Genomic DNA, 72,089 nt, shown 5'->3' on the forward strand with positions numbered 1-72,089 from the left:
CTTGATCGATTTAAAAAAAAACTTCACCGTCTTTTTAGTTTTGGTATAATATATTTTAATCCCATTCAGAGAAATATAGTCTTTTTAACATCAGGAACTTCTCCATTGAAATGCTGGAAGAGCAATTTATTTACAGTACCTCTTTATCTTTATCATCTGTCTATTGAAGAACAAGAAATGCAAGTGGAGTTCTTAGAATCGTTTTCTAGTTCTGAAGTGAAGATGAAGTGATAAGTTAAAAGTATGATGCATAATAAAATTAGTTACTTAAAGTAATATACGATTTATTTAATTTCCAAGACATTTTCCTATGTTAAAAACCTGATGTCTAACAACATTCTTCATACACATACCTACCTAAAATGTATATTCGTACTTCATGTTCATTAATATTAAAGTAATAAAAGTAAAAAATTAAACAGTATCAAGATCGTTTATTCCAATTTCCCCAGTATTGCTCTCAACAAAGTTTATTTTCCCTATTTGCCATGAGATTCTGGTACACCTATATACACTTTTATTGTGTATCATTTTCAGAAATTTTTTCAGACAAATTAAATTTATACATACAGTGTGAGTCACGTTAAAGTGTACATATGAAAATATATAGATGAAACTAGACCTATTTTTATCGACAAAAAAGAGGTCAAATTTTTTTTGAGTTTTTTTTTTAATTTTTTATAGATTTTTTTTCTTCCAATTACTTATTGTAAAGAAAACGTAATAACTTTTAAACTAAGCGGTATATCCTGATAAAATAAAAACAATAATAATGCTAAATAACAGGCAATACTAAAAAAATACATAAAATACACAAAAAAGGCCAAAAAATAATAAAAAATGATACTTTTTGAAAAAAAAAAAAACTGCTTTTGAATTTGTGTTTTTTTGGTTTTTTGATAAATATCTCCAAAGAATGACCCTATAACCGAAGGTTTTTATTACTTAAAAACCTTCGTAAAACCAAAAATCGCATGTCTCTATCCCTATCACAACGTTTGCAATGATCGTTTGAACTATCATTGCAAACGCAAAACTTAAAGTAAAGGAAACGATGCCCATTCAGCCTATTTTGCAAATTTGATAGAAAATACGTAGATTCTGGGACTAAAGTTCGTAGGTTTGCAAGGAAGGCTTAAAATACGTAGATCTACGTAAAAATACGTAGAGTTGGCAACCCTGCTGTCAGTCTCAGTGACCACCATCTCAATGGCGCAAGTACACTATACGCAAAGTCGCAAACTATTCGCCCGCACACCGAAGTATGGGCGAAATATGCGAGGAGAGGAGAGAAAGTAACCGAGATGGTGTTCACATTATTACGTCTTGGCCAATTTCCCGCATAGTGTACTTGTGCCATAAAACATGTCGGAAAAGGCAAAGGCATTAGGTTAACTTGGAAAAGAGTCACATTTTTACTTATACAGGGTGGAAACGATAAGTGATCTCACTCGATTATTTCTAAACTATACAAGATATCAATAAACTAGTTATTGATCCTGAAAATGCTTCATGAGCTCTATCAAACGGTAATAATAATAGGTTACAGAATAAACTGGATCTATCCGAAACTTCAATGTTTCCAGCTTCCATACATTTCGTAAAGTCACATTATTTTAAAAACTACATATGATATCGTAAAACTGATTACTGATTCTAAAAGTGCTTTACAAGCTCTATCCAATGGTATTGTGGCGACGCCACTACAAAAACTAGTGACCAACAGATAGCGCTGTCACTACTTCACTATGGCACACTCCGCCGCTCATACAAACCTGCATCGCGGTGACGGAGTTTTAGATCCTGCCAAGTATATATAGACAAACCAAGATGGTGTAAATTGGACCTTGGTCCCCGAGCACAACACCCGATTCGCTTCGCATCGCTCGCACGGTACGGACGTGCGCTCCGCCTCGCCCGCCCGCTCGCATGCGCTGCGCTCCGAGTTCCTCGAGCTTATCGCCCTCGCTCTGCGAGTCTTGTTTCTGTGGTGTTTTGTCACAATTACGTGGCTTGCCCGCGGCTGCGCTTGGGATACCTAACGGTGATAACGAACAAGCGTAGTTAAACGCCTTTCTAAAGGCGGTTCGGTTCGATTGGGAGCGACCGACAGTGCCTTTTTCAAGGCGCTGAAATTTCCTGCCGCCGCCGGTATATTAGGCTGTGAACCTTGGCCTCCTGGAAGGCACGTTTGAGAGGGTGAGGCGTTCCTCCTCGCCCTTGAGACACTCGGTTTCACAGTCTTTTCACTGCCGGGCGTGACCCCCCCTACCCCTCCCTATTTTCCATCCCTGAAGGAGCGTATCCCTGGTTGTTTTTGCGACCGGGGCCCTCCTAAAGGACTGCTAGGAGTAGGTACTCACCCTACGTCGCGGCGTTGCTACGTTGCGGCGTAGTTACATTGGTTAGGGCACACTTTTCCCACTCACCCCGCACGGTTTACACCGACTGTGCGGGACTTACACACCGCTATAACCACCGAGTTTCTTGCCGGCTCTTCTCGGTGGTTGCGACTTGCGAACCGGCGTAGATTCACGCGTCGCGTATCTCAACTCCATGCCATGGACACGGAGGAACTTTTAAAGTTCCTCCGGGCCACTCACCCGGAGGTCCTCTCCGGGTTTAAAGCCCACATACGGGCAAAGACCCTCGCAAGCTCTGTGTATGAGGAGCCTGCTTCCCCTTCATGTCCCGAGGACGCCATGTGCGATCCGAACTCGGCCCCTCTACCAATCCCGCTCACGAACGAGCACTCTATTGTGATAGATCACCAATCCCATGCCCCCAGTAGGGACATGGAATGTGACTCTGTCTCAGACGCCGATGACGGTGGCTTCACCACCGTCAGTCGTCCGAAGAGGACCCGCAAATCCGCGGCCTCTCCCCCTCCTTCCCCCCCTGCGAAGGCGCTGAAGGCCAACTCGGGCCTCTCTCAGCCCTCGCAATCTTCCCAGCCATCCGGCTCGCAGTCGAGCACCGGGCGGACTGTCAGAGTCCCCCCAGTCTTTGTCCAGGACAAGGCGTCCTGGAACAAGATTTCCGGCGCGCTCAAGGAGCGCCACATCAACTTCTCGCACGCTAAGTCGTGCAATGTAGGCATTAAGGTGTCCTTGTCCACCTCCGACGAGCACCGAGCCCTAACGCGGTTCCTAGATGAGAACCGTATCGGTTATCATACTTTCCCCCGCGAGGAGGAAAGGGAGCTGCGGGTTGTTATCCGTGGCATTCCCAAGGAGCTAGACTCCGCCTCCATCTTGGCCGACCTCAAGGCCCAAAACTTCCCCGTCAAACAGGTTCATCGTCAGTACAGGACTCGTACACGTGAACCTTTTGACCTTGTCCAAGTAGTCTTGGACTATTCCGACGAAGCGAAATCGATTTTCAACTTGAAATCGGTTTGCTTCATCTCCGGGCTCAAAGTTGAGCCACCCCGAAAGCGCGGCGCTCCCGGCCAGTGCCACCGCTGTCAACATTACGGGCACGCTGCCCGTAATTGTCACGCCCGTCCTAGGTGCGTCAAGTGCCTAGGCGATCACGGCACAGCCGACTGTGTCCGTGACAAGGCCACAGCCACCGAACCACCGAGCTGCATACTGTGTGGTACCCAGGGTCATCCTGCGAATTATCGCGGTTGTCCCCGGGCCCCACGCACTCAGCCGCGTGCCCCCATCCCCTCTGCCCCCAGGCAGATCAATGCTACTCGCAACTTTGCGGTAGCAAGCGAGGCTCCTAGCCTCCGTCCCAATAGGCCCAATGCTTGGGCTAGGCCTCTGGCCTACACCCAGGCAGCCAGCCTTACTCCCGCACCCGCCCAAACAGCTGTGGCCCCACCCGCGCCCCAGCAGGCTCCTCAACCCCACCCAGCCCCTAAGGCTACGCCAAAGGCACCTACCCATCAGGCGCCTAACCCTAGTCCCCCTGCCCCTAAGGCACCGGCCCACAAAGTCCCGGCCCCTCAGGCAAAGCCCCAGCCTACACATTCACCTGCGGCTGACATTAAATTGGTCAGAGACTTCTTTGGCCAAATTAATGTCGGCGAGATGTTTGTGATCGCCGCAAAACTGCGCGCGACTAATGGCGAAGGCAACATCATGGATAGGCTATCTATCCTCGCCGAACACGTAGACTTTTGCTACGCTATCTCTTCTTTCCACGCTCCGTAATGGCTAATCCCACCGCTAGGATCAAACCCCGGTCAATCACCTTAGCTTTTTTCAACGCTAACGGTCTTAGACAGCAGAAGGACGAGGTTACTCAGTTCCTTACCGACCACCAGGTCGACATCTTTCTGGTTCAAGAGACCCTCCTAACACCCTCTATTCGCAATCCTAGGATAGCGAACTACAATATCATTAGACACGATAGGCCCACACGTGGCGGCGGCACGCTTATTTACTATAAGCGTTCTCTGCACTGTGCTTTAGTCGATCCCCCTTCTCTCTCTAACCTAGAAGTCTCACTCTGTCGGCTAGCCATGACCGGACACGAGCCCATCCTCATCGGCTCGGTTTACCTCTCCCCGAACAAGACTCCCTTAAGGAGCGACTTTCAGGCCCTGTTTGCTATGAATAGTGCAGTCATTCTTGGCGGCGACTTTAATAGCAAACACACTCATTGGGGTTGCGTAACATCCACTGCCAATGGCAACATGTTAAGCGAACTCTCTGAGGAACTCATCTTTGACATCTTAGTCCCTATGACGCCCACTCACTATCCTTACAATGTTGAGCATCGGCCCGACATTCTGGACATGGCAATTCTAAAGAATATAGGCCTCCGCCTACACTCTATAGAAACCATGCACGCGCTCACTTCTGACCATCGCCCGGTCGTACTACAACTAGGCTCTCCTGAGTCTACACCCACTATGAAGACAATTGTGGACTGGGACAAACTCAAGGTAAAACTTGGGAACTGTCAGAGCCCACAACTGTCCTCAATCCCCGACGATATAGTTTCGCCTCACGAAACTATTCACGCGATCGATGCGCTCACTAGTCACATCTCGGTCGCCATCGGCGACTCGTCTAGGCAAGTGCCTGCGATGGCTAACCACCGTCTCAGGTTGCCGGACGACGCGCGAGAACTATTGAGGGCAAAGAACGCAGCCACTCGCGATTATGACGCTTATCCAACCGAGGAAAACAGAGTCCGCCTACGTTCCTTACAGCGCGCTGTCAAGGCTCGTATCGCGGAACTCCGTAACAATCAGTGGGATGATCTACTTAAAGAAATCTCGCCATCTCACCAAGCCTATTGGAAGTTGACGAGAGCCTTTAAGTCCGACACCGTAGCGTCCACGCCACCGCTTTTACGTCCCGATCAAACGCTTGCGTTTGACGACGACGCCAAAGCCGAATGTCTAGCCGACAGTCTAGAAGCACAGTGCTCCCCCAGTACCCTCCCAGTAGACTCTGCCCACCTCCGCATGGTGGACAGCGAAGTCGAACGTAGAGCCGCCCTCCCTCCGACCACAACCCTAGACCCGACCAACGTCGACGAGGTGCGAACGATAATCAAAGGTTTCCGTCCCAACAAAGCCCCCGGCCCGGACCGTATCTCTAATAGAGTCTTACGCGCCCTGCCCGCCCCCCTAGTATACCTCTTGGTTGCTATTTTCAACGCGGCCATGTCTCACTGCATCTTTCCCGACGCGTGGAAAGAGGCAGAAGTCATTGGCATCCCGAAGCCCGGTAAGAAACTGGCTGACCCCACAAGCTACAGACCCATCAGTCTCTTAAAGACCATGGGTAAGTTATACGAACGTATAATTGTCTCTCGATTAAGAGATTATGTTTTTTCTAATAATCTCTTAATAAACGAACAGTTTGGCTTTCGCGCCTCACATTCCTGCGTACAACAGGTGCACCGCTTAACGGAGCACATACTTAGCGGCCTCACTGCTAAGCCACCCGTAGGGACAGGAGTGCTATTCTTCGACGTAGCGAAGGCATTCGATAAAGTCTGGCACAATGGCTTGATTTACAAGCTTTACGAACTCGGTGTGCCGGACAGTCTCGTGCACATCTTACGTGACTTTTTATCGAATCGCACCTTTCGTTACCGAGTAGATGGCTCCCTCTCCTCCCCCCGCCCCATAAGAGCCGGAGTCCCCCAGGGCTCCGTGCTCTCGCCCATCCTCTTTTCATTGTACGTCAATGACATCCCCAAATATCCGAATACGGATTTAGCCCTCTTTGCGGACGACACCGCACTCTACAAGTCCGGACGTAATCGGAATTACGTCATCTTGGCGCTCCAACGCGCAGTCACGCAATTAGGCGAATGGTTCAGGAAGTGGCGTGTCGAGGTAAATCCCGAAAAAAGTGCAGCAGTGTACTTTTCTAGGGCTTTGTCTGCGAAACGTCCTCCGGTTCGCACTCGTCCTAATGTCCCCACCTCAGATCATAGAAAGAGAATAGATATGAAGTCGCGCGTAACTACAACGAGAACCAGTGTCCCCACATTTCCCCCACCACAGCTCCCACACACACATTCAACTGTGTAAAAACAAAGCGACTGAGAGTCTACGACAACATGCGCAACCGGCTTAAAAGTGCTGTGATTGGCCAGAAGGCGTGCCTTATGGCCAATCAATGGCCGCGTGACGTGACGCACACTTTGAAAAAAGCAATTAGAGAGAAGAAAGATAAAATGGAGTCGATAAGATATCGATACTTTAAATCCGCCGTGTTGAAATTGAGCCGTGTGGTGACGGCAGAGTAGAATACATTTGTCACCAACCCCTACTCTTCCCGCGGGTGTCGTAAGAGGCGACTTAGGGACTACACATCAAACAGAGAATGGGCAGCAGCGCTCTCTGAAAAACATCAATCCTTTAAACTGCGATCTCCAACCCGCCTGCCAAGCGTGGAGATTATGGCAAAACCCTCCACTATAGTGGAGGAGGCTCATAGTCCAGCAGTGGACTGTAAAGGGCTGTTGATGATGATGATGATGACTTTAAATCCTGGGGGCAAGGCTCGAAATTGGTTTAAAAAATGCTTGTATGAAAACCTTTTTACCTACGTTATTATTATGTTCTTTAACGATTTTTGCATAAAGGAGTCAGTTCCATTTTGTATGGACGAAAAACTCAGAATCAATTATTGGGACTAAATGAAGTTACCTTATATTAATTTACCCCAACCAAAGCTCAATGTCGTTATCGATGGAGTATAGAAGTTATAGACTGACAAAGTTTGTATGAAAAGTCATGGGTTAAGTAGGTACTTGCGATTTTTACCAGTATTTACAATATTGGTAATATATTATTATTTACTTTAATAATAATAACAGGATCACTGTAATTATTATTAACTACTATCGCGCATTAACTTTTTAATTATGGCGAAATTCGTACCGCCTATGTTTATCAAAAATAATGCCTATATTAGGCTTTCAACTAGCTCTTATAGTAATTACATAGTTGACATTTACTAATCCCTTCTACTATTGTTATTGTTTTTGTAAAAACTTAAAAATCGCAAGCAATCATGATTTTTTCATTCAAAATTAGAAAATAGAAAATAATAATTTACTTCTATTTATCGATAATAGGAAACCGTATTAGAACACGAGCCCTGCACCTGCACTATGTTACGACCGGCACATGCGGCCGTACTGTGTATTTTCACGCGTCAGTGGATATCGGAAGAAATAAAATACATTGCGCAGTAGTTACGCATGACATAAAGTGGTTGCTAACTAAATCGTCAATGTACAACGTGTTTGAATTTTTATCACCACTAATTTCGATATCGCAGTAAATGTCACGGCACTGAATTCGTTCGTAAAAATGTTTATTTTTTTTATTTATAAGCAAAATACCAATGGATTTGCAATACTTACATGTGGTAAATGACTTCATTGTTCCTGTAGTTCTTCGTTTCACTTATGTTATTGCACGTTACGACGCATTATCCAACAATATCGGAGAACATTTCCTCAGTACGACTGAATCGCGACTAACCTGGCGTCGCGGGCGATGTTCGTTTCTGGGCATATCGCGGAGACACGCGCCACGCCCCCGTTTCACATCTATTCCCTTCTATGATCTGAGGTCCCCACCCATCTCACCTTATTTGACCAAACTATTCCTTGGAAAAGTGAGGCCAAGTACTTAGGTGTCACCCTCGACCAGAGATTATCGTTCGCTCCGCACCTCAGACGCGTCTTGAGCCGTGCGAACCACTACATCCACCGACTGTACCACCTAGTTGGAAGGAAAAGTAAATTGTCACTTAGAAATAAGTTGACAATTTACAAAACCTGCATCCGTCCAGTGTTGACTTACGCCAGTCCGGTGTTTGCTCACACTTCCTGCACAGACCTTAAGAAATTCCAGACCCTCCAAAACAAATTCTTTCGCCGAGCCGCGGATGCCCCGTGGTTCGTGCGTAACACGAATCTCCATAGAGATTTCGAGATCCCATCGATTGATCACTTTATGAAAGAAGCCTCTCGCCGCTACTTTGATAAAGCGATCAACCACAAGAACCCTCTTATCGTTAGCGCCGCCACGTATACACCCCAGAAAGATGTCGCTGCCCAATACCGACGACCTAGGCATGTCCTAGACGACCCGGACGATCCTATTACCGAATTTCTTAACACAGACATCACTGCCTTAAGCACGCCAACTACTCCACAACACAGTAGCTCGTTACACCGTACTCGCCGGCGAGTACGAGGCCCTGCTTTCCATTTCGGACGGTACAGACATGTACCGGGCCGGTTCTCCCCTATCCGTCCCCCGGACACGGCCTGAGCCGAGGTCCGAGCCTACCGTGGCGCCCTCAGGCCGCGTCCGTAGTCCCCTCGATCGGGCCCACTAGAGTGAGCCCGCCGTAGGCTGGACTTGGGTCCAACACCGCGGTGGGCAACCCTCTAGTTGGGTTCGCCACTGATCGGGCGCCTTATGCGCTCGATACGGCCCGATCGCGAACGTCGGTCTGCGACCGACGCGGACGAGCCTGGGCTTCGCTACGCGAAGCCCACACTCGGCCTCGTCGGCACGCGCACCGACGATCGCCAAACGGCTAGAGTACCTTCTAATAATAATAATAATAATAATAATAATAATTTTTATTTCAATATAAACCTTTTACAAAATCTTTGACAATGGAATCACCCTTTAGGCATAAGGTGTACGCCTGTGTTAGGTGATACCGCTCTTCCCTAGACAAATATAATGTAGGTAGGTATTTTGTATAGAAGTGTGTGTATGTATGTACGTATGTGTATGTATGTACGTGTATGTGTGTGTGTGTGTGTGTGTGTGTGTGTGTGTATATGTGCGTGTGTGCGTGAAGGATGTAAGTATGAATTTGAGTGTGTAATGGGTATATGTGTTAGGGTGGTCCTTATTTTTCGACTTTTGAATTATCCCCGGGGCACTTTCTCATTCGATTATATACCTCTAAATATGAAATTAGCTTTTTTTGTTTTTTCTTTAGTCAAGATTTAGAGGTCGCTACCTTCTGTACTCGCCACTCTGCCCGGTGAAGCTGGAAAAGCTCCTCAAGCTACCAGCGCGCGTGCCTTCAAAAAAAAAAAAAAAAAAAAAAAAAAAAAAAAAAAAAAAAAAAAAAAAAAAAAAAAAAAAAAAAAAAAAAAAGCACAACACCCGCTCGGAAGGAAGCACTAACATCTAGCTTCCTTATTGTGGACGAACATCATATCCCACATTGGTGACCCCGACGTGATTGGAACGTGACCTTCCATCACCACCATCTTCGGCATCAGCCTCCGCCATCCTCACCATCTCCGCCACTCTGTCATCAGCTCCAGTCTTCAACAAGCCAGCATCCAGCCTTCAGGGACCATCGCAGATCGCAACCGACCTTCCTGGTTCCTCGGCAGCAAGCAACCGTCACTTCACTGGTCACGGGTACAGCTCTGGCCCAGCTCCACGCCCGACCATCGAAGACGCCTCCGCTTACTATCCCGACTCACCGTGGATAGAGCACCGCAACCTGCTCGTCTCGACTCACCGCAGACTTGAGCACACTGGCACTTGTAAGCTCATCACGCACAGACTGCTAAGCTCATCCTGACGTCATCCACCTCCGGTTCTTCCGGGGGGAGTGGTGTGGCGACGCCACTACAAAAACTAGTGACCAACAGATGGCGCTGTCACTACTTCACTATGGCACACTCCGCCGCTCATACAAACCTGCATCGCGGTGACGGAGTTTTAGATCCTGCCAAGTATATATAGACAAACCAAGATGGTGTAAATTGGACCTTGGTCCCCGAGCACAACACCCGCTCGGAAGGAAGCACTAACATCTAGCTTCCTTATTGTGGACGAACATCATATCCCACAGTATCAATAAAATAGGTTACAGAATAAACTGGATCTAACCAAAAATTCAATGTTTCCTTCTTCCATACATTTAGTACTACCACAGTCATGACACTCATCTCTTGACAATATTATAGCAAGTAAAGCCTAAAACCTCAGATCATAGAAGGGAATAGATGTGAAACGGGGGCGTGGCGCGTGTCTCCGCGATATGCCCAGAAACGAACATCGCCCGCGACGCCAGGTTAGTCGCGATTCAGTCGTACTGAGGAAATGTTCTCCGATATTGTTGGATAATGCGTCGTAACGTGCAATAACATAAGTGAAACGAAGAACTACAGGAACAATGAAGTCATTTACCACATGTAAGTATTGCAAATCCATTGGTATTTTGCTTATAAATAAAAAAAACTAAACATTTTTACGAACGAATTCAGTGCCGTGACATTTACTGCGATATCGAAATTAGTGGTGATAAAAATTCAAACACGTTGTACATTGACGATTTAGTTAGCAACCACTTTATGTCATGCGTAACTACTGCGCAATGTATTTTATTTCTTCCGATATCCACTGACGCGTGAAAATACACAGTACGGCCGCATGTGCCGGTCGTAACATAGTGCAGGGCTCGTGTTCTAATACGGTTTCCTATTATCGATAAATAGAAGTAAATTATTATTTTCTATTTTCTAATTTTGAATGAAAAAATCATGAGTTGCTTGCGATTTTTAAGTTTTTACAAAAACAATAACAATAGTAGAAGGGATTAGTAACTGTCAACTATGTAATTACTATAAGAGCTAGTTGAAAGCCTAATATAGGCATTATTTTTGATAAACATAGGCGGTACGAATTTCGTCATAATTAAAAAGTTAATGCGCGATAGTAGTTAATAATAATTACAGTGATCCTGTTATTATTGTTAAAGTAAATAATAATATATTACCAATATTGTAAATACTGGTAAAAATCGCAAGTACCTACTTAACCCATGACTTTTCATACAAACTTTGTCAGTCTATAACTTTTATACTCCATCGATAACGACATTGAGCTTTGGTTGGGGTAAATTAATATAAGGTAACTTCATTTAGTCCCAATAATTGATTCTGAGTTTGACGTCCATACAAAATGGAACTGACTCCTTTATGCAAAAATCGTTAAAGAACATAATAATAACGTATAATAATAAAAAGGTTTTCATACAACCTTTTTTTAAACCAATTTCGAGCCTTGCCCCCAGGATTTAAAGTATCGATATCTTATCGACTCCATTTTATCTTTCTTCTCTCTAATTGCTTTTTTCAAAGTGTGCGTCACGTCACGCGGCCATTGATTGGCCATAAGGCACGCCTTCTGGCCAATCACAGCACTTTTAAGCCGGTTGCACATGTTGTCGTAGACTCTCAGTCGCTTTGTTTTTACACAGTTGAATGTGTGTGTGGGAGCTGTGGTGGGGGAAATGTGGGGACACTGGTTCTCGTTGTAGTTACGCGCGACTTCATATCTATTCTCTTTCTATGATCTGAGCCTAAAACCAATGTTTTTCATTAATAATTTAAAATAAGAATACAATTTACGAGTTTATTTTAAGTATTTATTATTAAATTAAAAAAATTACACTTCTAATATTGTGTGTCTGGCATACCTACATTTAGTATGGAAGCTGGAAACATTGAATTTTCAGATAGATCCAGTTTATTCTGTAACTTATTATTGGTACCGTTTGAAAGAGCTCATTAAGCACTTTCAGGATCAGTAACCAGTTTTTTAATATCTTGTATAGTTGTGACGCGCCCCGCGACGCATCGACAGCCCTAGCACCCAGCGCAGAGATTTTGACAACCCTACGGCTGCGCGGCCGCACGCCGCACGGACCGAGCTAATATAAGAGACGGCGGCGACCGCGGGCGCCTAGCATTCGCTCGGGAGCCATTGCAACAGCCAGACGTTCGCGCGCGCGTCTATCGTTCCCTCGGCTGCATTGCACAGAGTCCCTAGCGAATAGCTATCCACATTGTTCCCCACTAACCTTGACTGTTCGACTCTGTCTGAGCCCCGATTACGGTAACTTTTAACGTCTACAATCCAGACGCGTTTCTGATTCTGCAATACGATTGGTCAAAACAGCTGACGTACGCTGTTGAACGACCAATCGTATCGCAGAATCGAGAAGCGTGTCTGGATTGTTGACGTTAAAAATTACCGTAATCGGGGCTCTGGCTAGATCCGATACCTCGTCACTAATCCGCGGCGCCATAAAGCGTCGTGTCGAGACGTTCTATCGTTGATAGCCAACCGGTTCTCGTCCTTACCGAGTAGTGCATGTGATACTCATCCCGAACCTGCGGTAGCAATCCCGCTGCCACCCTTCCAGAGCCCCGATTACGGTATTTTTTAACGTCAACAATCCAGACACGCTTCTCGATTCTGCGATACGATTGGTCGTTCAACAGCGTACGTCAGCTGTTTTGACCAATCGTATTTCAGAATCAGAAACGCGTCTGGATTGTAGACGTTAAAAGTTACCGTAATCGGGGCTCTGAACTTCACACCCCCTCGCCCCGTAGGTCCGACGCCTTTCCCTAGTGGTCGTACTCACTATCGAGGCTTCGGTCTCTGGCTTGAGCTAACGAACCACATCCTACCCCCCTAGTTGTAAGTATCCAGACTAACACTCGATAAACCTCGCACAGGGCGCCGCCCCTCTCGCGGATACGAAAACTAGTTTCGGGACGTGAACCGGGCACGTCACTATCCCTCTTGTCATAGTAGACTTGTAATTGTGGAATAACTTGCTCGTTATTTAAATAATAGTAATTTAGAGTCAGTGAAACTAGAATAAGTAAACTATTGTGGAACCTGAATTACAAAGTGCCATTGTGTTATTGATTGTGCGTTTCCTTGGTCAAATATCCCTGTAGGCATCCTGGATAGGTACACATCCCTCATCGCAGAAGGCGAACTGGGACTTAGTACTAAACTGCGGGGTGTCAGACTGAGCTAGCTAAGACGCCCCGTTGCATAGTTAAGAAATAATCGAGTGAGATCACTTAACGTTTCCACCCTGTATAGTCGCGCGCTGATTGAGAAGGTGAAATTCAAAATATTTTTAAAGCAAGATCTGTCAAGGCTTAATCAAAACAACTAAGATACAGAAGAACAGCCCCCCTAGACAAATGCACTTTTTGATCGAATCGAAAATCGAATCCGTCAAAACTCCATACAAAAAAGGGGCTTTTCGACCACTTTTCGACTGGTTTGCGATTATAATATGCACTTTGTCTAGACCCACAGAAATCCATTGAAAACACTCAGAAAGTACTCATGAATGAAAATACAAAGAAAGAAATATCTTACTAAAGAATTGGCCGTAAGGATAGCTATCCGAAGCCGTTAAATCTGTTAAAAAAAAATCATCTACTATTTGTTTCATTTCATTCATCCATACAAAAAAAATACAAAAAACGAAAATATTTTTTTACAGCAAAAGTGTCAGTATTTATTATTTATGGAATTGGGAAAGAAGTACCGAGTTTTAAGCGTTCATGAGTAGACATTGCAGTTGAATATTCAAGTTCTGAATTTGATTATTGATGAATAATAAAATAAATCCTACTAGCTCGATTGATGTTTTCATTTAATTTATTTAAACCAGGTTACCTATAATAATATTTTTTCGTTAATTTATGAAAATATCAAATTATTAGCCCGTAATCCTGAATCCTGATACTTACATAAAGTTAGCCTATTAATTTAACACAGATACGACTGTACTCAGTGTTGCACTATCAAATGCAATTGACGCGCCTCTATGTCAGGGTTTTTATGTTCCTGGTCAGGCTATATCTATAAAACCTATCGATAGGTAATTTTGAAAATAAGTAATGAGAACTAAAATAGCTTTGTCCAAAATTAGCATTGGAGTTGGACTTCTTGGCGGGAATCTGAAGCGTCATGTTAGCGGTTTTGTTTTATTTCCTCAAATTCGTGTGTGGGCGACTATTAATGTGTAATAATGGTGGATTATTAACCATTGAGTGTTCGTGAACGTGCATGGGTGTGGGCAAGTGAAGCAAAACAGTGCATCGTGATTCTTCTGGTTCTCTCAAGTTGTCCATAGGAGGTCTCAGTAAAGCACCACAACTTTACTGAGACTCAAAGGGTGGGAAGGGGTATCATCTATCATCCTTCATTATATCATTACTATTTACTTGATCTCATTTTGTAACTCGTATCACTTATAAATACTTGAAAATGGCACAAATCAAGTCGACCTCGACGTGTATTGCCAACATCATCAAAAAAAAAAGAAGAAAATGAGGATCATTTCGATTTTTAGCTGTGAATGCAGATTTATAGGGCTAAGAAATCCTTAATACACAGTCCAAAACTTTTTGTTCTACGACAAAAATTGACGAAGTTATGGCCAAATTACTAAAAAAGTTCACTGACCGCCCGGCGCGGGGACGATGACGTCATTATATCCGATCCGAACGCTGCCGGCGTACTGCGTGGATAGAAAATATTTTTTTCTAGCCAAACTATCAGTTTTAGAGAAAAACTTGTAATGACATTTATTCATCAGAATAAAGTAAGCTATCGATAGGTAATTTTTAAAAATAGAAATTGTGAAAAATAACGCAAAAAATCCATACGCTCATACGATTCAATGGAACGCAGAGACGCGATTGGGGTCTCCGCGGTGGTATATTTGGCGATTTATTCAAATAAAGTGTTCATAAGTGTTGTTAGAGTCATATCTTCTTCCAAGTAAAATATAAAAATGTATAAGTATTAATTTATTTACTTCTAACAATAAGGTATAGCTGAGGCAGATTCACTCTCCCTAGGCTACAAGACATTGCTATGAAGATCATTTCGATGTACACGCAATACCTACCTGTTATTTAGTTTTTCTGAGTTAAACCTACGTACCTACCTATCTATTCGCCGTTCCCATGGGCGGGCCAGCTGCTGCAGGAAAGGACAGCTGCTCCCTCCTGGAAATCTATTTAATCTTAGCCTAGATGCTGGGTATGACTCCCCCGCCCCCCTCCTCTCCCCAGGTCATAAGCTGGGCATGACTTCCCCCTCGGCCAGAAGTTGGGTATGATTTACCCCCCCCCTCCCCCCAGGCCCGAAACTGGGTATGACTTGACCCCTCCTCCTCCCCCCAGGCCTTATGGCCTGGCCATAAGCTGGGTATGACTCCCCCTCGGCCAGAAGCTGGGTATTACATACCCCCCCCCCCCCAGGCCAGAAACTGGGTATGACTTGACCCCCCCCCCAGGCCAGAAACTGGGTATTAGCATCATATTATGTATTATTATGTTCAATACAAACAATCATTAAGTTACACTCACCCCAACCGCGTCTCCGCATTGCATCGAATCCTATGAAAATGTGGTTTTTGGACATAGCGATACTTATTTTTCACAATTTTTATTTTTAAAAATTACTGGTCGATAGGTTACTTTATTTTGATGAATAAATGTTATAAAAAGTTTTTTTCTAAAACTGATAGTTTAGCTGGAAAAAAATATTTTCCATGCCAATAGTACGCCGGCTGCGCTCGATTCGGATATAATGACGTCACGCGGCCCTGCGTACGTTGACTTTTAGCGGCAAAAACGGCCTATGTTTATTACTTAATATCTTCGTAAGTAATGGTCCGATTTGGATAATTCAAAAAGATATATCTTTCTTATGTCTTAAAGATTAACGTAGATACTAGTTTTATTGAATTTTCTACAACAGTACTGATCCTCATTATATAGCATTTACCACAGATATGGATAGATGCAGCACTAGTGTCAAAAATTGTATGAAGCCGAGCGTGCCACTTTTTAAACGTCATTAGTGTCATTTTAGCGAATTTTAGTGATTGCCGCAACGTAAAAGTAATCGTATCATCGTACCACATTCGCAAAGTCATCGAAAGATATCGTGTGACTTGATTCGAAAATTAATTAATTCCGATAAAACTGATATTTTATTAAATTTATAGCTAGTCTGACTGTGGATTAAAGTAATTTTGTAGCGGTAGACGTTATTCTACATTATTAATTTGCAAATAATATTTTTGTTGTGCCTAATGTTTACGAAAGTAATGATCGTTATTCCATTATGTTAAATAGTACTACTAGTTATTCATACTTAATTCCATACTTTTTTAAATATCCTAGTAAGTACCTGACCTAGTTTCATAAAATAAGGACTATTTACTCAAGCTTTTTATTTTTAATAAATGTAAAAATGTGTATTTTTGCCAATACGTTTTGTTTCATAAAGCTAAGTCAGGTACCTAGTTTTGAAGATATTTCTAAACGACAAAATCCAGTGCCGTCGTATACATAAACGTATACCTACTACTGCCATCACTGACCTAACTTCTTGATTTATTTGTTATTTCTGCTGTTAATTACAATTCTCAATCCGTAAATAATTTCTTCTTTCTACCGTGTTTGTAGTACGAGGACAGTAGTACAAACTTTGTACTACTGTCCTCGTAAAATCATCGTAACCGATTCTTGTAATCGGATTACAAGAACATCACTCGACCATGTATGTCCATTTGGACATATCGGAATGACACGCTTTGACGAGCAACTTGCTGTATCTACTCTAATCCATATCTGTGGCATTTACGATCCTTAGACTTGTCATCATTATCTTAGTAAATCGAATCATTTCGAATGAATGTGAATATAGTATTACATCCACAGATATGGATTACATCCCTTCAACTGTCATTAGTGTCAGTTATCAGTAATCATCAATCAGTTGGTCGAAGTCGGTCATACGCGTTCGTAATTTTGTTTTAATTGGTTTACAAAAAGTAAGCGGTAAATAATGTTTCTGTATATACTTTCTATATTTCTTACAGTCACGAGTCTCGTGGCTTATGTTTTATATCATTCATTGGACAAAAAAATCGTGTACAAAAGTTTGCGAAACAAGCATGTCGTTATCACCGGCGGTTCCAGCGGTATTGGGAAGGCGGCAGCGATAGAAGCAGCCAGGTTAGGAGCCAATGTAACGATTATAGGCCGCGATGTTGGCAAACTGTGTGCGGCTGTTACTGAAATTCTTGAAAATTGTGCTGATAAGAAAGAGCAGAAGGTGGTCTATTCAGCCATAGATGTTACATCTAACTATGATGATATACAGAAACATTTTACAGCTATCGAAGCAGAAATGGGCCCTATATTCATGCTTGTTAATTGTGCTGGCACTTGTATTTGTGGTCAGTTTGACCAGATGAAGGTGGAGGATATAAAGATGATGATTGATCTGAATTATTTTGGCTCTGCATATCCCACGAGATATGTGCTCCCAGGCATGAAGGAACGAAATGAGGGTCTTATAGTGTTTGTGTCTTCTGAAGCTGCATTTATTGGTTTGTATACTTACATACATTTGATAAAAAACTTTTTTTGGGTTGTACATTCAGCATCAAATAGTTTGTGACACCCAAAGTGGCCAAAAAACCTTATTCCAAAAAGTGTAACAAACTATTTGACACTGAATGTACCTATATTATGTTAATTACTTTATCCTGTGCCTCCCAAAATCATGTCTTAATAAGTTTGCAATATTTTAAAAGCATTGCAAATAATTTGTATTATGTATTTCAGGTATATATGGCTACACAGCGTACAGTGCTGGCAAATGGGCAGTCCGAGGTCTAGCAGAAGCACTAAACATGGAACTTGTTGGTACAAATGTTCGCTTAACTCTGGTGTTCCCTCCAGACACTGATACACCTGGCTTCGCAAATGAGGAGCTTTCTAAACCTATAGAGACTAAACTCATTTCTGGCTCTGGAGGTCTGCATTCTCCTGAAGAAATTGGGAAAAAATTGATTCAAGATGCAATGGTGAGAATCATGTTTTTTGTTAATTGTTTATCAGCAGTAATAACTTCTGTTTTGTCCTTGCCTTAGTACTTTTATAATAGGTTAAAATTGAGACACCGTAATGTAAAATTTTATTGATTCAAGTAAATTAGGGTTAAGAAAACTTTCTTTTTCAAACTGCTTATTAGTTTAGTTTTATTTAACATCATTATTATCTCAAAGTAAAAATTTTGAAAATATCTGCTGTATGCTAAATGTAAATACCTAATTAAAATTCAAACTGACTAATGTTACAAAAAAACTTATGAATATTCTATAGATACACAATAGCACTGGAGCACAGCTCATGACATTGATTGATTTTCTTTTTGTTCTTCTAATTAAGATTTTTATTTTTCACCTGCTATGATGTAATGGCCTTTGCAATTTTAAATCTAATTTTATTTTATTTTATTTACAGGCTGGAAAAACATACTCTGTTATTGGCTTCTCTGGAAAAGTGCTGGCATTGTTAAATGGTGGATTAGTTGAGAGCACTTCTCAGGTTTTATTGCAAATATTTAGTATGGGCCTTTTACGGGCTATTGCTGTGAGTATTATTTTATCTTTCCACAAAATTGTCAAGGATGGTCTAAAAGAAAAGGCACAAAAAGAAACGCAGAAAAGTAAATAAAACAAACAACACAGCATCATCCTTGAAATGTTTTTAAAATTAAAGTATTATAAACAGAAATTATTGTAATGAAATTAAAAAGCATTTTCTTATTAGTAGATCATTTGTTTTGTCATCTGTAGTATGATTTGGAGAGAGATTACTTTCATGATTATTGCTATAATAAAGTACAGTTTTAGAGTTTTTTATGATTACCTACCTATAATTAGTTTATAAATGCGTCATTCGACTTCAAAGCCTAGTTGTTTATGTTTTTATTGTTGGTTTAATATTGTGTACACTGGTCAATATGTTATTTATAAGTATCTTAGTTTTTGTATTAAATTGTATCAGTTTTTTTGTTTACTGTTTTAGTTGATGGGATAAAATTAATTTAACATTGTGGTTATAATTTACCCGAGCATTTAAATTTAGTATTAATAAATAAATTACATGTTCAACTTAATTCCGAGATATAATAATTTATTTTTAGTTAAATTAAGTTATTTATTCTGAGCTTATTTTCAGTTTAGGGAAATGTACTGTCACAATAACCATTACAAATTATTATTATAATGCTAAGCATTTTAAACTGCATTTTATCCTCTGTAGTTAATATAAATTATTTTTAGCAAGCTGCTCTGGGCACATAATAAGATAATGTTTATTTTTAATAAAAGTTTATATTTGGTGTAATTTATATTGTTATTTATTTATTTAATCATCATGGCGGGCCTTTGCACGTGTTCTGTAGGTATTCGAGCTTGAAGCCTCGTCCGACGTATCCTTCATCTGATCGAAACCAAATTGCTATTGGGCCGGCATTACTGTCTGTGAAAAAAAAAGAATAATAAATTGACTTTTTATGCGGTCGGTTCTCGTAATTTTCATAGTGTTAGCTACCTAAAGTCAGATTATTTCAGGTTTTCAATTTCCAACTATTCACTTTTGTGTGATTTTCATTCCCAAGCCACCAAATAGCTTTTTTGTACAGTAAATAAGTACCCACGACGACCACGACTAGGCCATGTGGCCGTTGTATTGTTGTTAAATACTCTGATGTCTTATTAGTTTGATAAATATTTTTAACTAAACCTGTGACTGGTGCATCTAAGGAGAAGTCCTGTAGAACAGCGCCGTCGTTCAGGCGATCGCCACAAAGCCGCGTCGCTGATATCAGCAGCCAATCACTCGGACAGTTGAAGATTTCCACCCCTGCTTGCCCGTGCGGGATCACGGGCAGACCATCTGGAAGTGGACAGTTAGTCAAGTCAACTTATCTCTCACTCACTCTATTACTTTGGGTAAGCAGCTACGTATTTAAATAAAACCACGCGAAATGCTATATGTATATGTCTGGTGTGTCCCCGAATCTGATATGTTATCTATCTACTTATTTGAGGACAGAATGAAGCGCATGATTACGCTTGTAGAGCGACGTGGTCCTCAACATATCCAAGGTTCGTATTCTAAATGATGTCCACAGCTGGACATAGGCCTCCCCCAAGGATTTTCCACCACGGCCGGTCCTGACTACTGGCTGCCCACATCCAGGTATTTCCCGTATATCCAACCAAGGTATAATAACGTAATTCAAGGAACATTAATATTGCTCTTACCCAAGTCATAGTTGACAATTTGCATGTAATCGACGTTAGTGTAAGTCACGCTGCAGGTTTCGGCGGCGCGACGTATGCACATTGCATAATTTAGATTGTTCTAGAATAGGAACAAAGACAGGAATGTATTCATAATACTTATTGGAATTAATTTTCATTCAATTGAATCTACTCTGCAGCTTTAGGCCCGTTTTCCACCAAGGTGGAGCGGAGAGGAGAAATGTTTTGAATAACCATATTAAGATTTCATTCGTCAATTTCATTCAATCGATTGGTTATTCAAACTTACTGGTTACCTACTTCGTCTTGGTGGAAAGCGGACTTTAAGGCTGCAATGCGGAATACAAAAGGCATACCAAATAACTAGGAGCTCTAGGTATTCCAATTTCTGATCTATCTCTGAAGTTGAACGATTCCAAAAATCCTTGTGGTTCCGTGTAATATTGGAGGCACCCCGTTGGCGCTGTTAATTCGTCAGCTGAACCCAGCTGGGTCACCTTTAAAAATATGGTTTTGATATTTGTGTTGTTAATATGTTTTCAGTAATGCGGTAACTATAGGTAGGTTAAGCGAATTACATACGTCAAGCAAGCCAATTATGCTTATGCAGAATTTCATCATTTCGGCTGCTTAGCGATGACCTCAAATCACGCGCCTGCACACGCCACCGAGTCAGCATATTTCGCCCTACGTGACGTCAAGCCGCCAGCGCCGTTTCCTCGAGCTGCCCAAATTTCGTTCACTTGCGTTCACACTTCGAACCTAGGCACTACTTTTAGTCTTAGTACTTTTTATTGTAATTTTTATTTTATTAATTAAATTAGTTTGAATTAAAATAGTTTTTTTTAGATCCTACGGCTGTAGCTTACGTAATTGGCGCAGTCGGTAGGATACTCGCGGCCGATTCGCGGGAAGGTTTCTAAAATCGAAATTCGGTATCGCGGGTCGCCCGGGCGGCTATCAAGCCCCACGTCGAGTATCCTGAATCTACGAGCGCTGCAGCCACGGGAACACCAGTATCCGGCCATCGATACGACCACTACCAGAGACATGAGATTGTAAGTACACAGAATCTTTCTACTGTTGCTTTCCTTGTGTCCCTTTATCTTTAGTACTTCCTTTTATCCTTAATCATTTTCCGTCCCGGCACCTCGGGTCCCAGCGAGTCTGCGCTATTGCAGTCTCGTCGGCAACTTAATATAGATCGTACTAGAAATATTAATTTGTTAGATTCTTTTAGTGACCTAGATATAGATAACCTATTTAGTAACACGATGCCGTACGATCCTGACACCATTTACAAGGCCTTACGCCCGGTGCCCGATTTCGATGGCAATCCAAATGTATTGACCAGATTTATTAGCATCTGCGATCAAATAGTAGCAACTTATGTGAGCGCAGAGCCAGGCAGCGAACTACCTAACTTATGCCTGCTTAACGGAATATTAAATAAAATCACAGGTTCAGCCGCAACTATAATAAACTCAAATGGCATACCTGATAATTGGCTAGCTATTCGCGCTACGCTTATTAATAATTTTGCAGACCAGAGAGACGAGACCGCTCTCTATAACGACCTCTCTTTGGCCACACAAGGCAATCGATCCCCTCAGGAATTTTACGATCACTGTCAGACGTTATTTAGTACAATTATGACCTACATTAGCTTACATGAGTCCGTTCCCACCACCATAGAAGCTAAACGTGTACTTTATCGTAAACTTACCTTGCAAGCATTTGTTCGAGGCTTACACGAGCCCCTTGGTTCACATATTAGATGCATGAGACCCAGCAGTTTAGAAAAGGCTTTAGAATTTGTCCAAGAAGAGCTAAATATTATGTACTTGCAACAGCGTAATGACACAGTAGCAAAACCTTCACAGGCCCCTAGACTACAATCTATGCCTGTTCACATTCCAAAGTCTCTAGCGACACCTTTTGTGCCCATACCACAAATGCAGAGGCCACTGCCACCACCACCTCAGCCATTTAGATTCATGCAGCAGCCACCTCACCAAGGTTTCAAACCGAGCCCCATTCAAGCTCACCAGCATCCACAGCCACGTGCTGGCCCCTCTCGAACCCAACAAATGTTTGGTGCTAGGCCACCTAACTATAATCCCCAGAGCAATATGTTCCGCCTTCAGCCCAGGAACCAGCCCATTCATTCTTTCACTCCCAAGCCTATGAGCGGCATCCAACATTTCACACCTAAGCCGTTACCCCCATCTGGAGGTATACGTGGTCATGATTGGCGTATTCATGGCAATCCACCGCCTACAAATTATTTTAAATCACGCGAAATGAATATGAATGAGTGCTATGACACGAGTTCTTATTACAACGACCTTTGTAATTACTATGACTCCGATTACACTGATTATCCACAGTATAGTGACAATGCAGTAGGTTACGTTTGCACAGACTACCCCGAATATGACTACCAAATTGAGACTTTACGTCACTACGAGACTCCCTATGGTCCCGCCAACATTTCTGAAGTCGAAGATCATCAGCCTGAAGATGCCAACCAGGATTTTCAGAAGGCATCGACATCAAAAAAGCCAAAATAGAAATTAATTTACAGACTCAGAGGCAACTGCCTTACATCCAGATTCATAACCCTCCTCTTAAACTCTTAATTGATACTGGCGCTAACCAGTCATTTATGAGCCCTCAAGCTGTTCAGAAATATTATTCTAATATTCCTCTTGATTATGATCCATTCGAGGTAACCAACGTTCATGCCACAACCAGGAATGACTACTCTATTACTTTGCCCTGTTTTCCTGAGTTCAACGAGAACGATAATATTCGATTCTTTGTCTATAACTTCCATGACTACTTCGATGGACTTATAGGACTGGACCTACTGACTAAATGGGAAGCTAAGATCGACTTAAAGGAACGTACATTGACTACTTCATCTATGGTTAATGAAATAAAGATGTATAACTCCCGAAATGTTAATTTATACGAGGATATTGTCCCAGCACATAGCTCAAAATTAGTCAAACTACCTATTAACGCCCCGGACGGCGATGTGTACATTCCAGAACAAATTACATGTAATTGTGTTATATCTGAATGCGTTACTACCGTTGTTAATAGCCGTGCTTTTGTAGAAGTTCAAAATTCTACAGACAATGACGCAATACTATCGCTGGACTTCTTCGTAAACGCAGAAATGTTTAATGTTGAGTGCTCACGCACCGAACAACTATCACGTACGCAAGACGTTATATCGCGGTTGCGCACAGATCATTTAAACGAGGAAGAAAAGGCTAATCTAATAGCACTTTGCTCGCGTTATTCAGATGTTTTTTACATTGAAAACGAGCCATTGACTTTTACCAATAAAGTCAAACATCGTATTAACACCACAGATGAAATCCCGGTTTATTCAAAGAATTATAGGTATCCTTTTATCCATCGCCAAGAAGTTAAAGATCAGATTGAAAAGATGCTCTCTCAAGGTATCATACGTCCATCAGAGTCTGCTTGGAGCTCACCTATCTGGGTGGTCCCTAAAAAGACTGACGCCTCAGGCAAACAAAAATGGCGAATAGTAATTGACTTTCGGAAGTTAAACGAAAAAACTATAGACGACAAATACCCTATTCCTAACATCACCGACGTCTTAGACAAACTTGGCAAGTGTCAGTATTTCACAACTCTTGACTTAGCCAGTGGTTTTCATCAGGTCGAGATGGACCCTCAAGATATTCAGAAAACTGCTTTCAATGTCGAACATGGGCACTTCGAATTTCTTCGTATGCCCATGGGTTTAAAGAATTCTCCATCCACGTTTCAGCGTGTGATGGACAACGTCCTTAAAGGCTTACAAAATGAGATCTGCTTAGTATATCTTGATGATATAATAGTTTTCAGTACCAGTCTCCAGGAAATGATGATAAATCTCGAGAAAGTCTTCCAGAGACTTCGAGAATCCAATTTTAAGATCCAAATGGACAAATCAGAGTTTCTTAAGCTGGAAACAGCCTATCTCGGACATGTCATCAGCAGTGAAGGTGTAAAGCCTAATCCCGACAAGATTTCCTCTATTGAGAAGTATCCCTTGCCTAAGACCCCCAAAGAAATTAAACAGTTTCTTGGACTATTAGGCTACTACAGAAAATTCATCCCTGACTTTGCCAGAATCACGAAACCCATGACTCAGTGCCTGAAAAAGAACAAGAAGGTAATACTTAACGACGAATACATTGACTGCTTTGAAAAATGTAAAAAACTACTTACTAATGACCCTATACTTCAGTACCCTGACTTCACTCGAGAGTTTATACTTACAACTGACGCATCTAACTTCGCAATTGGAGCCATTCTTTCCCAAGGCCCCATAGGAAATGACAAACCAATATCCTATGCATCTCGTACACTCAACGAGAGTGAGATTAACTACAGTACGATTGAGAAGGAGTTGCTTGCCATAGTCTGGGCAACAAAGTATTTCCGACCGTATCTCTTTGGAAGGAAATTTAAGATCTTGACTGACCATAAACCACTCCAGTGGATTATGAGCCTCAAAGAGCCTAACTCTAGACTTACCAGGTGGAGACTTAAACTAAGTGAATACGATTTCACAGTCATTTACAAAAAAGGTAAAAGCAATACCAACGCTGACGCCTTATCTAGAATTGAGATCCACAACGAAGAAATAAGCTCAATAGTAGCTAATCCCTCTGAAATACCACTAACTATTGATAATTCTGCCACCAGTACAGCCCACACAAGTCATGAACATCCCATTCTAGAAGTTCCTATCACTGACGAGCCCATCAATAAATTTCACAGACAATTATTTATGACTATCGTAGGAGATATTAAACGACGACCTGTTGTGACTAAACCGTTTGAAACTCACACTCGTGTAAATGTACAAGTGACAGAATCAGACTTAGAAAATGACGTAGTGAATGCCGTGAAAGAGTACGTTAATCCTAAAGTCAAGACAGCCTTATTAATAAACCCACCTCTGGCTATGTACCAAATCATTCCTATAATCCAAGAAAAGTTCAAGAGCTCTTCAATGAATCTCGTGCTGTGTAAAACAGAATTAGAGAATGTTAAAGAGTACCTTAAACAGCAGGAAATAATCAGGCATTATCATGACGGTAAAACGAATCACAGAGGCATTAATGAATGCTATCTTTCACTTTCTCGTAGATACTATTGGCCAAAAATGAAAGATCATATTACAAAGTTCATTAACGAATGTACTATATGTGGCCAGAGTAAGTACGATCGAAACCCAATAAAACAGCAATTCAATATAGTGCCCCCAGCATCCAAACCATTAGAGATACTACATGCCGATCTTTTCACAGTACAGTCTGAAAAATATATAACTTTCATTGACGTCTTCTCCAAATACGGACAAGCCTATCATCTCAAAGATGGTACTGCAATCAGCATCCTGCAAGCCCTTTTAACTTTCTGTACTCATCATGGCCTTCCTCTGACAATAGTGACTGACAACGGTACCGAATTTACGAACCAACTCTTCGCCGAATTTCTCAGACTCCACAAGATAACACATCATAAGATCTTACCTCATTCTCCGAATGACAACGGCAACATTGAACGTTTCCATTCTACTGTATTAGAGCATTTACGCATCTTAAAATTACAGCGAAAGGACGAGCCTATAGTGAACCTTATGCCCTACGCATTAATCGCATATAATAGTTCGATCCATAGTTTTACTAAGTGCAGACCATACGACATACTTAGAGGACATTTTGACCCACGGGATCCTATTGACATTGACTTGACAGAACGTTTACTTCAACAATATGTTGAAACTCATCGAGAACAAATGAAAGCCGTCTATGACCTAATTAACGAATCTTCATTAGCCAACCGAACAGCCCTCATAGAAAATAGAAACAAATCTAGGGAACCTGAAGCTGAATATGAACCCCAGCAGCAGGTATTCATAAAAAATCCGTTTGCTAGTCGCCAGAAAGTAGCTCCTCGTTACACACAGGACAAAGTCCTTGCTGATCTCCCAATCCACATTTACACGTCGAAGAAACGTGGTCCTGTAGCTAAATCACGGTTAAAACGAACACCCAAGAACGTAAAATTGTTACAGGATACTTCTGTTGCTGTCGGCCCTCCTGGCTCGAGCTCAGGAGATAAAGCTTGACAACCTGGATGATGGACCTGGCCTGTTACCCTTTAAACTCGGACCTACTCGATTAACCACCCATTATCACACCTTTCTACAGTACATAGAACTAGACAAAATTGAAAATCAGATTTCGACCCTCAAAGATCAATTACATGACTATAAAAATAGACTGACAAATGATACATTCATCTTATATGAACTTCAGATAGATTACTTATCTACTAAGATAGACAGAATCCTAGATCATCTTAACTCCCTGGAGCCTAGTAGGACAAAAAGAGGTCTAATAGATGGTTTAGGATCAATCGTTAAGAGTATTACAGGAAACCTGGATTATCAGGACGCCATTAAGTATAACGACGCTCTTAAAATACTTAAAAATAATCAGAACAAGATAGTCGCGGAGTTAAATAATAAGATTAGCTTAAATAATGAGTGGATGTCAGAGCACAGTAATGTAATTAATCAGCTTATAGAAAATCAGAGTAAAATCAATAGCACATTACAGTTAATTTTAGATAAAAATGCATATTACGATAATAGCCTTATTAAATATGGTAAATTTGCACAGTTATTAGCTATTATTTCAGAAAACACAGATGACTTATTAAACGAACTTATTAGAATAGAAAATATCTTAGCTTTTTCACGTACTACAACCACTCATCATTCAATGTTAAGTTTAAGTGTATTTAAGATTATGTTAGAAAGATTACGTGCGATCTATAGCAGTGAGCAAGTAATAAACTTAGAATTAAGAGATTATTATAATATTATAAGATCTGGTTCATATTTTGTTGGGAAGCAAATAGTTATAGTCTTTAGATTTCCCATAGTTTCACCTAGCATATTCGATCTATATAGGTTGTCTGTAGCCCCGAATAAATTCCACCAAGTCCTCATTCCACCCTTTCCTCTCATAGCAACTGATAGAAAAGAGTATGTGTACATTGAGGCTGAATGCCCGAAGTATGAAGGTCAACATCTCTGCGAGGAGAGCCCGCATCAGAAACTTCGCACCGAACCAGACTGCGTTACACAAATCATACTTCATCAGACCATCAGCTCAACATGCAACTTAACAACTGTTCATCTGTCAAGAGAAGCAATGGAACGACTCGACGATAGAAGTTATATCGTAACGTTCCCCAGACCTACTAAAGTTCAACTGCACTGTGGCACCGAAGACTACAATTTGCTGAATGGCAGTTTCCTCGCAACGATACCTATTCATTGCACACTGCGTACTACAGAATTCACGATAGCGAACACCGATGACATCACGCAAGGCCAGCCGCTTAAAATTATGAAGATCACATTCCCAGATGACACCAAGATCGCTTCTTCACACCTCAGTCTTAACTCTATAGACCTGAGAACACTTCATAAGATCCAAGATAAAATCATGGTGCAGCCTCCGTTGGAATTGACGACACCACCTGAAACACTTTACCACACGACTATACCATTCTATATCGTGTTATTCGGTGCAGCCGCACTAACAGTCATCATACTATTTCGTCGCTATAGACCTGGAAAGCGCAACCATGAACAACAGCAAGTTACAATTGAGATGAAACAAGATGACAACCGACGAGATGAAATCTCAGAAGATCACACCTTTTTTTTTTTTTTTTTTAGGTGGTAAAAATGCATTGAGCTGCATACCCGCCGCTGTGGTCAGGCGACGGGTTATGTGGGGCTCTCCCCTCCAGACGGGAGGGGCCTACCCACTAAAAATCCACCAGTGTCCTTCTTTCTGAGCATAGGGGAGTTGCCGGTGTAGCGAACCTTAACCCGAGTTCCACCTATGCTCAGTTAATCCGCTGTGCGGACCCACCTTATTATTACCACAGGACAACTCTAAGCAGGCGCCTATGCGCCTTCCGCCAGTTTATGTACAGCTGTACAATCTTTACAATTTATGTACACAATATATACAGAAATATTCTAAGACTGTACAACTAATTACAAATATTTACAAAGATAGTTTACAAACGACGCCAGCCGAAGGGTGTAAAGGGCCCATCGGCTGGCGCCCACCACGCCTACTCCTTAATAAATTATATATACATAATTTAACCTAACTGACTAGACAAACGACTAGATGTCAGAAACGTCGTGCAAAATCGCGACGCCTCCGACCCAATCTCTTTCGCCGAGCAGGGTCCGCGAGGGGATCCTCCTCTCTGGCTCTCTCGGCTTCCTCCTTTGAGGACATGACCGCCTCGCAGAAGGCCTTCACTGAGTCCCATCCCGTGTCACTACCGACCATAGCTTTGACCACAGCTGGCAGCCTTAAATCACTTCCAATAACTGCACAGAGCTGAGTTCTGTGCTGTGTCCATTCCGGGCAGTCTTCCACAGTATGCTCCGCTGTGTCGACAGCGGCGCCACAGTGGTGACACATAGGGGTCCTCTCGCGGCCGATGCGGTGCAGGAATTTCCCGAAACAACCATGTCCGGTCAACACCTGCACCATCCGGTAGGTGAGGGAGCCCTTTCGTCTTTCAGTCCAGTCTTTAAGGCAGGGCTGAAGGGCAGCAACCGTGCGGTGGCCTGCACTGGGCTCCTCCAGCCACTCAGCCCATTCTTCTATAATAGACTCGCGGGCCTCCTCCCTCCACTTCTCAATTTCGCGGGGTGCTGGGGGGTTCCCACTGCGTTTTGCAGCAGCGGTTCGGTGGTATACATCCGCCAGCACCTTGGCCTCACGCTCCCAGGGGGGAGTACCCGCGAGGGCGCATGCCGCTTCTCTGGAAACTGTGCAGTATGCACGAACTACCCTCTTAGCGACGATCCGCTGCGGCTTTCTGAGCGCTGATACGTTATCCCGGCAAAGGGAGTCTACCCATATTGGGGCGCCGTACAGGGCCATAGATCTCACGACCCCTGCAAACAAGCGGCGGCACCCCATGTGTGGGCCTCCCAAATTGGGCATTACCCGGCATAAAGCGCCGGACACCCTTGTCAGTTTTGGAGACAAAGCCTTAAAATGAGCCTTAAAGTTCCACCGGCTGTCGAGGACCAAACCTAAGTATTTCATGGTCGCCTCGACGCCGATGGAGACGCCACCCACAACCATTGCGGAGCCCACCGGAGGTCTTCTTCGCGGCCCATGAAAGCAAATGGCCTCTGACTTATGCAGGGCTACTGTGAGGCCTAGGCGTCTGATGCGCCTGACTACTTCCGCCACCCCTGCTGTTGCTCGGACGGCTGCTTCCCGGTATGTCTTGTCTTTGGCCATCACAAGTGTATCATCTGCGTAGCAGACGATTTTTACTCCTGGCAGACGGTTTCCTCTTATGGCCCAGTCATAACCGATGTTCCACAGGAGTGGCCCAAGAACCGAGCCCTGTGGCACACCGCATGACACCGGCCTTCTGCCCCATCCGTCGGCCGTCGGAAATACTACCTCCCGGTCTTTGAGGTAGGCTTGAATGATCTTCTGCAAGTATAAAGGGACCCTGTGGTGTTTCAGAGCTTCCTCTATACATGTGTGGGGAAGGCTGTTGAAAGCGTTGGCGATGTCAAGAGAAACCGCCACAACGCTGCCCCCTCTAGCCACCTCTCGCTCAGTAAAATCCTTGACGTCGGCTATGGCATCCAGGGTGGACCGACCACGCCGGAATCCGAACTGGTTTGAGGCCAAGTTCGGCCCAGTTTCTTCCAGGTGCCTGTTCAGACGGGTAGCGATAACGCGCTCGAAGAGCTTCGCCGCCTCGTCTAACAGGACAATTGGCCTATATGCCGATGGTGACTCGGCCGGCCGTCCCTCTTTCTTCAGGAGAACAAGTTTCCCTGTCTTCCACTCCTGTGGGAAGGTTCCGTCTCTTAGACACGTCGAGAGTAGCGCTCGAAATCGTGGCTCAAGGCCGTTTTTAAGGGCAAGCACCCACGCTTTTCCTGGCACTCCATCTGGGCCAGGCGCGGTGTTCTTAGCCTGGAGACGCAGAATAGCCGCACCTAGCTCTCCTTCAGAGACATCTTGTGCTTCACTGGTATCAGCCCCGGTTGAGCTATACCGTACCGGTGGTGTAAAGTCCGGCCTCGGTGGGAAAAGGGCTGTTACAACGGTTCGAAGGAGACCAGGATCCATGCTGGTGGTAATTGGAGGAGCCCACGATCTCAATTTGCTCATAACGAGCTTGTAGGGCCTCCCCCATGGATCCTGATTAAGAGTGGAGAGGAGTTCCTCCCAGGCGGCGTTTTTAGCCGCCCCTATCGCACCCCTTAACTCCTTTTTCGCCTGCTGGTATGCTGCATACAGTGGGACGTCTTGCGCCTCATTCCTACGCTGTCTCCTGCGATGCCGGGAGTATTGGCGCCTGGCCACCACACATGCCTCCCTGAGACGAGCCAGTTCCGGAGACCACCAGTGCACCGCTGTACGAGCCGGCAGCGCCCTTACCCTGGGCATCGCCGAGTCGCACACGTGCGACATGGCCTCGCGGAACCACCCGACCTCGTTATTCGGCTCAGCATTAGATGACAATGGTGACCAGCTCTCGACGAGAGACGCCACCACTAACGCTTCTCTGTCCAAACGTTTAAGCGCCCATCGTGGACCCAATGTGTCCGGGGGACGGCTTGAACTGCTCGGGGCAGCCTGGAGGGGAGAGATGTCGAAACGCACATATCTGTGGTCCGATAAAGTCTCAACCTCCTCCAGCACCTCCCAGTTCTGGACGCGGCACGCCAAGGCGGGAGTTGCAAACGTTACATCTACAACCGATCCACCCTGCATCCGCACGCATGTTTCTATCGTTCCCCTGTTCAGGATGACAAGACCGTGCGACACCAGCCACTCCTCGAGTACCTCACCCCTTGCGTCTGTTATGCGGGAGCCCCACGCAGTTGACTTTGCATTTAGGTCGCCCATCACGATAGTATGATGAGGGTGGCCCCAGCCGGATATTAGTGTTCCTACCTCTGCCAGAAATCTCTCGAACTCCGAGATAGGTCGGTTTGGTGAGAAGTATCCCCCGACAATTACTGTGTCACCCACTAGGACAGCGACGCAACCACGGCCTCTCCGTACCTTTCTAAAAGGTTCGGAATCAGCTGCTGTGTTGGTAATTACAGCTACTTTTTCATCCACATCGCCGGCCCAGTTTTCTCGTTTGTGGACGAAATAGGGTTCGGACACAACGCAGATATGGGTCATCCACTGTGTCAGGCTCTGATATAAAAGGTCTTGAGCTCTGGCACAGTGGTTGACATTCGCCAGTAAGAACTTTCGAGCCATTATTTACTCTCCAGCCATGTCAACCTCCTCTTGCCCCACAGTGGGGTGGGATGGCACTGGCTGGCTATGTGCACTTGCCGCTGCCCTCCTTCCTACCTTCTTTGCCGGTGCCTTGCAGGCTTTGGCACCCACTCGGTGTCCGGCTGGTTTCTCGGTCGCTGCACATATCGAGCAATGAGGCTCGTTAGTGCATGTTACTGCAATATGGCCGAGTTGCCCACACTTGTAGCACTGCCGGCTACGATCAACTTCAGCCGGACACACGGCTTGGACATGCCCTGCTTCCAAGCAACGGAAACACCTAAGATCTCTCGCAGGAAGGAGCCGCACTCTAGCTGCGACCCATCCTACGAGAAGGCGCCCCTCTAACACCTTTTTGGCTGCAACGATTGGGCAGCGAACCCACGCGGCGAAAAGTCCGGTGTGATCGCGACGTGGGGCACCGACTTTGATCTGATCAGTCGGGCAGTCTCCCAATTTAGCTATCGCCGCTGCAACCTCCTCAGCTGTCACCGAGTCGTCCAGCCCCGACACCCTGAGATCGGAGCTCTTGACAGGTCTGGACACCCGCACTTCCTCCTCCTTAAATATTTGCCTGAGCTTATCCGCCAAGGAGTCCGCTTTATCATCGCTTGCAGTACCGGAGACTTCTAATATAGTGGCTCCTGTCAGTGCCTTCCGAAAGCGAACGGCCTCAATGCCCAATTCGGTAATGTCAATTCGCCGTTTCGCCTCCCCGATAACCTTTTCATAAGTTAATCCCTTCTCGTTAGCCCCAGGCTGAACGGATACCACCACTGCAGCGGATTTGGGCGGACGCATCCTGGCCGGTGCGGACGGAGCCATTTTCTTTGGCACCTTGGTAGGTGGTTTTTTCCCCCCGCTGCTATTTATCTTCCCCTTCTTCACTACCGTGCTCCAGCCTTCGCTCATGGAAGCCGGTGCAGGCGGCAGGAGTCGGGGGACGGGTGGGGCAGAGGCTGCTGGAGCCACTTTTGGCGTTTTCCCCTTCCGATTCTTTCTTTTGGAACTGCTCTCCTTTCCCTCTACGACAATAGGGGCAGTTATTTCTTCTCTAGCCGGTAAAGAACGTGGTTCAGGTGGCTGTGCTTTGGATTTCTTAGTTTTGGGAGGTGGCTGTAAGGAGGCCTCCTCTCTCTTCTTCTCGAAAGCCAGGGCCGGGCGAAGCCGAGGCTCAGGGTTTAGACGCGGTTCGAGTCCTTCGACTCGAGCATTGATCCGCGCCGTTGCTACACCTAATATTTTCGCTGCCCACTCCTCCATATTGGAGGGTGATGCCCCGTCGGGGGTGGCGTTATCGTCTGCAGCTGCAGCTGTCGGAGGAGTCGCAGCATTGATTTTGTCTTCTTTGAGTTTGGTAATTTCGCTGCGAAGCTCTGCTAGTTCCCTTTTTAACTGCTCGTTCGCTTTAGTGAGTTTTTCTATTTCCTCACTTTGTGTCCTCTTGTTGAGCGTCTCTACCACCGTGCTGATAGTAGTGGCAGCCTCATTAAAGGTATTTTGAAATGTACCTTTCAGATTTCCGCTATTTTTTGCGCAGTATATGATGGCTTCGGTACTGGCCTGAGCCGCCTCCGTAAGCTCTTTAGCAGTAAGATCTCGGGCGAGCAAGTGCGCCCGTGCTCTCATTTTTTTCAATTTGCTCGTATAAACGACAGCTTGTTCTTCTGCGTCTGCCTGACGAGCTTCCCATTTTCCTTTCTTTCGCTGCTCTTTGGCAGTGGTCTGTTCGGCTCGGGCGCTAGTAGTAGTAACCGGCCTGCCTCGACCTCTTCGGTTGTGTATAGCAGCAGTAGAGATCTTTGGTGAACGCACCGAGCTGTCCGTTGTGCTACCATCGTCGTCCATATACGGAAGCTGACGTTTCCGTGACCAGAAGCGCGGCGAGCGCGGCTCTGCACGCGAAGCGTCAGTAGTGTCAGACCAATTGTCAACATCCAAGCGTTCCAGCGACACGCGTAGTTCGCGGCGTGCTGTCTCTTCCATCGGTCCTGCGCAGGAACCAGACCCAATTGTATTTACAATCTGTTCATTATCTACAGTCGTCATCTCCGCTATATACATATTATTATTTACATTGTCGGCCTCTCCGTCCTCTCTATCTCCAAACGTTATATCTACAAACGCGGTTTCCCGCGGAACAGGCTTGGTCTCCCCGTATACGCGAGACCGACCACCCGAAGGGCGGCCACGGGATTCCCCAGCACAGCTGGGACCCGCCCGGGTACAATATTCATTTACAGCACTGTCCATAATAGCATCTGCTTACGGGCGCAGGTACCCCACCTTTCCTCTCCGGGCGAGGTAGCGGCCGGTGCTACTCCACCGACCATATCGAGCCTATTCAGACCCGATATCGCTCCTCGGCCCCCACCAGTCCTTGGCGTTTGAGGGTTTTAGAGACTTTTCCTTGTCTTGGCCCCGACTTCCGTAGCCGAGGCCCCCGGCCCCCCTCCATTGGGGGGTTACGGGTTGCCCGACAGGCCCGCCGAGTTGACGAAACCTGCCGCGCCGGTGAGGAGTCAGCCGCCCGCGTGACAGAACACGCGGACGTTGCCCGGGATGCACCACGGGGAGGTCCCTCACCATCGCACCCCTCAGAAGATCACACCTATGCCAAGCCGTCTCTACCAGCAATTTTTTCACATAAAATGAGAAAATAATTGCTGATCTGAGGGTGGAGGAATTACATACGTCAAGCAAGCCAATTATGCTTATGCAGAATTTCATCATTTCGGCTGCTTAGCGATGACCTCAAATCACGCGCCTGCACACGCCACCGAGTCAGCATATTTCGCCCTACGTGACGTCAAGCCGCCAGCGCCGTTTCCTCGAGCTGCCCAAATTTCGTTCACTTGCGTTCACACTTCGAACCTAGGCACTACTTTTAGTCTTAGTACTTTTTATTGTAATTTTTATTTTATTAATTAAATTAGTTTGAATTAAAATAGTTTTTTTTAGATCCTACGGCTGTAGCTTACGTAATTAGCGATTAACATTATTATTTACCTTGATCGAATATAATCTGGATTCTGGTGACGCGGTTTGAACAGACAGGTAAATTGGCCCGTCAGTATCTCCAACTTCGATGAATACTGAATTAAAATATTAGTTAAATAAGTATAGCAACGAATAGGATGAGGTAGGACACAACTTATTATAATTTATTTAATGCAAGTTAAAATTGCGCAGAAATGAAAAATATTTTTGAACACGAGGTTACAACGTTACCTGAGACTATTTAAGATGCCTTACCGTGTTGACCGGTGTTGATTCCGCAAAGAATCGGGACATAGCTGTTCGTGTTTTGACCTGATACCACGAATTGGTCTTGCTGACATGTTCCAGCAGTAGGTCCCAGTAACTAAAATACAAATATAAAGTTAAGCTAGTAAAACAAAACAAGCACTCAATTCTCCTCCCCTATAATATAGAGCCTTACTTCAAAAGTAGCAAAGTCCAAACGGATCTGTGTGATGTCATCAGATGCCTTGTTCAGTGTGAATGTACACGATATTCTGTCTGCACTCGGTGTAGGAAACCCTGGGTTTGTGAACCATCCTACTGGCTCTGATGACTTCCCGTCACATGAGAACAGAGCTGTAGGGATACAACAAGAATATCTTATTGGTTTAATTACGCGTAAGTACCCAGATTAATGAAAAGAACAACAGAAGGTTGACTTACTGACGCAGCATGTTCCATACCCATCAGCACAAGTCCCCATAGTAGAACCTCCATTGGATTGACATTCATACTCATGAAGACAAGTCCCTTCCAACCCACTACTGGATATGCAAGTAACATGCTCAAACTCTACCACTTCAAACACCTCCAGAAACTTCGTTCTTGCAGCCTGGTTTCCAGCAAGCTTCTTTGCCTGTCGCGAGGGTACACTAGGACATCTCTTGACAATTTTCTTCTTAGGCTTTATTCTTCTCATAATATTCACAACGTTTATGGTATTGTTGTAATGTATGACTTCCACTGGTCTTCGGGTACTGTTTCCAACAGGACTGTAATATTCGCTGGTCACGTGCAAGTTTGAAGATCCAAACAATTCAGGGCTTCGTATTTGTTTTCTTGTAGAATTTGGCTGCATATTGCGCGGTGCTTCATGATCGTGTTTCAATTTGGATGGCATGTGCCTTGCTTCTTTCGTGAATGAGTCCTTCTCAAAGTCCCGCATTTCTTGTTTGTTGATGATAGTAGCTGAATACCATTTATCACCACGAGTCTGCAGTAACACACATAGCAGGATGGTAGCGTAATATTTGAAGCTATGCATGTTTTGGTCACCGGCAGCGAGTGTCTACTTTGTATGGTGTGTGACAATGTTATAGATGGTGCACTTGAACTGCAGCGCAAACGATGCACTTGGCTGCACCTAGGGGCACTCGGGCAGCATGACGGATGTAATTAAGTGTCTAGAAACCGTTCTGGTTTGTTTTGTCCTACTTTTCTGTTGGCGATACCTTTGATAAATCGGTCGGTGGTGGCTTGGCAACGTTAGTAGAATGTAATATACAACAAAGTAAGTTGATAGGATATAATATTAATAAATGAATTGGTGCAATCGAAACGCATGCCTCCATGTCCTGTGGTTGAGTTCTCCTCGAAATCTTGGGTTCGGTCTCCAGGTTGGGCACAAAAACTGAAATAAACATGTTTTACTGCGTTCATGTCTTATAATGATGATATTGCCTTAATGACTTTAGGCCTATCGATAGTAACTGTATCTACCTAAGCCGTAAGGTAAGAAAAATTATTTCGTCATTTGTCGATATTCCCAGCTAACCGAAATGTATCGACAAGCGGCTAGATATCAAACGAGTTGACGTGTTTAGGTCACAGGCTCAAAACAAGCGAAAAGCTCAGACATTGCAGGCCGCGCCCTGTCTAATAATCCCACACGTGTTGAATGAATGTGGGCTTACATTGCCATGTAATTGAGATCGTGTATGTTAATAGATAGGTTTGTATTTATTGGCAACAGCTCTGAGTTATTTTTCTTTGAAGGAATTTGCTAGAAGTTTCTCCAATGTGTCAATTATGTAAAGTAACTATCCCAGAATCGACCCCAAACCAAACTTACAAGGTAGGTTAGTACCGATTTACATACAGTATGGTTTCTTCTCTACATAGGTTAATATATTCTATTTGGGTGCCCTCTCAGACGCATAACATTTTTCATCATAATTTAGTTTGGCATAACAGTATTTGCATAAAGTTTTTTCGCATAAACTTTGATATGCATAGTTTTCTAAATGCATAATGATTTCTTAGGCATAATAATAACTTTCTCTAATTTTCAATACCATAATTTAAATAATCATAAATGTAAAGAACATAATTTTTATATACATAAAGTTTGTTTTTAATAAAATACTATAAACATAATTTAATTATTTATAACATTTAAAGTCATAAATATTGTCTATAAGAGCAACCAACATTGAAGAGTAAATAATTATATATTTGTGATGTTGCGAACGAGCCTCCTTCCACTTTTATATTCTTTCGGCCTATAGATTTGCAAAAACTAAATTCTCTGTATCATTGTCATTTTTTGTTCTTAATTTTTGACCTGTCTCTAAGAAAACTTAAGCTCGTAAAAATACATTCTGTTTGATCTCGAATCCCTCTTATCTATTATAACGCACATATTATACAGTCCACATTTCTTTTACAACATTAAGCTTGCCTGATCTGAAATTATGTTGATCCCGACTGGCCGTGGTCTCTTCCACGTGGTACTAGTCTGCCCTATACTAGAGTGTAATTTAAAAGCCGGAGGCGCGTAGGCGCATGCCGGATATACGTTACGCCAGAGCGGAAGGACCGCACTTCCCGCAGCGCCGGAGATAAGGCAAGCCTAATGCTTGCTTGCATGCTTGCTTGCTTGCTTGCTTGCTTGCATGCATGCTTCCTTGCTGCTTGCTTGCATGCTTGCTTGCTTGCTGCTTGCTTGCATGCTTGCGTGCTTGCTGTTTGATTGCGTGCTAGATTGCATGCTTGCTGCTTGCTTGCATGCTTGCTTGCTGCTTGCTTGCTGCTTGCTTGCTGTTTGATTGCATGCTTGCTTGTCTATTTATATTTGTTTACTTATATTTTATATGTATAACATTTTTATATTTCATATTTGTTAAAATTATGGTATTTTGTATATTATGAATAGTAATATTTATGGCATTGGTTTAGATGCCAATAAATGTTATGCCTAGAAATCGTTATTAAAAAAACAAGAATACAGAAAAAATATATACTAATATATTATTATAATAAAAGTGGTTATGGCAAAAAAATATATGCCTTATGATTTATTCTGTATGAACGTTATGCGAAATGATGAGTATGCCAAAAAACTTTATGCACTCTTAAATTATGACAATATTTTTTATGCAACCGAATATGGACCCATTCTATTTAACCTAGAAAGGTATTACAAGTTAGAATCTAAAGACTTTTCGTCGTGTCTCCGTGTGTCGTCGACATCGAATCGAACCTACAACCCACTCAGTCTGAACCACCGCGCCATATAGACTACGTAAACATTTATTCTGTGCTACTGCTTCGCAAATTATGACTAGACGAACTTGGTCTACTTAAGAACGGATACGCTTTGTGAGCTGGCGGCGCGTTTTTATTGCCTTTGACAAAGTGGGCCCATAAATCATGTGCTACCATAAGTAGAGTTTCATTGGTCGTACTAAATAAATAATAATAATAATTTTGTGGCGAGCTGTTGGTGAGTAGCGACACCACGGGGCCAGTTGTTAATCCGAGTGCTCCAGAGAGTCGGTCAAGACCCTCGTCTTCGGCTTGCCGAAGTGGAATCCGAGAGGGTCTGCAGGACTTTCACCTCTGGCTTGCCTTAACCGGCCGGCCAGAGTGGAGTCGCTAGAGCTATATGCTCCAGGGGTGGAAGTGTTAAAGGGCATAACGCCGCGAGTAACCTCGGAGAAAGCGCAGCACACCTCTCTACACCCCTGAGCTGGCAGACGCCAATGTTGCCCCTCAGTCCGGTCTATACGACTCATGACGCCAGGGGGGGCCCATTTAGTCGCTGGCTAGTCACCGCCTGCCATTTTTTCAGTCAGAGACTATGAACCAGGCAGGTGTCCCGTAGTCTCCATCCATAGCCCAGTAACCAGTCCCTCCATCCTTCATCCATAACCCTAGTCCATTCTCCAATAACTGAAATAGCTCCTGTGCACAGGCTGGGATGGTCTCTGGCTACATCCCATGATATAGTCAGAGACTAGATCCAGCATGTGCACCACTTTCACTTTTGTCGATTATTTTGCGCTTAAAACGGCCTCTACGTGTTGGATCTGTATCCCCACGCAAGCCTGTAAAGGACCGGGCCACTTTTGACCCGTGAGCTCCAAAGCGTACAAATAATAATAATAAAATTTATTTATTTCAAAACTTTACATGCACATAAAGTAAAGCACTGGTTCCCACACTAGGATTCCCTGTGTTGTGGGAATTGTGGGATCCAGTCTCTTTCATCTGATTATGTTAATACATTAAGGTTATAGAACAAAGTTAAAGAGAAGAAGCAATGGAATGTGATAGCCGAGTGCAATTTGAAATAATTGTAGTGTATGTGTGTTTGTGTTGCTGGTTGTGTGAATCCTACTTCCAACTAAAATTAATATTAATATTATAAATGCGAGAGTTTGGATGTCTGGATGTTTGTTACTCTTTCACGCAAAAACTACTTAACGGATCCTGATGAAACCCCACAGTACCACTGCTGACAACCCAGGATAACATATAGGCTTTAATTTATGACGATCGATTTGTGACAAACGAAATTTTACTCGGGTGAAGCCGCGGGCAAAGCTATGTAATTAAGAGTTCTGTATGCGTGTAATCTAGGTTATATAACCATTTGGTGAGTACATTTTTACATTTACGCCTTGTTAGTTTACCACATCCAGTAAGGTATTGATTCTATTGTAGATAAGTGGCCCCTTGAAGGTAAATGATCTTTTCCCAAACATTAGCTTGCAGGTTTCCTTTTTCCACTTCGTTTTCCTCTGTGACCTTTGGCTTTTTTGGATTGTGCATAGTGAGGTTTTGTGGTATTTAAGCGTGACGGCAATGATATACAGTTGTCGCACTCTCATCAGTCCTGTTTCCTTATAAAGAGTATCAGTACAGTATCTTATTCGCTTTTGGTACATCACTTTTAGAATAGCTCGCTGCACACGTTCAGCTTTTATGAAATATGTTTTACAGGCAGCTCCCCATGACACTACGCAATAATTTAGAACTGACTGGCATAGGGTAAGATATAGTCTGCCGCACAATTTATAAACGCAGTAAGTAACACTTGAACAGTTTCGAGAAAAACGCGATCAAAGTTGAAATTTTATTTTGGGGTGTCTACAATTAATTACGCAAATATTTGTAAAAAAAAATATATGGGCTTATAGAGCTAAACTCAAAGTTTATTTTGATATGAGGTTTTTGTATTTTAATTAATATTTTGTATTTAAAATTATTAAAAAACTGTTTATGTTATGGATTAACTAAGTTTTCGTTCGATACTTACTACCCATGAATGCAGTATGATTGTTCCTTAGGTACTGCGTTTATCAGTAGTTTTCGTTACTTACGGTACATGTGTTAAATGATTGATTTAAATTTTAGTTCTTACAACGTAATATAATGCGCCGTATCTTTACAACTTACTGCATTTATGAGTGGGAGTGTGAATCAAAATAATTAATCAAAACTTTAAATGCGCAGTAATAATACAATTATACTGCGCTTATCATAAGCCAATAACGCTTTCATGTTGAACTTTCCCAAATGACCAAGGGGTAAATGAAACAAGTATTACAAAATAATTGCTGAGATCGCTTGTTATTAAATCAAAAATTAAGATATGGCACCCACTTTTAGATCTTAAATATACCAATCTAATAAAATAAAGACTCGGTCTTTCGTTTCAGCCGAAAGAAGTCCACTGCTGGACAACGGCCTCCCCCAAGGATTTCCACAAAGACCGGTCCTGTGCCGCTCGCATACAGGCACCTGACGCGACCTTCACCAGACCATCGGTCCACCTAGTGTGAGGCTTGCCCAAGCTGCGTCTTCCAGCTCATGGTCGCCACTCAAGAACTTTCCTGCCCCAGCGGCCATCAGACAACTTATAGTGTCTCCAACCTTCAGAGGAGTGGGTACAGCACGGCATTTGACATGATTTTTGTCTTATCCATTAAAGACCCATTTGTTGAGAGGCTCTATTGAGGCAATCGAGGATTGAGCTTAGATCCTCCACGTTCTCAGCCATGACTACGATATCGTCCGCGAATCAAAGATGGGTGATGTACTCGCTGATGATATTTATGCCCAATCCGCTCCAGTCCAGAAGCTTGAAAACATCTTCCAGAGTCACTCTGTACCACTGTGGTAGTGAACAGTTTTAGAAATATGACATCTCCCTGTCTGACCCCTCGCTCCAACTGAAGTCCTGATCCCGGAGACGGACTGACATTGTGGCCTATTCGTACAAGCCCTTCAACGATTATATGTATCTATAGTAGGTAAATTTGGCACCGTTGGAGAGACTGTAGCTTGAAGAGAGGTTTTTCTCATAGACCACAAATGCCAGACAAAGTTGCTGATTATTCTCCTCAGTTTTCTGCCATAGATAAGTATTGTGGTCTATCATACTAAAGACTTATCGGAAACCGATTTGTTCGGGAGGCTAGATGTCGCGTGAAACCATTCATGATGGCTCTTAAAAACAGAATCAGAAGTGAGATGGGTATAAAATAAATTCTTCAACAAGGTTTTGTTACCTTTTTTGAAGAAGAGTATCACCACACTTCTGTGCCATGCCGTAGGCGTTTTTCCCTCAAGGATGACGGAATCGAATAGCTTCTAAAGAGCCTTTATTACCGGCGTTCCGCCTGATTTCAGAAGCTTAGCCGTTATTCCATCATCGCCCGGTGGCTTGTTGTTTTTCTGTTTGGCTCTCAAACAATCTAATCTCGTTCAGACACGTCCGGGATATCTTCGGTATAATGTCGGGTCAATCTAGCTCTTGGGTCTTCGGCTAGATTTGTCATTTGGACAGGTTTTCAACTTCTTCCAATAACGTAAGAGTCAGCCACTGCGTTCATAACATGTTAACACCTAGGCAGCACTCTGACAATCCTTAGTATGTACGCAGTATAATTGTAATTACTGCATTAATATTAAGTACAAGTCATCTGTTTTTCCTATGGAAACATAATATCAGTGTGTGTTTAAGTGGAATTACTGCACATAATACTATGTGCAAGGTGAACTTAACAATTGTAGAAACATAATAAGAATGATGTAATTGGCACATACTGCACTATTACTGTGTAGCAAATTAAGTAAGCACGAGTATTCACGTAATATTAAGTTATTATGTGCTCTTACTGCTAACATAGTATGTGAAGAAACCTACAATCTGCTCTTTACTGCGTTTATGATAACATGTATCTTCCGTTCTAAGATAGATAGAAAAAAACGGGTCTTTGATTCTTATAGATCGCGATGTCAGGATTCAGAATATTCAAAACAATCATAAATGCAGTAAGTGGTACTTACAGCGTTTATAAATTGTGCGGCAGTAGTGTTTTCAGCAATTGCGTGTCAGAGATGGAACGCAGTTTCCTGAAGATATGCATAAGCTTTCGAACTCTAGAGCTCAAATAGTCAAGCTGTTTTGTCCAGGTCAGATGTTGATCTATGTACACACCCAAGTATTTTATGTAGCTCATCTGTTCAAACGTAGGACAGTTACAGGCACCTGTATTTCTACATGTATGGAGCTTTATTGATACCTGGCTAGTAGGAGCTGTGCGTTTAGTGACGCTGAAGTTGACCACTTTGGTTTTATCTAGGTTCAAAGTGAGCAGATTATGACTAAGCCAGTTAGCAACTGTTTGCATACCCGATTCCGCCGCGTAGTGGGCGTCCTTCCACGTATTGCCATGGAAAATAATGGCGGTATCATCCGCGTAGGCAAAGATTTCTGCATTGTCAAGCTTGAGCGCGCAAAGACCGTTGATATAAATAATGAAGAGAGTCGGGCCGAGGACGCTGCCTTGGGGAACTCCGTATTTGGTGCAGACATCGTTACTACAGTGGTCACCTATACGTACACTTTGTCTGCGATCAGTGAGATATGAGCTGAACCAATTCAGAGCAACGCCTCGGATGCCGAGACTTTCCATTTTTTTCAGAAGAATTGACCTTGACACGGTGTCAAAGGCCTTTGCCAAATCTAGGAAGACTCCATCACATCTTTTGCCACTGTCCAGCTTTTCGATTATGGAGTCAACCATATTTGTCACAGCATCCTCGGTTGACTTGTTGTTTCGAAAGCCATACTGGTTTTCACTTAGCAGGTTTCGGTCCTCTAGGTATTTCAGGAGTCTCTTATTCATCACTTTCTCTAATATTTTTGACAGAGAGGATAGAAGAGATATCGGTCTGTAGTTGGATGCCAGTCGTTTTTCCCCTGACTTGTATATCGGGCACACATTTGCTACCTTCATTGCCATAGGAACCTCGCCCGCTCCAAAACTAAGGTTGCACAAGTAGGCTATGGGACCGGCCAGACAATGCTTGGCATTTTTCAGAACACGATTATTAATGCCATCCCATCCTAATAAAAATAAATATTGGTCCTTAAGTACTTAATACTACGGATACTTAGTTACAGTGAATTGGATGTAGGTATTAACTCTACAAAAGGATATTTATAATTTTAATGAAATGATGTTAGTTCCGTTTCGGTGCTTTTAGAGTAGGCGCACACCGTTGATTTTTCGTCGGCCGATAGTTTAGTCGGGCAGTTGATCAGTATGGGCATGTATGGGAGTGCGCACACTACGCCGATTCGATTTGGCCGATTCTTCATACAAATTAAAATCGGGCCCAACTATCGGCCGACGAAAAATCAACGGTGTGCGCCTACTCTTAAAGCTCCAATCGTGCCAAGCCCACCAAACAGAAAGTTCCTGTCAAAAAAACGAGCTTGAGCCCCATTAAGTTTAGTTCCGATTAATTTTATGCATTCACTCCGTTTATCATAGTTAGTACCTACACCTCATATAGCCCTAATTATTACAAGGTTCGATAGAAGCGTGCCATATGACTGTCGTTAAGTTTTATATCTAAAGTGTCTACTACACTTGGCGATAGCTGATTTTTTATAACACGACATCTTTAATTTAATGCTTAATTAAAATGAGAGATACGGGTCTCAAGTTCTCATGTAGGTACTTGACGGCTTGACGTTTTGGCTGCTACGTTGCAGTCGTGGTCGCAAGCAGACTGAATGCATAATGTAGAACAATGTTAAACTCTTCATATACCTACTTAAAAGAAAGAGTAATAAAATACTTAGTTAAAATTAACAAAAAAATCTGTGTGATATCGTCTAAGCAGAATAGAACCACTACCATTCTTCTCGGTCGTTAGAGGATTAGAGGCGATCCTAGGAGTAGCGTGGGGATTGTAGGTCAAAAACTCCATTTGATACTGGTAAATTAAAGAGGGTCGATAACCCATAGGATGCTATGCTGACCGTCGCGTCGATTGACATATCGACGCGTAACTAGTGTACAGGCAACTTTAGAAGCTCAATCAAACTTGCACTGTCCTTGCCTGGGCGCACCCGCCGCATTTTCCTAAGCTCGAAGGGGCATAGGTGTACGCAGGAATGATTGTCCATTACGTCACTCACCCATACGTTATCACATGGCCCTATACTATGACTAGACTGTTGACAACCGCCTTGTATTGTATAAAAGCCTTACAGAGCCCGTTAGTGCAACATATCAGTCGTAAGCTTCGTGGGGTGAGAACACGAAAAATGATCGCAAAAGTGAGTAGATAACCAAGTATTTTATTTATTTAGTTTTTTTTTACTTTTTACCTTCTCGTGAAAGAGCACTTTTTTACTTTAATAACATACAGTTAACGTCCATTTTAATATCGTGTGACGTAGGGAGCTATTTAAGTCAGTGTAGAATCTGTAAAGATCGCTTTATAGCGATAAGACCGCCTAAATTGTGCCGTATTATCACAGATATACTTTGTAGTTACATAACTATTTTTTTCTTTATGTGGTGTACACACAATAAAGTGTGTTCTATCAATCTCTAACTACCAAAAAGAGAAATAAGTACCTAAGTTACATATAGGTAAGTAGGTAGCTTAAGCCTAGAAACCCTGAATTATATTTTGTAAGTTTTACTTTCTCCTATTTTTTTTTAGGGGTTCAGGGTCCTAAATTAGGGTTACCTATATTTAGGTATTTTTTATGTACCCATACTGAAACGGATGGCTACTTTTTCTCCCAGATCAGCCTCCTCGTCTGCCTGGCGGCGTGCGCCCACGCCGGAGGTCTACTCGCGCCCGTCGCGTACGGAGGCTACGGCGGGTACTACAACAACTACCCTGCGCAGCCCGCGATCGCCAGCCAGCACTCAAATATTCTGCGGTCACCTTTCAATCTTGGACAGGTATCGTTAACCTCGCAGAGATTCGAAACACTAAAAGGGATCGATAAAACAGGAGATTTAAATCACAAGAGACATTCAGATAGCCTTATCGTACCAGACCTAATAGTTTTTAACCGCGAAATTCATATAATCAGAGATTCTACAGTTAAATTTTTGAGCAATAAGTAGAATCATCCCTTTCGGATCGGACATTTTTTTACATCATACCAGAATAAATGCTCGCGGCAGCCAAAGTTTTGATTCTCAACCTAGTTCAAAAGCTACCTACGGTACTGCGCAAACGGGCCTTTTTTTAAAACCATCATCATGGCCCATTTTAGCCTCCACTGCAGGAACACGATCCCCTTCAATTTAGCAGAGGCAAATGGAGGATTTAGCCAACACTCCCCATTCTGACCAGACAAGTTGGAGAGAAAACAGAGAAATTATTAAAAATGGAGCTCGTTAGTGACAGTATTTAATTAAATTCCAGGTGTCGACATACAGCAAGGCCATCGACACCCCGTTCTCCAGCGTCCGCAAGTCTGACATCCGCGTGAGCAACCCTGGCCTGGCTGTCGCGCCTGCTTATGGAGGCTATGCTGCCCCTTACGTGTCCCACGTAGGAGTTGCTGCGCCCTATGCCGCACCAGTAGCTAAGGTAATTTAGGTGTTAAGTTAATAACACGACATTGTAGTTTGAACTCACATGAAGCTATCAGGGCTCAATCTAAAGCAAAGCTTGTGCTTGTATGCCAGCAATAGACAACGGATATAAAACCGATTTACAAGCCTACTGCGCTAAAATAAGTCAGCCAAGAGTTAACGGTAGCTTGCTGCCCCTTTTGTCGCATGACTGTCGCCACACCTTTTTCGGCACCTTTCGTGATGAATGGGCAATAGTTCGATATCACCACAGAATAATAAATACTTATCACATATTATGACTCCTAAAGGATTTCACCCGCCACTGAAGTTACAAAATAGGTATCTCCCAAGGTCCCTTTGGTTCTATTGCGTTGTGTGTACCAGAAGCTGAAAGCACGAGACTCGTTCGCTGTTATACGATGTATGGTTGAACAACTGGGAAATATTTTTTTTAGGTGGCCACAGCTGGTCTTCTTGGCGTGGCGTACTCCGCAGCTCCGGCTGTCTCCCACATGACCTACTCCAACGGACTTGGCCTCGCCTACGCTTGGTAATCGTGTCGAACTCAAACTGAAGTTGCCTAGCTAGCCTAATTGAATGTAACGTCTATTTAAAAGCACTGAATGATTCCTCTGTATTTGTTACCTAATAGTTTTAACATAATTTATTGATAGAATATAAACATTTAGAAAAAGTTGTTGTTTTTATTTGAAGCCCATCACTTAGTTAGTAATAAGGCCGCCACCAACCGGCCATTGTGGAAAACATTGGGGGAGGCATAATATGTTCAGCAGCAGTATTCTTAAGGCTGAAAATGATGATGATGATGATGACTTATTAATAGTGGCTACCTAGTACCTAACTAGGTACATATTGCTCTGGTTTGCCGTCTAGTTCTAGAAGGTACGTTTTCGTGACGACCTGCGGACTGCGGTACCCTCATTAATGACTGGGAGGCTTTCCCCGTATCCGCAGCCCAGGTACGAGTCCCTGGCAGACCCAAAACTGTACATGGAAGTAATATACCAGTCCTAGTATCACCTAACTGTTTCCAAAGTAAATATTATTGCCAAACAAACATGATAACTACTGTTGCACCTAAGGCTGCAAAGTTCATAATTTTATTAACTTATACAGTGTGAGTCACGTTAAAGTGTACATATGAAAATAGATGAAACTATACCTATTTTATCGACAAAAAGGAGGTCAAATTTTTTTTGAGTTTTTTTTTCGCTCCCGGAGAGGCTTAGTTCAAACGATCATTGCAAACGTTGTGAAAGGGATAGAGACATGCGATTTGGTTTTACAAAGGTAATACGATAAAGAATAACACAAAGTAATAAAAACCACCTGTTATGGGGGCATTATTTGGAGAAAATTATCAAATAACCAAAAAAACACGAATTTAAAAGCAGATTTTTTTCAAAAAGTATATTTTTTTATTATTTATTGGCATTATCTGAGTATTTTATGTATTTTTTTAGTATCGCCTGCTATTTAGCATTATTACTGTTTTTATTTTATCAGGATATACCTCTTAGTTTAAAAGTTATGACGTTTTCTTTACAATAAATCATTGGAAGAAAAAAAATTCTATAAAAATTAAAAAAAAAAAAAAAAACATTTTTTACCTCTTTTTTGTCGATAAAAATAGGTCTAGTTTTATCTATTTTCATATGTGCACTTTAACGTGACTCACACTGTATACCTACTTTTATTTCGATCGAAACGGAACGTAACTTTTATACGTGACATCAGCTGTCTGTCTGTCAAACAAACACCAATGACTTTGACAATACAATAAAAGTACACCACTGGTTCGGCAAGAAAGAATTTCCATCTCATTAATCTGAGACATTTATTGTTAAATAAATTACCTGTGTGTATAAATAAAGATACGTGTCGTGATAACGAACCACTTATGCGCTGAGCCTAGGTGTGCTGTGTTTATTCACGGCGGCGCTGAATTTACATTGGCATTACAGTAGTTACCTATCTGGTACTCGGAGCACGTGAACAATAAAACTCGAGTTTCAAACAATAGTTACAGCACATTAGCTAGCACAGTGAGCATGTCGGACAGCGGCGACAGTGATATTGTATGGACTCTGTACAAGGATAGGCCTGAATGGAAAGACATAACCCCTGTGCCTGAAGACGATGGACCAAACCCAGTTGTAGTCATTGCGCACTCTGAAAGATGTAGGTACTTTAGTAATCATACATATAGTGCAACTCAATAATTTCTTTCTACCTATTAGGTCTACAAAAACTAATTTTTGTGATTTAGACTCCTATTACAACATAAACTTAGTAATTTTCCTATAATATAGTTTTACTAGCTACCACCAAGTTATGACATGGAATATAAAGTGATTTTCCACCTGTTACATTTAAAGTTATATTTAATAGAGATTTATTTTTCTAATTTGAATGTCAACTTTCTTTCCAGTTGAAGATGTTTATGACTATTTCCGTGCTGTGCTGCAAAAGAATGAGAAATCAGAAAGGGTTCTACAGCTGACCAAAGATGCGGTTGAACTCAATGCGGCTAATTATACAGTCTGGCAGTACAGGTAAGCTATTTTAATTGTGGTTTGTTATGCCAAACGATCTGAGACCAAGGCCAATAATTTTGTAACGCATTGGCATTTTGATTGTTAGAAAAATATTGATTGTTTCTCATATTAATTTCATCACTTGCATGATATCTGTGACATGTACATTTGTCAGAATTAAATACTTTTTTACTTTTATTTTAATATCATGTGAAATTAATGGTGTATGACAAATTTCTTGCAGGAGAGACATACTGAAATCCTTGGGTACTGATTTGAGATCAGAATTAGATTATGTGGAATCAGTAATAAAACAATCACCAAAAAACTATCAGGTAATTGAAATTAACTACCTATTTTTAACTGACACTAATAATTTTGTATTTCCTTACATGTATTACTGATACCAAGAAGTATGTAATATGTAAAATCTTGTATATTTTTAGGTGTGGCACCACAGAAGAGTGTTGGTTGAGTGGCTACAAGACCCCAGCCTTGAATTAGAGTTGACTGGTGATGCCCTTCTTCAAGACCCTAAGAACTACCATGCCTGGCAGCATAGGCAGTGGGCTATCAAGACATTTGGGTAAGCCATGTTCTTTTTTAGATTGGTTGACAGTTTTCTACTACAAATAATTATGAATTTAAATATTCATAATTTGTAGTAGAAATTAAAACTATTAAAACTCATGGACTGAGAGCTTGTGAAACCCAGACCAATTTTAGGGTAGCGGCTTAAGCTACATTCAGCTACAATCACTAAAACTTCATGGTTCATCTTTATTCTGTGTTGGTAGCATGAGCTAACAAAGGACATTGTCAGAAACGGCCTCAGATTCCTGGGCACAGCAGTAAAGTATCAAAATTGATCTCTTACTTTTTGAATACACAAATATTAATTAGATTGTAATGGACACTTGAGGATTAGAAAATGAAATATTAAAAGTCTTTTATATGTATACCATAATACTATGACGACATCCGGACATTTTAGGGCGTGGCCTGCTCCATATCCTATGAAGTTCCATAATTTGTGTCGATAAAATCTATGTAAAATCGGCACAAGGCAATGCCGTACTTCATTGTTAGGAATCCACGTAATAGTGATGTTGATTGCGGTCATCATAGACAATAAGATACCGATCTTGTAAATAAAATAAATCGTCCAAATTGCTACAGTATGACTAGATTTTAATTAAAAGTTAAAAATATATTGCACGATACTACAAGAAGCTATCTAATGTGTCCAACTGGTCTAAAAGGTCATGAATAAAATAAAAAGAATTGTGATTATAATACTGATATTGACAATGACATAAATATGGGATCATCTTTAATATATCTGTAACAGTTTCAAAATCCGATGAAAAATCCAATGCCGCTTAAAGTGAGAGAAATGTCTAAAGTTCTAATAGAATTGAAAGTTTTATTCACTCAAAATGCTTATAACAATAATTGGTAATACATTTCAAATATTAAGTACCTACCCATGGACCTATAAAAAAAGTCGGACGGATTCTCATCAACAAAATACTGTGACATTAGGATACACCAGCTTGCCTGTACGTACAGGCCGGCACGCACACATTCACACCCTGATACACCACTTCGAGTGCAAACTTCACACAGTTGACACATTTAAGCAGCGAAAAAACAACACGAATACGACATGTCTTGTGTGATGAAATTGTGTAAAAACCGTTCTGTTCGAACAAACAAAAATTAAGGAATCACATTTCACAGGCAAAATAATAATCCAATCACTTATTTCCCGACATTAAAATATTGAAATTAATTGAAATCAAACGTCATTCACTCGAAAAAATAATACGTCAAAGACCAGTGTTCTCAGTTATTTACGTGGGAAAATTACCCGAAATATGGGAAATTAATAATAATTTTAGGACTTTTTAGTTATTTATTACGCATACTATGGAAATAAAATAATTTATCATAATAATTGTGTTTTAATGGGATATATTTTCATAGGCAAATTTGATCCTTCCCAAAAATGTGGAACTGCGAAATTCAAATTTTCTTACATTGATTGCAAGTCAGTGTCAGGTTATATGTTAAAAAAAATCTATCAGAGATAATAATAATATATTGATGATGCATAAGATTATGATTATAATGTACACAAGATTCGTAATTTGTAACTGCGTGAATCATTTTTGATCAACATTATGTACATACCCTGACACACTGACTTGCAAACAAAGTAAGAAAATTTGAACATTAAAAATTTCGCGCCTACCTCAACGCATTCACCTTTCATCCTTTTAAAATGGCCCGGAATAATTCTGTCTACATTTCCAAGTACCATCTGCCGATCTATGTTTTTCTTAAAATAAATGGGTAAAATGTTTTGGCTAACATGGCATCCCTAAATTCACTCACACAATAGACAAACGCCAAAATTTTGCGTCACAGTTTTGTTGTAGCGCGAGTTCCGTCCGCCTTTTTTTATAGGTCCATGTACCTACCTTTATAATGTATCGATAGAACCAAAATGATGTCCTCTCAGTTTGGAAAGGGAAAACCCAGGATTGGGGGAGCGCTCCAGGCAATTTTCAGAACATTTCATAGGTGGTAGTAAATAATATTTATTTTATTATTAAAATTGAATATTTTGATATTGATAAAATTGAATATACCTTTCGATTCAAATACCGAATATTTTTCAATCGATAAAAATTATCGAGAATTGTTAATAATATTCAATTAAAAGTTGTTCAATCCCTAGTCATGCATAGACTAAGACGGTAACCATGGAGATAGTTAGTTTGGTAAGTCACGTGTTAAATGTCAAGAGTGGAAAGTAAACATAGGATTCATGTTATTTATTTACGTGCAAAATGTAAGTAAGTAAATGATAAAAGTGGAACGCCGAGCTATTTCCAAAACCCGTCCAATATTATAATACAATTTGGCTGCGACAACTACAATACAGAACATCTCCCAAATCGATGTGCATACAATATTATAATACAATACTAGTAAGTAAGAGGTTATGATAACAATATTGCTATCAATAAGTTTATAGAATTGGTCCGCCAGGAATATTTGTTCTTACATAAAGATTTGTGTCATTTAGAACCTAGAAAGTATTTTTTCGGCACTGTTGATCTAACGGCGAACAATGTATGGAGAACGAACATTGTCCTTTCAGATTTGATAAAATAACTAAGGTCTAGGGTCCACAGGCTCTTGTTCTATCAAAAGATTCAGTTCTATATTAAGTTACATGTTACGTTAAATACTATCTTTATTTTATTTACCCATATTGCTACAATCATAATGCTATAACTATTAGCCCTAATTACTACATTAGCCTTGTGTTAAAAGTCTTCTGTAATGGTATAATTTATATGGCCTACTTTTGTGTGTCACCGGATTTATGCATTATTTCCTAGTATTTGATAAGAAAAATTGTGACTAACAATTTATATTGTTTGATGTTCTGCTTCAACTTTTTATGAGCCATAATCTTCATTACCTTGAATGGTATTTCAATACTTCAAATGTAGTAATTTTTAGTATAAAGAATAATGTAAACATGTTAATGCTGAAGACCATTACAAAGTCTGGGGCATACTCAATACATATGGCATATCTTCCTTTTGCCACTAACAGAAAGTCCTATTTTTAGTCCAGGAGTCCTATTTTTATTGAACCTAAGCTGATAATTATTCATTTTAAGTAAAGGCGTCTCATTAAATAAAATATTTATTCAATATTTTCAGGCTCTTCAATAAAGAAATGGATTTCGTTGACAATCTTTTAACCGAGGATGTCCGCAACAACTCTGCTTGGAATCAGAGATATTTTGTAGTCAACAATCATCTCGGCTGGTCTGATTTGAATGTTCAAAGAGAAATATGTTATGCAATGGAGAAAATTAAGTTCGTGAAAAACAATGAAAGTTCATGGAATTATTTGAGAGGAGTCCTGTTGCACGATAAGAGAGGTATTAGTGGTAATGCCGTGGTTACCTCATTTTGTGAAGATTTGTATAAACATAAGTGCCGTTCGCCATTTTTATTAGCATTTATCATTGATATATGCGATGAAGCCATAAAAAAAGGTGAGATTAGCTGTCTACATAGTCCCGATAGAGCCATTGAACTTTGTCAAGCATTAGCAACGAAATATGATAAAATTAGATGCAAATATTGGAACTACATGTGTGAGAAATTTAAGATAGCTAAAAAGGAACAAGAGGAAAAGAAAGAACAAAATGGGGATGCAATGGACGAATAAAGTTACTATTGTAGATAGGAGAAACAAATATCAACACGAATCTGAAGTTAAGTTAAGGTTTTATAGTATGTTCATTGAGCATTTTAAAGCAATACAAAAACTGTAATAATTAAAAATGTAAAAATACAGAACTGCAATAAATAAAACAGCTTAAATCGAAAAGTATTTTAATGCTTACTTAGAAATTAACGTTGTATCATATGTTTTATTCTATGTCTTTGGAGTTGGAGGGTCTTTGCTCCGAATTCCCGCCTCTTTGGTCGGTCATACCCATGTTCATATGAATGTGAGATCGAATAGCGCGCGCCATTATTTCGCAGTCGCAATTTCGGTTGGGGTTCAACATGTCTAGAATGCTAGGCCGCTGTTCTGATGTCTGTGACACTCTCTTTAGGCTCTTACTGCATTTCTTTCGTTTCGCCCCTTTGCCGCGGATCCCGCCGCTCTTGCTATCTTTTATCGTAATCGCTAGTTTTTGTAGAACGTCGGGACAGTTTCTACATTCGCAGTGTCGACAATCGCAAAACGGCTGTAATATAGCAATCAATTAGTAATGAACGCTTTTATGGTGTATTTTGATAACGTCTATGTCGCTACGTACCTTGGAAGTAGGAATCCGACCTGACTGACCCTTTTTTGTACTGCCTTGACCTCTCTTCATAGTTATGTTTTGATCAAAGATGGTTAGAGAGCGATTTCAGGCCTTCATATTAGTTTTGCTATTATGTCCATGCTGGTTTGTGATTAATTTTATGAGTTGGTTTCCTACATTTTATGATCTCAATTTTTGTAATAATGTTTTGGTATCGATGCGAGCTATGGCTATGACACCCTAGTTTTTGACAATTCTTCTTTTATCTTTGGGCAATTCCCATAAACATGACCCAAGTAAGCATACATACTCATTGTAAGCACAGTATATATATGAGCTAAAGCAGTACGGAAACTTAGCCCTTTCGGCGAGTTAAATACCTACACTTCAACTGAGTGTTAGGGTTGGCACTCTTAATCTTTATAAAATTAATAAGGTTCTTACTTACTTATTTATTAAAACGTTAATTAGGTTCTATAGGTTCTATAATGATCGAATACATAATCGAATAAATTGATTAAGTAGGTACTATTAGAGGCCGGTAGATGATCTATTCTCATAAATAAAATACCGGATACTTACTTTCACATAGTACCTATTGCCTCATTTTAAATACAGTTCATCACTTAGTACAAAAGCGCGCGGAGCAAATTACTTTATCAAATAGAACACACAAATTGTTAAAAAGCGTAATTACGTAATTTAAAAAGAACTATTAAAAAATCAGATGTAAGCACTTTATTTAAAAATAATCATTTTTACAATTCAGAATTATTACGAAGTTTAAAAAATGAAAATTCTGGTTTTGAAGATGCTGAGTTCAAGCAGCCGTATACTACGCAATACACTCGTGGCATGTTTTTAAAAATACAGCGGACACCGCATGCAATAAAATTATTATTAAAAAACACAACGCGCGCGACACTCGCGACGGATGGACTGCGAGGTTCGCTTAGAGCTCGTGTAAAGCGTGCGTCTGTGTGCGTGAGTCTGATTTCGAGCGTTTGTATGAAGCTTCCGTACTGTTTGATTTATCTACTGTGTTGTAAGCTTTCGAAAATTCCATAGGGTCCACAAAATTATATGACGGTTTGTCACTAAATACTCTTGACCACTTGACCACACTTGACAGTGCTTGACAGTCGCACTATCATGGCACAATAGTTCAGGACAAATTTTTCTTTAATTATTAAGCATAATGAGTTAAAATACATTACCTACGTAAAATAATGATTGAAGGTGAATCTGGCTTTGAGTTTCGTTGAATAAATCTCAAACATGTGGGACACTGTTTTACCCAAATCTCACTGCAGCTGGGAGCCAGTTGAGCTGAGAATCTTGAAGCAGGAGCTCGCAAACATGACCTGCAAGTGTACCACTTGCGAAGCTTTTAGGAACCCCTCGCTTCATATTCCCCGGACGTCTAAATGTAATGACGAAGCAGTTCAAGTAGACCAAAAAAGTGTCCTACTCAGTCGGTACGTTTATGCCGACCCACTTATACCTCGTACAGATGAAAAATCTAATTTAGAGTGCATCCACAAAGACGTATTCTGCCCAAACTGTTTCCTCATCTGGGATCTGATGCGAAGCGCGAAGAAAGTGTACAAAGACGCAGAATCAGAGACTACAAAGTCAGATTCTACCGATAAATCGACAGAGAAAACTATTAACTTCGTGGACAGAACCACTTCAGTAACCAACAAACCGGTACTGAAGATGATATCGAATCTAACGCTTTGTGATTTCATTTCAAGTTGTTCCAGTGAAAGTTCAATCATCAATCACTCAACAAAGAAGAGTAACAATCATGATAGAGTAACCTTTCTGGAAGACTTTCCTCACGTAGATGCAAGCAAGATGAAGCCCACAATACATGATACGGTGCATGGTAATTGCTTTTGCTTGGAACAATTTGTGGATTCAATAAGGCCGCCTTTGCACCATTTACTATAAATAAACTGTCTAACATTTTCAATTATACTTTTTTTTAGAGTTAGCTATTAATTCAAATTGTATTAAGTATTTGCATATCAAGGTCGAGTCTAATTTCTTTTAGCTGTGGAACTCGTCAGTTATGGGTGAAATCACAAACAGAGTCATGTAACACGAAATATATTTAGTATTTTATGTAGCAGCATAGTGTTTAATAAATCTTGCCGATGGGTCAGAGACTTGCACCCACTTCGGCATCCAGTAGTAGGGCGTGAAGTTATGCTGTCCTGGGAATGATTTTTCGAAAACACTACGATAGTATCTCGATTCTGTGGTTGTTGGTTGAACGCCTTCATATTTTTGATCCCCTTCTGTGAATCTCTCTGCAATAATTTCAGCAATAGTCGTAAATAATGATTTCTTCACCGACGCCACTCCATCGCTAAACGCTTCTTTATGTCTCCATAATATTGAATCTGGCAGTAAACCGCTCTTGGCGAAACTGCTTCTCAATAAATGCTTTTCGACGCCGTTTTGTGGCTGTCGTAATTTGGGATCTATGCTCAAGTAATGGTTGGTGAATTGGATATCTAAAAATGGTACACGGAGTTCCAAGCTATGAGCACTGGTCGTGCGGTCTGCCCGCAAGCCATCGTACAAGTAAATATCGGATAGCAAACGTATGCTCTCATCGTGACCAGCTTCTACGGTCGGGGCATCGCGGAAGTAAATGTAACCTTGAGCTAATTCGTCCGCTCCTTCTCCGCTAAACACTACGGTAGTGTCCGTGTTGTTTTTGATATATTTCGACAAAAGATACATCGGTAAGCTGGCGCGTATTGTCGTTATGTCAAATGATTCCAAATGGTAAATAACATTATCTAATGCTTCTCTAACGTCGTTTTCATCAAATTGAACTTCATGATGATCTGTCCCAAGGTACTCTGCTACGGTTCGCGCTGCGGCCAGATCTGGCGAGTCACCCATGCCTATAGCAAAGGTCTGAATTTTATATGGAAGCTGGTGTTCCTTGGCAAGTTTTACGACCAGTGCAGTAATCAACGATGAATCTAAACCACCGCTAAGAAGACAACCAATTCTTCTTTCGGCCATCAATCTCTTCCTGCAAGATGCTTCAAGTAAATGCGCTGTCTTTTCGTAGACATTCATTTTTTGCAAATCTCCATCTGGCACGAATGGTATAAATTGAGGTGGCATTCCAGGTTTGTAATACTGTTCAGTATAATCCACTGTCACTTTTCCCTGTTCAGTCATACTCCAAACTTGGAAATGTCCCGGTGGGAATTGTCCCAAACTTGAGTTTTTGCTACCTTTTTGTTTTAGTCCAATCAGACCCTTGGCTTCGGAGCAAATACCTAGTACGTCGTTGTCTTCATCGTGGAACCTGAACAGTGGACGGACGCCGTAAGGGTCTCGAGCGATGTAAACTTTTCTTTTTTCTCCGTCAACGAGACAGAAGCTGAAAACGCCGTCTAGTTTCCTGACGGTTTCTGCGATACCGAAGTTCTGGTACATGTGGATGATTGCTTCCACGTCGCATTTTGTTTCGTATGGGAACTGGTGTTGTTCCTGCAGTCGCTTGCAGTTGTATATCTCGCCGTTGCATATGAGGGTGGTGCGTGGGTAGGCGTGGAGTCTCATGGGCTGCATTCCATGGAGCCCATCGACGATGGCCAGTCGCTGGAAGCCGAAGATGACGAGTGGTTCGCGAGCATCTTGCTCGATGCGCCACGCGTCGGGTCCCCGGTGCACGATGTTGGAAAAGCATTTGATGCAGGTCGCGCTCAGCCCGCCATCTACGCCGAATGTCGCCCAAATGCCACACATTTCAGGACCTGTAAGTAAAGACACATACTTTTTAGTGTTAGAAGTGAGACTATTTTAAATGTTTATTATTAAATAAATTGCATTTATTTAGATTTTGACTTCTATGTAGATGTAGAGTACTAAGCTACATAACAGCCGCTTAACTGTAAGGAATTTAATTCATTCCAAGTTCTTATCGTACCTAAACGCCTAAACCCACTAAAAGCATTGATTTTACATATAAAAAATGTTGAATGGAACTGCCTGTCTGCGTCATGTAGATAACAGCTCTGTCTACTTGTCTGTCTGGTATAGATACAGATGATACCATAGCAATGTATAAAAATATAAAACCTGCTGTTCATTAAACTTAGTGACACGCAGAGCAAAATGTCTAACATTTTGTGTACCTGTACATATCGGTATTGAAAGAAGCGTAAGTATTTTAGACCAATAACCGCCTTAAAGAGGTCCCAGAAATAGATGCTTAGGAAACAATATCAAAGGAATATTTATAAATAAACTTGTTGGAATTATTTATTTAATTTATTATGTTGTTCACATCATTATCGCATGTTATTGAGTAGAAATTTAGATAAAAAGTTTTGCTGTACTTATTCAATTTTTTAGTTTAAATAAATTTGATTATAGACAATCCACTATAAAATAACGAAATACAACGTTAAACCTTAAGTTCCACGTAGGTTATGTACGTGCATTTTTATTCCATTATGTATTTTAAACACCTGGGTAAATAATTACATTCAGCATTAGATTGCATTGCAACGAAACTTATTTTTGCAGCTTAGGAAAATGATAATTATTGTTTTCGCCAACAGCTCTATACTGTTATAAATAGTCAATAATACTTGATTATACACGGATAAAATTTAACCATGCCTTCTTTTGACATTCATTGATTTTAAACCACTATTCCGCTTAGCAACTTATTATTAGGAGGAAAAATTCAATTCGGTATGGTTGTCTCTTAAGTGAATGTCTATCGATTATTTATTAACAATATTTAAATTGGGCACTAACCTTGGAATATGTTACAACTCTGAAAGTTAAAAATAAATTACACGTTTATCGGTTTCTTGCCACAGGGACGACACGCGTCCGATCGTTGAGGTTAGTTAACACTACTGTGTGCACTACTGTCTGGCTTGTCTAAAACGCTGGCGAAGACCGATCATGACGTCTATTAACGAATAAAAAAATCGAGTGGGTTTTGGTAATATCGAGTAAACTGAGTCGTTTGTTACATGGAACTATATAAAAGTGGGGAATCTGGAAAATAATAGCTGCAAATAAATTGGTAGGCATTAAAATATTGCTATAAATTCAAACCAAAACATTTTCTCTACGGTCTTACGTAGCACTCGCAACCTGCGAGCGAGAGCGCGTTAAAACGCGCGGTTTTATCGATTGGCTTGACGTTTCTCGCTATCGAATCGAGTCGCTCCGGCTTCTATTGTGTCGGTGCATCTCTAATCGTCATTAAACGAAGAAGGCCACATGTGTTAAAGTGCCGTTGTTGTAGCAAATGGTCTTACTGTTGCTTCGAATAGGGTCTCTATTCGCAGTCGTTTGACTTGCGGGTTAATTGAGCCCGTGTTCGCCGAATAAAAGTAAATTCGAGTCTCTAGACATTGCTATGCGATATTGCATCATCTTTGCGCCGGTATCCGATGGCTTGATGGGTCAGGTCACCTAGTTACAGTTTTTTTTACAACTAGCTCTCCTAAAATAAGTCGCTATCTTCATTTAGCGCTATTTTACGCTTTAATATTTGACCTTGATATTTGATTTACCTACCTAATTGAGCGCGATTCATTTACCTAAGTCCTAAGCAGTTGCACATTATAGGACTTAAGTAATTGAAATGCAATTTGTAAGCTGATACTTAACTAAATTGTGTATGATACCCAATGATGATACCTACTTGCTCATGAATGTAGCGTTATTAGAAGGTGCCACAATTTATGAAAGCATCCTATTGTTTCCACTAATGAATACATTTATAGATTCCCAAGTGCATTCACGTTTGTCAATACAGGTGTGCCATACAAAATACCTTTTACAAATACGTCAATGTGTAGACTGAACTGACGCAATATTAAACAAAACCGCTTTGATCAGGTTTTTTGTTTGCTAGTGTAAGTATAGTGATAGATAAGTAACCCACAATTTACCTACTTTTCATAGACCTTTTATATCCTTTTGAAAAGGTCCATGCATTTATTTTATCGGACGGAACCTGCGACCTCTGGCAAAGTTTACGTCAAAAAAGACGAACTACCGTTACGGGAACCACCAGGTCAGATAGAAAGGGCTGTCCTAAACCAGTTTCTTTCCTAGTTTTCTTGTTTTTCCTTTACATTTGGTGCATGCACATTGACTAATGCTTCAATCACATGTCATGTTGGTGTGGTTGAAGCTTTGTAGCATTAGCGGAGATATTAAGTTCTATTGAATTCTTACAGCAAACTTGAACAGCTGTGGTTTTGCTGCTAATAACTTATCAGGAATCGAACGTACTCATAAATCGATTCAAACTTCTGTTCACAGATCCCCAAGGACATCAAGTATATTAATGTGCCCTCGGTACTATAAATAGTGCTGGTAAATAAATAAGAAATTAGGTACAGGGTTATATTTTTCGTGGCGTCTTTTATTTTCTTAGTTACGATACTGGCTGGCTTGACCTAAGTCTTGTTTCTATAGTAGGTATAATAAACGGCTCAAACTTCAGTCGGTCTGAAAAGTTTTATAATTGGAAAACTCTTTTTTTACTGTTGTTTATCACATATATAATAGCTGTTTATTAATGATTCATTTGGAGGAGATCGTTGCCTACAGATAAGGCCGCCTTATTTGTTTCGTCACCGTTGCAAATTTTGAATCGCTTATCTAATGTAAGTAAACTCAGTTAATATATTTAAGTACCCCCTAATTGCCCTGTACTACACAAAAAGTGACAATTACAAGAAATTCACTAACGGACAATTTAGTTGGTAGCGAACTTTTCCAATCTAACAAGTAAATATTTGTTTTCGGAGTCACATATGTAGTTAATCATTAATTACGAGCATAAACACTTGAATGTCACATACGAGTAACTGTAATCATATTTCATCATTGTAGTAGGGTCTTTCCTAGATAGTTACTTAGTATTTTATCTACAGCAATAGACTAGGAACAGGAAAAATTAACGCAAAGTAACATTCTTATCACCATAAGCACAGAATAATAATAAGTACTACGTACAGAAGTTTTACTTCGCGAAGGTGTTTAAAAAAATTAGCCTGTCTCAAGAGTCAAGCACCATTTTGTTGACAAACGTCAGTGATCGGCACTGCGCCGAAGCTATAGGGCTGACTTCGGTAAAATGATGTGACGTGAGGTGCCAAACTGCGGAAAATGGCGGAGGAAATACATGATTTAGCATGAATTATCATGAATAATATTAACTAAATACTTATTTACCTCTCAGTGTCTTGAGGCAACTTAAAAAAGTACATTCTGTGTTTTTATTATTATTTAGGCAGTTAAATACTGCACAGTATTTAGTACACCATTTTCTTTATTTTCTTCCATCATACCTACACAAGAATACGCGTGCGTTAGTCAATGTTCGCTTGTATTTTGTGGTGAAGCCTTGTCCTGTAGGTGGGCCATCGTGCGTGTTTTGTTTTCGATGTAAACTCGCGGAGATGAACAGGCCTGCCATAAGTACTTAATTCTACCAAACCATAAGTAGGTATTTCATATTCTTACAAATCTACACATTTGAGGTCATAGCACTTATCGACTGTAAGTAGGTATATCTGTAGGTATAGATAATTCTCTGACCTGTGGAACATCTGTTCAGCCGAGATGGGAGACTAGTGCATTTCTAGTCACAGCATGGTTTGGCTAAAATGCAACTAACAGATAAGTGGCTTGCAAAAATCAGGCTAGGATATTGTTCTCTCCCAATAAACGATGTGAATGTCATACTGAAATAGATGACGTTGCCTGAGGTGGGAATTGAATCCTCAAGGGTTAAATATAGGCCTTTCACGTTGCGGGTGAGGTAGTAAGCACTTGAGGTTTTCTTTTTCAAATATTGTTTTAATATTTTTCAGACAATTATAGCATTAGCATTATTACAATATTCCCAATGACAAGTAAACAATGTCTCCATTATCAGCTGTTGTATGTAGGTAATAGATTATTCATTGACTTCTTCGTAACTCCCATTGTATCTTACTGAAACTGAAGTTTGGTTAAACCCAAAAAATATATAATAACTGTCGTATTTTGGGAAAACACACATCTTTAGTGTAAATCAATATACGCGGAAACTTACGCAGGCTTTGTATCGAAGTGAAAATGAGGATAAATGTGTCGATAAACTTGTCACGTAGTTTGCTGCGTCTTATTAGACTGGCTGCGTGTAAGGTTGTGTTTACATTGGATCTGCAAAATCTAGGATTAGGAGTTAACCAAATAATTTAAAAAAACCTGAAAATTCAGGAAGCAAAAAACGCCTTAAACTGCATTCTAGCTACCTACCTATAAGAATCTAGTATCTTATTTTATACAATTTTATTAACTTTGTATTTTTATATTTTAAATTGTACATGACGGCAATAACAAACAAATAAACAATCGATTTATCTTTAACTATGAATATGATGTTTTTATAAAGATTATTTCAAGAACAAATATTAAACCTTAGTCACTGCCTTAGTGAAAAGTGCCGTAAATTCGATTATTATTTGGCCTCTTAAAATATTATTACTTACCTACTATTAGTACCTACTTTTAGTATTTAAGCTCCTTAAGTGCTTTACAACTAGCATAGTTAAGGTTTTGAATTGAATTTAAATAATAGAATACTGTTCGTCTGTATTTACTCGTAATTCACTATCTAAGCTTTGTGATTTATTCTAAAAGTTCAATAATTCATGAATATCAAGTTGGTTTGTTAATTAAATTAATCGGTGTCATATTGTCTTAAGTACGGCATAAAAGAAAGGCAACAGACCTTTATCATAGACTAGCTGTGCCCGCGACTTTGTACGCGTGAAAACCCGTTTTCGCAAGATTTTTCATAGTTCCTGTTGATCGTAGTGTGATATTGTATAGCCTATAGCCTTTCTCGATAAATAAGCTATCTAACACTGAAAGAATTTTTCTAATCGGACCGGTAGTTCCGGAGATTAGCGCGTTCAAGTAAACAAACAAACAAACAAACTCTTCAGCTTTATAATATTAGTATAGATTAGTAACCAGCATTTTTAACCGACTTCAACAAAAGGAGCGGAGGTTCTCAAGTCGGTTGGTTTTTTGAAACGTTTATTAGGTATAGGTATTTGTTTAGTATCCAAAGTATCCAACCGCAACGGTTAACCGCAGATTGGACATTCCCAAACAAACTTCAGTGGGACATTTTCCGAAATATTTGTACAAAAACCTAAATTAAAAACAACCGGCTTAGATCAGCCAATAAATGCGTATCCTTTGCGAATTTATTATTATCCTGGGCATTCGGAAGTTCGGGGCCGGATATAAAGCCTAATGAGTTTTAATCAGTAAGGCGTGCAACCGGTCCTTTGCCCGGATTCTGTTTTACGACGTTATTATATTTGTAAGCGGTCCCTTTCTTCTTCCCTTTGTTATTGTAACAGAATAATATACTTCTGTATTTCTAGCACGAAACACTTTTGACTTCGAATCCTTTGCGTATTCGAATCGCCATCAAACATTTTAGTATAACCTTGGTACTATTACTTATTCTGTGGTATTACTTAGGCTGAGTTGCACCACCTAACTTTTACGGTAACTTTAACGATAACCGGTCGTATTTGGTTTTTGTAGAGCAGTGTTTTTCAACCTGTGGGTCGCCTCTATAGGGGGGTCGCGAGAGGTCGCAAAAACTACCCCAGTAAAAAAATAATTAGTTTTAAAGATAGATTTATCCGAAATCAAATTATGCAAATGCATAAATGTTGTTATAGATTGAAGAATTCGGTCCCTGCAACATCTTCGTAAAGGCATGAAAAAAAAGCGAACGGTCGGGGGGTCGCAAAAATTTTTTTGATACTGGGGGCGTCGCGTCATGAAAAAGGTTGAAAAACACTGTTGTAGAGACTTGACGATTGTTAAAGTTAAAGTTAGATGGTGCAACCCAGCCTAAGTGTGTGAAAAATGTAGTTCTTGTACGTACTCTTATAGTGTTGTGATTATACCTGCTTATTTTTATATTGCGGCAAAAGAAGACAAAAGTTGACGAAAATGGTAAAGTTGGAAAGATACTATTTAGGAGATCCATCGCAAGAAAGCGATCTCTTCCAGACAACCTGAAGAGAGAACTGTCTTTTGAAATAAGGATAAAAAATAGAGATACTTACTTATTAACAGATAATTTTATTATATTATTTTATGAAATAAGGTGAATCATATCTAATGGATACTTATGGTCGCATTATTTTGTAAGATGATACTGATTTGTCATTTCTACATTTATTTATATCTGACTAGCGGCCGCCCGCGACTTCGTACGCGTGGATCCCGTTTTACCCCCTTCATCTATCTTACGCGGTTTAGATTTTTTCATACAAATGTTTTTTCCCGCTAACTCCCGTTCCCGTACGAATTTTGCAATATCCTGTTGTAACTAAGCTTTAAGTTTACTAAGGTACCTGCATGCCTTTCAAGCATCTAACTTAAGCGGTTTAGATTTTTCATACAAAAGGATTTTCCCGCTAATTCCCGTTCCATTGGGAATTCCTAAGTATACTAGAACCTGCCCAGGAGTATGAAGAATAATTGTACCAAGTTTCGTGAAAATCCGTCGAGTAGTTTTTGTTTCTATAAGGAACATACAGAGAGACTGACAGACAAAAATTTTACTGATTGCATTTTTAACATCAGTATCGATCACTAATCACCCCCTGATAGTTATTTTGAAAATATATTTCATGTACAGAATGGACAACACGCATAAGTTGTAATATTAAGTTAAATTATGACTTAATTTAAAGTTTAGATCACACACATTACACTAGTTTTTATTTCACCTCAATCCATCCAGTATTACCGAAGATAGAGCCTCGAGAAGTTTACGGACTTTTTAAAATTTTCAAAAATTTCCAATATTCGCGCGTGACGTCACAACATGATTTTGCAGCCCCCGCACGTTAACCCATTTACCACTTTTTGTCTTTTTCCAACTAAAATAAAATTTTACCTAACTGACAACTGTTGTTAGTTGTCATCGTTCAATCACATTTCAAACTAGGCGCTAAAAAAGTAACCATTATTATGCCACCTATTGCCAATTTTGTGCACTATGAAGCCATTTTTACATTTATGCACTTAAATATAAATTTTCTGGAAAAATAACAAAGTTTGTGTCTCTGTGCTCAATAACGAGTAAATAGTCCAGTTATTTGTTAATTTTACTTGGAAAGTTTTCCGGAATTTTTGAAAATTGGTGAATAAATAGATTTCGCTATGTTCTTTCCGAATTTTGTGACCTCGTTTATAGCCGCGCGCGCGCCCGCCTTATTGAAAAAAATCCGCCTTAAAAAGGTTTTTGACAACTACTTTTTTCATTTTATAATTTTTGGGACATAGACAAGCTAAGAAGCTTTGATAAATGTGATAAATTTCATGTAAGTTAAATAGATTTAGAGTTGTGAAACAGTCAAATTAATGTACCTGCTAAATTGCGAGTTCTTTTTTCTTTGATCATGGCAGGACACGCTGCCGGGTGTCCTAAATATACTGAAGTATAAAAAAATTCGCGTTGCTGAAGTATAAATTTTTTTTTGTCTTGTTTGTTTCTACATTACATAATTGTATCCTACTAATATTATAAATGCGAAAGTTTGGATGTCTGGAAGTTTAAAATAAAGTAAAGTAATGTTTATTTCTCACCAACATAACAGATAATATTATGATAACAAACAATCAGGAAAAACAAAAAGTAAGAATGTTGGTGGGTGAAACCTGACAGACCTGAACTAGGAAGATTCCTGTGTCTCAGGTTTGTTACTCTTTCACGCAAAAAGTACTCAACGGATTTTGTTGAAACTGTACAATATTATTGTTTTGTTTGTAACCCAGATTAACATATAGGCTATAATTTATGCCGATCTGTGACACTAAATTTCACGCGGGTGAAGCCGCAGGCAAAAGCTAGTCGTGAAATAAATAGGAAAGTTTAAGGTTCTGAAACGTGGTCGCTTACTATGGGCCTCATAAGAAGGCTCAAGGTCACCCAAAGGGTGATGGAGCGGGCTATGCTCGGGGTTTCCCTGCGTGATCGAATCAGAAATGAGAAGATCCGCAGGAGAACCAAAGTGACCGATATAGCACGCAGAATTGCTAAAATCAAGTGGCAGTGGGCGGGAAACATAGCTCGTAGAGACAGACAGAGTTGGGGCAGAAAATTTCTTGAGTGGCGACCACGGGCTGGAAGACGTAGCGTGGGCAGGCCTCCTACTAGGTGGACCGACGATCTGGTAAAGGTCGCGGGAAGAACCTGAATGCGGGCAGCGCAGGACTGTTCATTATGAAAAACCTATGGAAAACCCAAAGGCCTCTCGCATTTGTCCAGCAGTGAACGTCATTTGGCTGTAATGACGAAATAGGAAAGAATGTAACTATCAAAAATCTTCTCTAAGGCAGCATTTTTCCAATTTCGCAACGAGCGCGGCAATCACACTTAACTAACAGACTAACAGAGAGCATAGCGAAATCTATTTTAATCACCAATTTTCAAAACTCCCGGAACACTTTCCAGGTAACCATGTTAATTTGTACCAAACGACTGGACTATAATTAAATTGATATAAAAATTTGGGTACATCTTCTCAAAAACAAAAGAACTGGTGCTAAAAGGGTTAAGTGATGTTTTGACATTTGTAGAGGGCCTTGTAGAAGGGGAGGCTATGGTGCTGAATGTGGATTAACTCGAGTGTCATAGTAACTTATTAGACTGCTAAGCTTGATGATAAAAAGAAAAATATTTTGTTCAATGTACATAGTCTGGTCATAAGTTCTGTCATATGATAATAACTTTTGAATTTTGAATGAAGGTTTCAAAAACATTTTTTACTGAATTAGAATTAAAAAGAAAAAATGTGCGATAGTTCGAATTTTATTGTATGTGTAGTGGACGCATAAAGAAGTCCGAACTGCAGTTGTCACGTTGCATTGCTACGCGCCAAAGCAGATTTTCGTTGTGCTGAAAAAGTTTAGTTTATTTTTTCATTAAATGATAGGTATAGGTGTACCAGAATCTCATGGCAAACAAAAATACTGGAAAAGTGTGTCTTTCATATGGCAAATGTCTCTGGCTTTATTGTCACCTGTCAAAGTAAATCAAGTGAACTGTCAGTCGCTGCAGAAATTTTGTAATCTCTTCATGCCTATTTGTTATTTTTGTGAAAAAGTCGAAAAAGCTCAAGCAAGTCATATTGTTTTCAATGTGTATTGTAAAATAAGGCATAATTCAAAGTCAATCTTTGATTTTAAAGCGCGTCGTTGAGTTGACAGTAAGTTGGAGTGAAATTGGATACATTTAGTTTATTACCTAACTGCGTCAGAAGGAGGATTTTTTTAATATTATTCTTATAATAGCTGCTTTATCGGGGGTTTCAGGTGTACCTCACAAATTGGTGCAGAGAAATGGTGAAAATGTTATGACCATGTAAATAAAATTGAAAAAGATTTCATCAAGTAAGATGTAAGATAGAATAATTGAAATGGTGGAAGAGCAATTTATAATAAATACCTCTTTATCTTGATCATCTATTGAAGAAAAGTGGAATCCTTGGAATCGTTTTCTAGTTCTGAATGAAGTGATTAGTTATAAGTATGATACATAATAAAATCTATATTAATAATTTCGTCAAGGGGTACGGTAGACTGGATCGAAACCTTATATGAATAACAAAGCATAAAAAAATATCGATTTTGAGTCGACAACATATATCCGCAAAATTCGGTTAATGGAGAATTTCGTTAAATTCCGATGGCACTGACAAACAAACCGCTGTCGCCATCTTTAGTAGTTCACCATCCACTCACTATGCGATCAGCGCCAAAACCTTATACTATTTGCTGGGTTGTCATCGATCCATAAATAAATGGAGATCAGTACGTTTCGCGATTTTTATGATATACTCTTTGTTATGTGTTTTTTCTTTAAACCTGTGGGTCTAGACAAAGTGCAATTATAATCGCAAACCAGTCGAAAAGTGGTCGAAAAGCCCCTTTTTTGTATGGAATTTGACGGATTCGATTTTCGATTCGATCAAAAAGTGCGTTTTGTCTAGGGGGGCTGGTATTGCCCGATTCAACCACAGAAAAAGAATATTAGCCATAACCATAGAAGTTGAAGTTCAAATGTCAATGTCATTTAGTTTCGCACAGTGATAAATTCCAGTGACATGCAATTTTTGTATTGGCAAAATATTTGTAAGAAACTGCAAACAAATGCAAATGTGCAGTCGATGTGTGGAATGCGACAACATTATACTCGGTAAGCGGCTTAATATTTTTTTTATTTAACCCGACAAATAATAATAAATGACCACATGCATAGCCTGTGTTGAGTTGTTATCAACATATATAGAAACAGACACGATTTTTGCACCGTTTTTTCTGATAACGGAATAGACTCCTTCACTATGAAACATTTTTCCTAAAAAGCAAAAAGCTGCTTCTGCTGCATCACAAGATTTATTTGATGACTTTCAGGTAAGTTAATAGTGTAGGTCACTGAGTAAAGTAAAATAAATATAGAGGTGGGAGGATATACCTACACCTACATACATTTACAATACTTATTATTATTTGAATATTTGTCTAAAAATAAAATATATTTTTCTTATTAAACTCAGTTAGCTCAGATGGTAAGAGCGCGACAACGGAGAAGTCGAGGATGTAGGTTCAATTCCTGCATGTGGTGTATTTTTTCATCCCATCTTATTAAATTTGTTTAATAAGAGTAACACAATATAGCATTAAAAATTTAAATTAAATCTTTAAATTAAAGCTTTCAATTGGCTATTCATAAATATATTTCTCTTTTAAGGTTGATAACGAAGAGTTGACGCTAATCGAGGATTCATTGATGATTGATGATGCTTCTTCGGACAACAAGAAAAAACAGCTACTGTCAGTCAGCAGTGATGATGCTTTTTCGGACAACAAGGAAAAACAGCTGCTGTCAGTCGGCAGTGATTTTATTTCTTTTGAAGAAGAAGAGAAAGAAAACATATCAAATGGCGGGCAGACCCCCGAAAAAACGTAAATATTCAAGCAGGTTTAGTACAGAATATCAGCCCCCCCAGGACTAACTATTTATATTTAGCACTTTCAAATAACACCATTTAAGTATCAGTACATTCAGTTGGTTCTATGATTTATGAATGTGTTCAATGTTACGTGCAATCCGAATTGGCAAGAAATTTTAGATAATTTACAAGGCACTAAAAAAGAACATAGACCCGATTTAATTGCCAGAATTTTTAAACTTAAATTGGAGGAACTTTTAGATGACATTACAATAAAACATATTTTTGGAATACCGAGTGCGAGGTTTTACACTATTGAATTTCAGAAACGTGGGCTTCCACGTGCGCATAATGCTTATTATTCTAAGAAATGAAGATAAACCAAGGTCATCAGTAGTAGTACGAGAGCCCACGACCAAAACCATGTCTCATAGCAATACGGCAAAAACCCTATAAAATCGTTAGATTGTATGATCCTGAACCCGACTAGGTGTGTAGTAACGGTCGAAAGTGTAGCAACTGCGTGGGAGGCCATTTCTGCTGTGTCAAAAAAAAAAAGACAGTCGGTATTATAGCAATACGTCTGATAGTGAAAATGTACATAGATTTTATAATTGTATTACGAAAAAGTTTGTTTTCAGACATTTTGCGCGTAGCATATAGCCTGAGCGCATTTTTGAAAATGTCAACAAATTTAGCCGACCTGTATCATAGCAATACGGATAAAAAAAAATTCAACTTTTCGTATTGCTGTCATGATTACCAAAAACCTGTTTTCAGACACTTTAAGTGTATCAAAAAGTTGTATGATAGAGAAGGTGCTACACTTAACTTGTCTGATATAAATTTTTTGCACATGTGGACAACTTATTTTATCATGTCCAACAATTTTCAGACATATTGCTATGATACCGATTGGTAAAATTTGTTAACATTTTCAAAACGGTCTCAAAATTTAATGCGTTCACATTTCCGTCTGAAAATTGTTTTGTTCGCATCAAATAACCAAAATTTACTAATAAAAAAGATTTTCAGACGTATTGCTATGAGACATTTTTTTTGTCTCATTTTTAATTTTTTTAAGTGATTTTACGGGTTTGCGCTACACCACTAACGTCTGAAAATAATGTTTCCAGTATCTCAGAACTATCATTCAACTACAGTCTGCAAATCAGACATATTGCTATGATGCAGTTCGGTAAAATTCTTTGACAATTTTGAAAATTCGGTCAGATCAAACGCTACGCGGAAAATGTCTGATATTGGTATTTTCGAGTTCAGGATAATCGTATCTATCGATTTGATGCGGTTTTGGCCGTATTGCTATGAGACAAAAATTTTGGTCGTGGGCTCTCGTACTATAGATAATGATAAATTTGTGTGTGCAGAAATACCTGACCCAGATAAAGACCAACTTTTTCAGACTGTATTAAAAAACTTAAAACAAAGAGATTTATAGAGGAGAGTAAACCTTAAAAATATGCGACGTAGTTTGTTTGCGGTTCTTCGACGCTTGCGCTTTGGAACCGCGTTAAACTTAGTTTTTAAGTAAATATTGATGTCAACAAATGGTAAAAATATTTTTTGACATAATACTTTTCTGACTATTAATAAGAGTTATTTACATAACCTATATTAACGATTGAATTTGATTGTTTTGTTAATTTGTCTTAGTTTATTTTGAATGTTGATTTAAAATAAAAATAATTTGTGTAAAAACTTTTGCAGTTTTTATTTACCATATTTATTAAACACAACTAACGAAGCTATATGAATCTATATTTAATATTCTTTGAGAACCGATGACTACAGAAACATCTATCTACATTTTGCACCTAGAATTGTGTATTATGGGTCAAATTTCACCCGAGCGAAGCCGGGTTTTCATCTAGTTAGTTACATAAAGTAATATACGATTTACTTATTTTTCAAGACATTTTCCTATTATTATTACTGACGGGATTGCTACCATGTACCTTAGTTTTGAGTTTCCAATATTTCGGCACTGTTGCAAGCGCCATGGTCACGGAGTAACTGAAGAAATTAAAACCAGACATCGTTCAGATGTGCGTTCAAAAGACCTGAGATTTAAAAAAATCCCACGTTTTGTTTAAACAGTAAGCGAAAAAAAAGTGACTTGAAAATGGAATACAAAATGATAAGGTATGGTAAATGATAAGTCTTTATCAATGAAGAAGCAGAAGTTCAATTTCATGTGTCCTCCATCTAGGCTAGTTTCCATCGTCACTCAAAGTTTGGCTGCGGTCTCAAATTTGGGCTTAATTGAGGTATTTTTTGGGTGGGAGGCATAAAACTAATGCCGTTTTATATCAAAAATTCATACTTAGAGGTAATCAACCAGGTACAAAGTAATACTTTCCTTGTATGTTAGTCTGCCACTCTTTAGTAAGTCCCGAAATCCCCGCTTCGGCTCCCCTACTAACCATTCTAACCATTGTACACAGATAATATCTTACATGCAGCTTTTCATGTTACTACGTCACATTTTCAAAATCCGCGCGGAAAATCGCTCCTAGCGGAAGAGCGCACTTTGAGCTTGAATATTTAAGTCATTTTTAAAGATATCAAAAAAGTAAAAATACAGTATTCATTCTAATTTTTTGTAGTTTTTTTTGGCATCTTCAACAAAAATTGTGCGCCATGTCCATTGACCTCTCTACAGATTTATTATAAGTATAGATTAATTTTCCAGCTCGTCTATTCCTTCAGAAAAAATAATCTCATAAGATGTTAATGTCCTTTAGGGCGAAAAAATATCGATGTCGTTTTGGCACCCCACTTGTTGGAAAAAGATAAAGTATCGAATTATCCTTCCATATTCATTAATTACTGGGATGAATGTTATTCGTATCTGTTATAATTTTATTGCGTTTACGATAATATTATTTCATGATCTTCATCTTTTGATGTTGCTATGTTTTTAATCCTTTTTACATTCACATTTTCGGATTTACATAAATTTTTCAGGTGTAGGTACCTAATAAAATTTTAGACGGACTTTGAAATATTTTGGATGTTTTTTGTTATAATAGTTTATACGAGTAGGTATTTCTCTTGAAAAATAACGATTTTTTGATCGGATTATGGTGCATCATTGAACTAAGTAGAAGTGTCAATTATGTCCTTTACATTGCTCATTTCAGTTTAATTGAATAATGGGACATAATTTTAAGAGATTATGGTGTTCTCCGTTAATCATATTTCTTTATCCCTACATCTATAGCAAAATGATGTCCCAATTTGTTATAATCTAACCCATCATTAAAAAAAAATAAAAACAGTTCATTATGTTTAAAGAAAATATAATTTTAATAAAATATTTGGCACCGTCTTACAAGTTACAAATAAGTAGTATAATATTTTAATCTAAGACATAATTTATTATTCTTCTCAGCCCCTTCTGTCCTTGATGCTCCTATAGACGTCGTGGGCTGTCCCCGCGGCGCTGATGACCTTCAGTCCTTTGCCCTGAAAATAAAAAACATATTTTGACAACAAGGAAGTACAAAACAACACGCTCCCAATTTGAGAACTTCCTCCTTTTTTGAAGTCGGTAAACTAGGAGTAAGT

At 40.5% G+C, this 72,089-nt stretch overlaps 5 protein-coding genes and 1 long non-coding RNA gene across 7 annotated transcripts in view; 2 read left to right on the forward strand and 4 right to left on the reverse strand.

Annotated features, from left to right (window-relative positions):
- Positions 1-18,845: 18,845 nt before the first annotated feature.
- Positions 18,846-36,549, reverse strand: LOC135076197 (uncharacterized). Of its 2 annotated transcripts, none has more exons than XM_063970676.1 (8): positions 35,555-36,549; positions 35,310-35,467; positions 35,123-35,231; positions 34,877-34,962; positions 20,801-20,941; positions 20,445-20,544; positions 19,921-20,073; positions 18,846-19,656 (listed from the first exon to the last, which is right to left on the reverse strand). In XM_063970676.1, the coding sequence occupies exons 1-8, from the start codon at positions 36,153-36,155 to the stop codon at positions 19,550-19,552; spliced, it is 1,455 nt and encodes a 484-aa protein (XP_063826746.1). In that variant the 5' UTR covers positions 36,156-36,549; the 3' UTR covers positions 18,846-19,549. The 2 variants fall into 2 exon arrangements, with proteins under 2 accessions (XP_063826746.1, XP_063826747.1); XM_063970677.1 differs by having other exon boundaries at positions 19,543-19,652.
- An 8,149-nt stretch (positions 36,550-44,698) lies between these two features.
- LOC135075870 (pupal cuticle protein C1B-like) lies at positions 44,699-46,717 on the forward strand. Its single transcript, XM_063970333.1, has 4 exons — positions 44,699-44,756; positions 45,235-45,396; positions 45,869-46,036; positions 46,479-46,717. Exons 1-4 carry the CDS (start codon positions 44,745-44,747, stop codon positions 46,575-46,577), a joined length of 441 nt encoding a protein of 146 aa, XP_063826403.1. The 5' UTR covers positions 44,699-44,744; the 3' UTR covers positions 46,578-46,717.
- A 1,086-nt stretch (positions 46,718-47,803) lies between these two features.
- Positions 47,804-53,006, forward strand: LOC135076211 (protein farnesyltransferase/geranylgeranyltransferase type-1 subunit alpha). The gene is made up of 5 exons (XM_063970695.1): positions 47,804-48,225; positions 48,476-48,599; positions 48,826-48,916; positions 49,028-49,167; positions 52,328-53,006. The coding sequence occupies exons 1-5, from the start codon at positions 48,096-48,098 to the stop codon at positions 52,842-52,844; spliced, it is 1,002 nt and encodes a 333-aa protein (XP_063826765.1). The 5' UTR covers positions 47,804-48,095; the 3' UTR covers positions 52,845-53,006.
- LOC135076215 (uncharacterized) lies at positions 52,995-53,893 on the reverse strand. Its single transcript, XR_010258215.1, has 2 exons — positions 53,446-53,893; positions 52,995-53,373 (listed from the first exon to the last, which is right to left on the reverse strand). It is a non-coding gene; the product is annotated as an uncharacterized LOC135076215 (long non-coding RNA).
- Positions 53,894-55,535: 1,642 nt separating this feature from the next.
- On the reverse strand, positions 55,536-58,330 carry LOC135076198 (asparagine synthetase [glutamine-hydrolyzing]). The gene is made up of 2 exons (XM_063970678.1): positions 58,240-58,330; positions 55,536-57,227 (listed from the first exon to the last, which is right to left on the reverse strand). Exon 2 carries the CDS (start codon positions 57,217-57,219, stop codon positions 55,564-55,566), a length of 1,656 nt encoding a protein of 551 aa, XP_063826748.1. The 5' UTR covers positions 57,220-57,227; positions 58,240-58,330; the 3' UTR covers positions 55,536-55,563.
- A 13,566-nt stretch (positions 58,331-71,896) lies between these two features.
- LOC135075871 (moricin-like) overlaps positions 71,897-72,089 on the reverse strand; it is a 722-nt gene continuing 529 nt past the window's right edge. Inside the window, exon 2 of the mRNA XM_063970334.1 lies at positions 71,897-71,987. Coding sequence (XP_063826404.1) covers positions 71,910-71,987 — 78 coding nt within the window. The 3' untranslated portion in view covers positions 71,897-71,909. The remainder of the gene's footprint in view (positions 71,988-72,089) is intronic.

Source organism: Ostrinia nubilalis, chromosome 11 (assembly GCF_963855985.1).
Source record: "Ostrinia nubilalis chromosome 11, ilOstNubi1.1, whole genome shotgun sequence".
Classification (NCBI taxonomy): Eukaryota; Metazoa; Arthropoda; class Insecta; order Lepidoptera; family Crambidae; genus Ostrinia; species Ostrinia nubilalis.

Bases quoted from the DNA above. Each gene is read 5' to 3' on its own strand.
- LOC135076211 (XM_063970695.1), top strand. From the start codon at position 48,096: ATGTCGGACAGCGGCGACAGTGATATTGTATGGACTCTGTACAAGGAT. The intron at 48,600-48,825 runs GTAAGCTATTTT...AATTTCTTGCAG, and splicing joins TATACAGTCTGGCAGTACAG to GAGAGACATACTGAAATCCT. The intron at 49,168-52,327 runs GTAAGCCATGTT...CAATATTTTCAG, and splicing joins TGGGCTATCAAGACATTTGG to GCTCTTCAATAAAGAAATGG.
- LOC135076197 (XM_063970676.1), bottom strand. From the start codon at position 36,155: ATGCATAGCTTCAAATATTACGCTACCATCCTGCTATGTGTGTTACTG. The intron at 20,074-20,444 runs GTAAGAGCAATA...GTCCACTTCCAG, and splicing joins AATTGTCAACTATGACTTGG to ATGGTCTGCCCGTGATCCCG. The intron at 19,657-19,920 runs GTTTAGTTAAAA...TTTTTTTCACAG, and splicing joins CTTAGATGCACCAGTCACAG to ACAGTAATGCCGGCCCAATA.
- LOC135076198 (XM_063970678.1), bottom strand. From the start codon at position 57,219: ATGTGTGGCATTTGGGCGACATTCGGCGTAGATGGCGGGCTGAGCGCG.
- LOC135075870 (XM_063970333.1), top strand. The intron at 45,397-45,868 runs GTATCGTTAACC...ATTAAATTCCAG, and splicing joins CACCTTTCAATCTTGGACAG to GTGTCGACATACAGCAAGGC. The intron at 46,037-46,478 runs GTAATTTAGGTG...TATTTTTTTTAG, and splicing joins ATGCCGCACCAGTAGCTAAG to GTGGCCACAGCTGGTCTTCT.